This window comes from Panthera onca, chromosome Y, assembly GCF_046562875.1.
Source record: "Panthera onca isolate mPanOnc1 chromosome Y, mPanOnc1 haplotype 2, whole genome shotgun sequence".
Classification (NCBI taxonomy): domain Eukaryota; kingdom Metazoa; phylum Chordata; class Mammalia; order Carnivora; family Felidae; genus Panthera; species Panthera onca.
Window position 1 is genome coordinate 29,025,016 of NC_138358.1, and position 71,438 is coordinate 29,096,453.

Consider the following 71,438-nt stretch of genomic DNA (forward strand, 5'->3'; position numbering starts at 1 on the left):
TTGGTGGTTTCTGGGGGTTTAGGGCAGAGGGATGGGAAGTGTGCAGAGGTGCATTGTGGTTCCCCCCAAAGCACCGCCCCCAAATCATCTCGTGGAGTCGTAACTTGTAACTCTGCAGAGTGTGACCGTCTTTGCAAATAGGGTTGGTGCCTATGTAATCAGGTGTCTTCCCGTGAGGTCACCCTGGGCCCAGCTGAGACACGACCCCCATATGCCCGGTGGTCCCTATAAAAAGGGAGAAACTCGCACACAGACAGGCACACAGGGAGAAGGCCGTGTAGACACAGAGGCAGGGGCGGGACATGCCAAGGGACGCCCAGGATCGCCCGCAGCCCCCAGAAGCTGGGACACAGACACAGAACAGGCTGTCCCCTGGAGCCTCCGGGAGGAACCACCCTCTGCCCCGCCTGGATGTCGGACTTGTGGTCTCCAGCACCCAGAGACAACGCGCTCCTGTGGTTTAAGCCGCCCCGTCTGTGGGGCTGTGTTACGGCCGCCCCAGGAAACCCGTACGTGATGGTTTCCTTTGGGGGTGACAAAAATATCTTGGCAGCAGACAGAGGCATCTGCAGTCCCAGTATCATGAGCACAGTGCGTGCAAGGCAGGCAGCGTCTTTGCTTCCGGCGCGGGTCCTTCGCGGGAGATGACCTCCCAGCGCGACCCCATCTCAACCCGGTGAGTGTGCTTAAGGGGGGAGGGGTCACTGGAGCCTCTCTGCAAGCTGCTGCAGAAACCCCTCGATTTGGCCACTGTGGGGGGGGAGGGGAGGCAGCCACCGGCAGGAAAACAGGAGGCGTGTGCACCCGCCCAATGTTACTTATGGAGCCTAAAACTCCAATGTGGCAGAATTCTCACGCGCCATAAAATAGTACACTTCTCAGAGATTTTCAAACCACCTGCGGTTATGAAAGCCATTCTCAGATGGCAGGTGGGATTTGGACGCCGGGCTGCAGGCTGGTGACGGTCACACTGGGGCGCCCTGGGAGGCACGTGCTCTTCTGAACCCCCTTTTTCGGAGGCGCAGAGTGACCACATAATGTGGCCCCACTCCCAGGACGACGCTCCCACCCCACCTGCTGGAGATCAGAGGGCACACACACGGGTACCTGCACAGACGCAGCTGACAAGGCAGGTTCCTGTCCTCTGCACCCGAAACACCGAGAATCCACACGCATTTCCACGTTCAGGGAGCTTTTTCAGAAAGAAAAGCTTCCGCTCGCTGGAAAAAAAAAAAAAAAAAAAAAAGCAGAAATGATACAGACACCACCCTGGTGACACACGGCAACAGAACGGGAGACTGGTCACCGAGTCCAGGAAAGCTGAGAACACAGAAATATCACGGGGACATTAAAAAGCAAAACACTTCAAAAACCCTTGAGTTGACCAAAAAAAAAAAAAAAAAAAAAAAAAAAAGAAAGAAAAAAAAAGAAAAAAACGGGAAATGGTGACGCTCTGGAAAATAGAAATAAGAAGATTCCGGGTCCACAGTTGAGCCCGGAGGAAATGATAGACCTGGGATATTTACAATATTCAATAAGAAAGGATGGGGAATCAGGGAAATTAAGAGTTCGACTCAAGGGGTGTCCGTGTGCAAGAACCTGGAAACCCAGAGAAAGCCAATGACAAGGGCCACGAATTAAAAACACAGAAATGGCAAAGATAATCATCATCCAACCATTATTTCAGAACCGAAACAGGAGACACAGAGAGGATACAAAATCATGGGATGTAGAGTTCCCCACAGACCTGGAGAATGTTGAACAAATTATAAGGAAATTCTTTGCTCAAATCTGTATGGAGGCATGTTTTCTTTTTAATGTCTATTTATTTTTGAGAGAGGCTTGAGCCCCAGGTCGGGCTCTGTGCCGACAGCTCACAGCCTGAAGCCTGCTTGGGATTCTTTGTCTCCCTCTCTCTCTGCCCCTCCTCCACTCATGCTCTATGTGTCTCTCAAAAATAAACATTAGAAAAAAAATTTTTTAAGTAAGTTTTTAAAAAGCTTCACAACAAAAAACGGCACTATCTTTAATATGTAAAGTGTTCCCACGAATCAATAATAGCAGGGCCAATAATGCATATAAAAACGGGCAACGGGCATTTCAAACGGGTCCCCCAGAAATGGCCGTAGAAGTGAATTTTCCATACACACATTCCCAACCTCACCTGTGTTAAGAGAACTGCAAAGTAAAAGCCTTGATTTCGTACCGTATTTTCAACTAACAGTGGCAAGGACCCATAAAGCCAGGAGGGTTTTCGGAAGATATCTGAGACATCACTGGGAATATCATGGATTGGCACAGCCTATATGGAGGACAATCAGGCACCTCTCGTCAACAATTTCACACACACAGCCTTCTAACAACGCCAACCACAGACATTTCTTTTTATGTCCGTGCGACCTTGACGTGAACCTATGATGAAACGCACCTGGTGTGAGCTTGAATCTGGAAAGATGTGCACCCACCTTCCAGGAAAAAATAAGCCTCGTGGACATCTCTCTTACACGTATACATTTATTTATGAATGAGTCACCCACAGCTCCCCTCTACTCTCCTGTAAGGAGACATCTATGCTTATAGTAGGACTGCAATGCTTGTAAAACATCAATGTTATTCACAGAGTCACAAAACAATTTTATGCACTTTTTTCTTACTGTAAAGCGAGTCTATGTGCCCAGTCTGATGCTGAAGGCTCGTTCGGGAAGAATGTGGATACCTGTGTGCTGCGTTTGTAAACCTAGGTGTTGTGTGTTAGGTAGCACTGGGACCCAGCCGTGTTGGATAACCCAGCCCTCAGCCCCCTGACAACTGGTCTACCCCAACACTTGAGATGTGTGTTAGGTCCTCTGGACTCCACACGGCCATGTTCACTTCCGCACATACCTGAGCCACGGACAAACAGAACATCAGAACTTCTGCACTTGATGCGACTCATCTCGATGAAGCCTTCCCAAGAGTATATACAAGCATGCAAGTCAGCAGCCTTCCGGTGCGTGCAGAGCCCTACACGGGGTGGGGGTGGGGGTGGGGGTGGGGGGCAGTGTTTCTCAATGTACAAAAGTCCTTGTTTATTTCGAGGAGGAAGAGTATGCTTTCCCTTCATTTCAAGCTGTTAGGAAACATGTCAGGAGATGCCCTGCCACAAGGCAGTCTTACCCCAAAGTTAAAGGGAGCTTTCACATCAAAGCAGTTAAAACATTTTGTAAAGACATTATAGGTAACAAATTCCCAACAACAACGACAACAAAAACCCACATGGAAGAATGAGGAGACTATCTGATGTAGGGGAGTATCTGAATGCAGGGGAGTATCTATGAAGTATCTAATTCAGGGGAGTATGGGAAATATCTAATCAAGGGAGTATCTGGATGCAGGGGAGTATCTGAAGGCAGGGGGGTAATCTGAGTATGAAGTATCTAATGCAGGGGAGTATCTGAATATGAAGTATCTAATGCAGGGGAGTATCTGGGTGCAGGGGAGTATCTGAATGTAGGGGAGTATGTGAATATCAAGTGTGTAATGCTGGGGACTATCTGAATGCAGGGGAGTATCTGAATATGAACCATCTGCTATAGGGGAGTATCTGATGGAGGGGAGTATCTGGATGCAGGGGAGTATCTGAAGGCAGGGGGGTAATCTGAGTATGAAGTATCTAATGCAGGGGAGTATCTGAATATGAAGTATCTAATGCAGGGGAGTATCTGAATGCAAGGGAGTATCTGAATATGAAATATCTAATGCTGGGGAGTATCTAAATGCAGGGGAGTATCTGAATATGAAGCATCTGCTATGGGGGAGTATCTGATGGAGGGGAGTATTTGGATGCAGAGGGTTATCTGGATGCACGGGAGTATCTGAATGCAGGGGAGTATCTGAATGCAAAGAAGTATCCCCTGCAGGGGAGTATCTGAACACTGAGAAGGCCTTGTCCCCCATGTACCAAGACCAGTGGAAGGAAACAGGGAGAGAAAGAAAATCCCAAAACTGAAAGGCTACCCTTAGGTCGGTCATTTGTGTCACAGCCCCAGAAAAGGGACCCCAGCCCTACCACGGTGTCCCACAGCCTTTAGGAGTCACCCCACGGCATTGCATTTAAGGAAAAAGTACTTGGTTCCTTATTTCTTTCTTTATTAGTCTGATCTGAAAAAAAAAACAAAAAAACAAAACTCCTCCCAAATGAAGGAAATTCTGAGGACACTAATTGAAGGCTTGTCTCGCTGTCTCCCAGGGTCAATGGCCCAGAGCTCCCGGGATGGGGGCGGGGGTGGGGGGGACTTCAGTGGGGTCGGGATTCAAACGACTTTGTGATGCGTGGTCGGCCTTTCACAGCCCCCCGGGGGAAACCCCTAGCGGCCACGGATAAGCTGACCACGCGTCCCCTCCGAATGAACACGGGGTGTCAGTGACGTTCCTCTACCCAGCATGGTGCAAACAGGCAAAAACACATGTCAAGCGGTACATGACAGTCTGAACGTGAGCACAGGCGTGGGCAGGTCGGGGCTGGATCCTGCTGGAAACACGGGGGCCGCGTTCGACGGCTGCATAGCTTTTATTTCTCCAGAAGGGTCCACTGAACTGCAAACAGACCAAAAAGAAAAGATTTTGCAAGCCAGTCCCAGTCGCCCGTGACTCTCGGCTTCCTAAAACCCCCAGAAGCAGGTGCCTCCGGGACTAGAGGCTACACGTGACCTCCAAATGCACCATCAACGGCAAAGTCTGACCCTGATCTGCTTCGGAAAGAAATTTCAAGAAATTTCACAGAACGATCAAGTGTAGCAAAAAAAAAAAAAAAAAGCTACAAAAAAAAAAAAACCCATAAAAAAACACACAACAAGCCTTCCAGAAAAGTAGCACTTCAATATCTTAAATTTGGGGCGCCAGGGGGGCTCAGTCGGTTGAGCGTCCGACTTCGGCTCAGGTCCTGATCTCACGGTCCGTGAGTTCGAGCCCCGCGTCGGGCTCTGGGCTGATGGCTCAGAGCCTGGAGCCTGCTTCCGATTCCGTGTCCCCCTCTCTCTCTGCCCCTCCCTTGCTGTCTCTCTCTCTCTCTCTGTCTCAAAAATAAATAAGTATTTGAACAATTAAAAGAACCCGTCCCCTTGACCTCATTCTGCACCAGGTGGAGACAACTGTTTAGAAGGAACTGGAACAAACCACGCGTCTCCAAAAAGGAACCTTTAACCCTTTGCTGCGCATCAGGGGGCTGAGTTCCCGGCTCCTTATGCACCGCGGGGAAAGCATCCTAACGGGCATTGAAAGAGCGTCTGAGGCCAAAGTGGGTGCCCTCTGAAGCCTGGATCCCAGCCCGGTTTATTCCGCATCCCGGAACCAACGCCCTGGCAAGCATGGGGGCGTAAAGGTCCACATCCCACGTCCTGCATTGTCCCGGGACAACCGGGGGACGCACGGCGGAGGCAGGGGGCCGGGGCCGGGCGGACGGGACAGAAGACAGAAAGGCCTTGTGCTCACCGGGTTGGTCCGAGTTGGTGCTCTGCTGGTTTTTGGAGCTCACGTCACCTTGGTCGGCTGAAAGGAAGCAGAAAAGATGCCCCCGGGGGTGAATCCAGAGAAGGCCCCTTGTATCCGTGAGGCTGAATCAGCCCCCCAGCGTCCCGCCTGCCCCCCAGCACCACAGGGAGCAGGAAAGGTGCAAACACAGCCCCATCCACAGGGTGGGGTGGGGGGAATCCATGGCTAACGGGGTCCCCTCGGCTTGCGCTTGGGTCTCCTTGTCATGTTTCTGTCACTTTCCAAATTTCCGTTGCTAGGCACGAAAGCAGACTCGACTTGCCCCCAGACACCCCGCCCCCCAAAACCCCACCGCGGATACGCAGCCCGAATCGACAGAATTCAAGACAAGTCCCAGCTTCGCGTGCAAAAAGCGTTTATTTCCTGACGGTGGCCTCGCTCAGGAGCGCAAGGGGCACGTTTTCGGCGACAGGGGGGCCTCAACACCCACGGCAGGTCGCAGACGAACCGCTCACGCTGGGGGGGGGGGGGGGGGGCGTGCCTGGAAAACGCCCACAAGGCACAGTAGCGGGAACGTCCACATGGGGCGAATGTTGTCAGCGACACGTAACAGGGCGTCTGAGGCTCGGGCGCGTGTGGTCACGGGATGCCAGCTTTGCAGGACGTTCCGAAGGCCTCGCGGTCGGGGGGTGCGTGGGCTGGACGCCATGTGGCACAGGGCGGGGTCTGCGGTCTTGGGAGCAGGGGTGCGTCCTGACCCCCAGAATCCGCACGCACAAGGGGGGGGGGGGGCCGGGGGGGAGCAGGAAGCCAGGCCCCGTGGGTGGGTGGGTGGTGTTGGCTGTGATTCAGCCGGGACTTTGTCACACCCGGGTGGGCGGGGCCGCGGGACAAAACCCCAAAGCCCCGGGGCGGTTCTCCCAGATCCAGCTCTAGCCTCTTGCAAAACCCCCAGAGGTCAGTGTGGCCCGAGGTGAGGCCAACCCCGGGCAGGGAGGCCCAGGCCTTGTGGGCAGGGACGCACGGCCACATTCCCCGTCTCCAGGGGGACGCATACCTACCCTGGAAACACGGGGCACCTGTCCCCGGGCCCCCCATGCTGCAGGCCCCTGAGGGGACCCCGGATTGCACACAGGCACTGTTCATCATCACCTCCAGGACGTTAAGGGACCACGTGTCCCCGTGTAAGCCGTTAGAGACACTGCAGCTTTGGGGCAGGCTGGAGGGGGGGGTCCCCAAGCCCCAGGACTATTTCTATCACACACACCGAGCACTCAGAACCCCGATCGAGGCTCTGGGGGAGCACTCAGGAGCACGGCCCAGCAGCGCCTGATTGTAGGTCCCACTGAGGGCTTTGCTCTTGGGGCCACACAGACCCTCCACTCAGACCGTCGGCCGACTGACTCCGCGATTGTAACATCCTGGGGTTTTTAGGGAAGGGGGGGACATTCACCCGTTTTACGAAGCCTGGTGAGAGAGACAGCTGGAAACTGCTTCCTCGGACACAGAGTGGGGGCAATGCGCCAGAAAACCCCACAAGCCGCAAAATCAGAGATGCCAAGTTGCACGGGGACGTAGAAACCCGGTGACCCGGGCCGGCCGTGTCTGGGGACCCTCCAGGGACCGCAGGGACAGCTCCCTGCCCTCCTGCCCGGTTGGCTAGCAAACAGGAACTCGACGGTCAGGAACGTGGTGATGTTGTACGGCCGACCCCTCAACCCCTCGCCACTCTTCCCTGGCAGTGAATTCAAGCTTAAAAGAAAACCTGCGCCTTCTTCCGCACGTCGTGAGGCTACCTACGCGTGGGACCTAAGACAACATTATGAGCCTCCGTGCCATCTGGAAGGCAGGAAACACACACCCCGGCCGGGGACGACCCCCTCACCGCGGCGACCGACTAGGCATACGGACAGGGGCAAGTGCTCGGCTCTGAGGCTTAGCGGACAAACACTGACCACACGGGAACGTCTTCGGGCCTGCACGGGGCGTTCTGTGCGTGCCTACATCCTCGGCTGGTCTGAAACGAAAGGTCGGGAAAGGAAAGAAAAAAACAAAAAACAAAAAACAAAAAAAATAAAATAAAAACAGCAAAGGTAAACTTTGCAGAGGTCTGAGGCGGGTCCAGCAAAGCCCCCGAAAGCAGCCGCCAGCTCGGACAAAGACACTGTTGGGGCTCAGAAGTATACAGCAGGCTTTCGAGACTTTTTTTTCTTTTTCGCAGCAATGATTAGACACCAAAGTGCAACAGGAAGCCGAATCCGAAACGAAACCAACATCAAGGAGGAGAGGGGGGCAGGAGTGGGGAGACAAGCAGGGAGGGAGGGAAAGACAGGGGAGGGACGCCCCAGCTGCGCACTCCAGCAACGCCTCAAGCATCTGCTACTAAGATGCTGAAGTGGGACCGACCACGGGCCCACGTCCAAAACGGCTCTCAACAGCCCAGTGTGCACCATTTGTTAGAAAAACACACTCAACCCTTAGGAACATGTCCAAATCATTAGGACCAAAGGACACATCTACCAAATTTCGTCAGCCGTGGATACTTTTCTGGGCGTCAGCTCGGAACGTGATACCAAAAAGCATTTAAATAAATTGCTATCGGGGCGCCTGGGGGGCTGATTCGGTCAAGCGTCCAACTTCGGCTCAGGTCATGATCTCACAGTTCCTGAGTTGGAGCCCCATGTTGGGCTCTGTGCTGACAGCTCAGAGCCTGGAGTCTGCTTCTGATTTAGTGTCTCCCTCACTCTCTCTCTGCCCCTCCCTTGTTCATGTTCCATCTGTGTCTCTCTCAAAAGTAAACATTAAAATTTTTTTTAATAAATTCGTATCAAGACAGCTAGCATGTGATCGACACACCTCCACGCTGAGAGAAAACTTCAGTTGGCACCCCCTTGTTCGACACTGACCTGCATGCAGACTCAAGAGACATGACAAACTCCAATGCAATAACAAAGTCCTGGAAAATCACATTCTTTAGAAACAGCCCCAAACCATGGCATCTCTTCAACCACTGGGACGCACTGGGGCCACATCCTCCTTGCAAAATGTCCAAGCCCACAGTGACATCTGGGTATGTGCTTCTTTAAACAACTATCCTGGCAACAAAACCTATAAATGGCCCCGCACAGACCCCTGGAGGGTCTAGGGACTTGTGTGCCCGATGGTGAGACCAACACAGAACTTGATCCCATAACACAGGTCGAAACACCAAAATGTCTATTCACACACTCAGAAAAAATACTCTTCTGCATTAACATCTTACGGTTTATAGAAAAATAGAACCTAATTTTCTTTGTCATAACACTGGACATTTTATGGCCACAGACAAAAATGCCTAACAACTGAAACCAGAACCCCCAGCTTCCTTTCCTTGTTATGTTTTGCCTCTTCCTTTGCTCTTTTTTTTTTTTTTTTTACTTTTTCTTTGTACATCTACATCAGCTAAGATCATGAACCCCATAAAAACCACAAAACAAATAAAGATTGTAAAGTCACCCGCAATCTAATTTGGCTCATGCAGAGTGGAAGACTGGATGACATTCTGGGGAAATGAATTTAGCTAGGTCCTCGCTCCCATACGTTGAGTCACGGACTGCCCTCAGCCCATTCTTCAGGAAAGGCAGCTTTTATTTTTGAAAATTGTAAATTCAACTATTCCTACCTGGGGAGATTTTGATTTTCATGCCATGCAATGACCAGAATGTTCCAAGACCCAGGAATGAGGTGCGGAGAGAATGGAGAACAGTTAGTTTTCCAAGGTCCTGATCCCATTCCAAATATTGGACAACGTCATCTCCATGAGGACTCCTGAGTACTTGCCCAAGTCCCTGTGCTTTGGCATATGGATGTCAAATAGCACCACAGCATCCAAGGGAGGACACGTCCCTTGCTAAGACAAGGTGACAGAATGCTTTGTGACATCAGAATCTGACGGGATTTGGAAACCCAGTTTGGATTTGAAGATCACCTACAGATTTTCAGGAAATCGTTGTGCCTGCACTTCCTGTGCATTCTTCCCTAGCAGGGTGCCTTCCTCCTCTCCTGGCTGAGCGTCTTCATACAGTGTGACAGAAATGAAGTTGAAACAGAAACAGAGATGCACTTCTCCTGAATCCCCAACTATTTAGCCTCTCTGCTATTTCTAGGAGAAGCAACAGGTGTTTTCATTGGTTTCCCCTCTCTCGTTCCTCGTTGCATGTCTTCCAAGAGCATTTTCTTGACCTTGGCCATCCTTCCATTTGGGCACATCCTTAACCTTGGCCAGCGGTCCACTTGGGCACGTCCTTGACCTTGGCCAGCGGTCCACTTGGGCATGTCCTTGACCTTGGCCATCCGTCCATTTGGCCACGTCCTTGACCTTGACCAGCAGTTCACTTGGGCACATCTTTGACCTTGGTCACCTGTCCATTTGGGCATCCTGGACATTCAACATTCAGGCAACCAGGCACAGTGACCTGAGCACCCCTGATGGAAGTCACCCAGTCATATGTGGTAAATAGACATAATCAGGCACTCTTAGCCTTCACTGCAAGAAGACAGTAAGGGTGCTGTTGGGGACTTTCAATTTCAGGCTATATAGAAATGGAGTTTGTGAATCTAAAAATCTGGAATGATGGGAGATTAAGGGTAGACTCCCACCCTATAGTCTAACTGTGTGTCACCATCTAATGACATCTTTTGTGAAGTTCCCCAGAGTCCTTAGGCAGTGGTCCTTGAAGATGGAAGGCGACAGCTAAGAATGAATATGTAATTGAAGCCACCAGTAGGTCGGGAGTTCAGACATCATGAGGCTCCTCCAAGGAGGAGTAGCATCCACAGTCCATGGGACCCTTGAAACCACATCAGAGCCTACCCGTCATTATTCTTGCAAGAGGGAAAGCAAGTGACCTGGGCAGAGTGACCCAGAGATGCATGAACGTGAGCTACGTTCAAAACAGAAGTTACTGACGCCACAGCAAATCCTATGTAATTCAGGGACTCTTGCATATATGGTCCCAAAACACCCAACAGTGCAATTCCAATCCCTATGTCAGTAAGTGAGGCACTGTCTACAGTCACCTATAAATTTTATATCCCATCCAAGAACCCTCTCAACTACCTGTTGGTACGGGATTGTACCAGAAAAGGAATCAGTTGCCCTGTGTTTCGATTTTAATTCCCTTGGGTGGAGAAAACAGTATGGCGGCCCCCCAGCCATCGCTCTTGTCCAAAGGATGATGAGGTGGCCGCGATCGTAAGTAACGACGAACAAATGTTTCTAAACCCTAACATTTCTTCAACCAACCCGTCAAGACTTTGACACACAGCCTTACGAATCCTTACAAAAAGGCCCTTGGCGCGCAGATGACCACCTCCCCATTTCACAGACGGAAAACCCAAAACGACAGGGGTGGTTAGTGACTTCCAAATTTACAGCGATTTCCTGAACTATCAGCAGCCTTGCACATGTCTCATGCCAACCAGACTTCTGGTTTGTTTTAGTTTTAAGAAAGCACAGATTTCTAGTTAGTAAGGCACAAAAGAAAGGAAGCTATTGCGAAAACCTTACCGTTTTCTTTGAAGCACAATTTTTTCTTCTGGTAGGCGATAAAGCTAGAAATTGCCCCAGCCACGGCCACCACCACGGCCCCCACGATGCCAGGGACCACCCCAGGGGAGTCAGCTGTGGGAAGAAGCACAAGGCACCGTTACTGGGGACCCCGTGACCACAGGGTGACCGTGGAGGAAACCCCACTCCTGAGCCTTGCCCAACTCCCACCTCCAATCCACGTGCATGACACGAAGGGCCAGCCACACTGCTCCCCAAAACTCCCATCTGGAATTGGAATCTGTTTGACTACGGGCACCATTTTGGATGGGACACCCTGACTCCTCTCCTGCCCTAACTAAGGCCAGTGCTCGGGTCCCAACAGTTCAACGTGGAAACTCTCAGGGGGGGGCAACACGGCCGACCGTGCGTGGTGCCCCTCTGGGACCAGTCCGAGGTCATGTGGCATCACCGTCTCCACGCATTTTCTGGAAATCAAAGCCGCTGAACCCCTCTGTATGTTCCGTCTGATTTATTAGGACGGTGTTCCCGTTCATTCCCAGAGTGGGCGATGGGACATGCATCGTCTGCTGCCCTTGCACATGGGCGTTCCTGCTTCTCGGGATTTCAGACTCCGCGGGGACTCGTCCCCCTCGGCTCTGCTGGTTGTCAGTCCTTTGCACTGGGACTGAACCACCCCAACGCCTCTCCTGAGCCCCCGGCTTGCAGAAGGCAGCCTCCCCAGTCATGTGGGGCGATTCCTTAGAATCAATCTCTTCCTGTGTATCTGTACCCATATCTGTAGATAGATGGATCCCAACGGTTCTGTTCCTCTAAGGAACCCGGGGCAAGACCGCTGGCATTCCTTCTTAGGGCACTCTGGGAAAACGAACTTAAAATGCAGGTCACGTCGGCACCCCTGGGCTGTGTCCCCGAAGGGCGGTCAGCCAGCTTTTCAGCTGAGCGCTTGGGGCATGTGTGGCTCGGACCAACCACCAGCTTCGGTGCCCCGTGTGCCGGCATCTTTAGAACGACACAGCCAGCACGACAGGTGTGGTCTTGAGCAGCCCGTTCTGCTGTCTCTCAACAGCGTGTGTGAGAAACTCCAGGCATCAGAAACCAGGGATACCTACCCTGCTCCTCCCCATCAGGCCTCGGGCCTCCACCGCCGGGGCCATCGCCACCGCCCCCTGCAACGGAGAAACAGGCTGGCAGATGAGTTGCATCAGGCAGATTTTTGGTAAAGACAAACTCCCACTGAGGATCAACTCCCGGGACCTCGAGCTGCGAAGGGAACTTGGGAATGACCTTGCAGAGACAAGGCCGGGCACACCTGTCCTTTCCCGTTGTTGAGCGGGGACGTCCCCGCTTGGCTAAAGGGAACTTCGGGCTTGCCCCCATGCACCTGACTGAGACCACCGCTCCCATGGTGGACTCCAGGAGACCTAGTGAGTCCTGGCTGCCTCAGGCCTCTGGCCCCTCTCGCTGGGCTCAGCAAGGATCCCAGCCAGGGCCTCAGAGCCCACCTGAGACCCAGCCCCTGGCTACGAGGAGATCAAAGGCACATCCCTGTTGACTCCCGGATACGTACAGGGGACCCTTGAACAACGAAAGGGGATTAGCAGCGTCTGCTCCCTGTGTGGTTGAAAATCCGTGTACGTGGGGCTCCTGGGGGGCTCAGTCGGTTAAGCATCTGACTCTCGATGGCAGCTCAAGTCATGATCTCATGAGACTGAGTCCTGAGTTGGGCTCTGTGCTGACAGCATGGAGCCTGCTTGGGATTCTCTCTCTCTCTCCCTCTCTTTCTGCCCCTCCCCTGTTCAAACCCCTGCCCCCGTCTCTCTCTGTCTCAAAATGGGTGGAAAACTAAAGAAAGAAAGAAAGAAAGAAAGAAAGAAAGAAAGAAAGAAAGAGAAAGAAGGAAAGAAAGAAAGAAAGAAAGAAGGAAAGAAAGAAAGAAAGGAAGAAAGAAAGAAAGGAAGGAAGAAAGGAAGAAAGAGAAAGAAAGAAAGAAAGAAAGAAAGAAAGAGAGGAAGAAAGAAAGAAAGAAAGAAAGAAAGGAAGGAAGAGGAAGAAAGAAAGAAAGAAGGAAAAAAGAAGGAAAGAAAGAAAGAAACAAAGGAAGAAAGAAAGAAAGAAAGAAAGAAGGAAAGAAAGAAAGAAAGAAGGAAAGAAAGAAAGAAACAAAGAAAGGAAGAAAGAAGGAAAGAAAGGAAGGAAGGAAGGAAGAAGGAAAGAAAGAAAGAAAGGACGAAAGAAAGAGAAAGAAAAAGAAGGAAAGAAAGAAACAAAGAAAGGAAGAAAGAAAGAAAGGAAGAAAGAAAGAAGGAAAGAAAAAATTGGTGTACAATTTTCGATTTCCCAAAAACTTAACTACGAATACCCTACTGTTGACAGGAAGGTTTACCGAACACATAAACAGTCGACACGGTATTCTTAGAATAAAGGGAGCAAGGGAAAACAAAATGTAATTAAGAAAGTCGTAAGAAAGAAAATGCATTTGCAGGACCGTGCCGTATTTACTGAAATAAGGGCACGTGTAAGTGGACCCGTGGAGACAAACCCGTGTTGTTCAACGGTCAACTATAAGTATATGTTAAGACAAAGTACGTGTAAATTCATATGTAAATATACGTAAATATAACGTAAATGTAACCAACATGTAAATACACATAAATGTAAGGTAAATGATAACAAACACATATAAATATATTCTACTTACTATAAACACATATATTACTATACTTACTTTATATTACCATTTTTACTCATTTATGTAATATGTAGTATATTTAAGGACTGTTTTGGACCCTATTCCAACCTAAGATTTTAAAGCAAGAGGTAGAGGGGCCCCTGGGTGGCTCAGTCGGTTAAGCATCCGACTTCGGCTCAGGTCACCATCTTACGGTTTGTGAGTCGGAGGCCCGCGTCAGGTGAGCGCGAGCCCGGCTTCGGGATTCACTCTCTGCCCCCTGTGAGATTCTCTGTGTCTCTGCCTCTCTGCCCCTCGCTCACTCACGCTGTCTCTCTCAAAAGAAGAAAAAGTGGGGCGCCTGGGTGGCTCAGACCTTACTTCATCCGCAGCACCAAATAGTCACCGACAAAACAGATGATTGGTGCATCCAGGAAACGTCAAGAAGGGCCTGTCTGGCCGGCTTCCAGCCCGTGTAGCTGTAGGCGGGTAGCTGCCTGCGGTCAACACAGCTCCTGGGGACCAGCCCCCGTGGAGCACGTCTTACGGTCCACAGCCTTGATGCATCTGCATCACTGAGCGCTAAGAGCCTAGACCCCGCCGTGATTCTGCACAACAGGCGGGTGACAGGGAGGAAAGAGAAGAAGTCATCGTTCTACCTGCATCTGAGGCTCCATCGAGGAGATCGGAATCTGAGAAGCCACCTAGGAGAGAAAAACACAAGTGTTATCTGCTATCCTGGGACTGTCAAGAGGGTCTCGATGTCTCGGAACGAAAGAAAACACCATCAGGATCAAAAGCAGAGCGGGGACAGGCGCAATCCAGCAGGGAGTATACTTTCTGGAAGAAATGTCTCCAGTATGCAATGACAATTTAATTCCCAATTCTATTTTAAGCTCCTGAAGTTAGCCTCACCAAAAACTCTGCTACAGAGCCTGAAAAAGACTCCAAAAAAACAAAAAAAAGAAAAAGGAAAACATATAGCAATCTTTTGGATGAATATACATGAAATGATCCCAAAGGAACCTCAGTAATAGCCCTACCTGTTCACTCCCCCCATTACTGGTGACACATTTTGTTCACGTCTCGACTCTGGACTCGGCCACGAGACTCAGAGGTTAAGTTGTCAAAATGGAAGCCAAGCCAGTAGTTTAAAGTAGCCTCCGTTGGGCCGGGTGGTCTTGCCCATTGAGAGGGGCTCACCGAAGCTCGTGGCACAGTGACCTCAGTCATCCAGACAAGCCAACCCCAGAGGACCCACCCACTGACCACAGACACAGGACAGCCACGCCCGGATCAGCCAAGCCCCGCCCAGACTCAAGCCCCGCCCAGCCAAGCCCCGCCCAGACTCAAGCCCCGCCCCGCCCAGCCCCGCCCAGACTCACGAGACAGAACGATTAAAAAAATTTTCGGCCACATTGGGTTTGGGGATCCTTTGTTAAGGGTCAATAGCTAGCTGATACACATCAAATTTAATGCATCAGTTTCACGAAACCTATCATGATGAAATGCGGGTCATTCCACAAAGCCACATACTTTGTAGGAGGACATCCTTCAGCGTACGACGTGAGACTCATGGGTTAAAAGAAAAAAATATATATATGACCACATGCATTGACAAGCACATGGCCCTGATAAAACTGAATATGTCCTGGGCTTTCTACCCAAGGCAAAATGATTCCAATACAAGAGAAAGGAAAGAGAAAATATAAGTATAAAAACATAAATATATACACGCGATCAAGAAACCATTTGCCAGTAATATGATAGTCTTTTCATAAAAGCTAAAAAACAAAGGCAAAATTATTAACAGGTAATAGGATTCTTCATTAAGTGGCTAGTGAGGAGCGATGTACAAAATTCATTTCTGGGTTACAGAAATGAGCCCCAAAATAGCGGAGATTAAATGTGTCTACAGAGGGGCACCTGGGGGGCTCAGTCGGTTGAGCATGTGACTCGGGCTCAGGTCATGATCTCATGGTCCATGAGTGCGAGCCCTGCATTGGGCTCTGTGCTGACCGCTCGGAGCCCGGAGCCAGCTTCGGATTCTGTGTTCCCCTCTCTCTCTCTCTGCCCCTCCCCTGCTCACACTGTCTGTCTCAAAAATAAATAAACATTAAGAAAAAGCAAACATCTTTTCGAAAGCTGCTTTCCACTCCTGGAAACCCCACAGGACTTTGCCCCGTGGAGCCCACGTGGTGCCCAGGCCACCGTGAAATGAGCGCCTCTCTGAAAGGGAGCCCACTATCCTCTGAGAAACGCCCAGCGGCCCTGAAGGGGAGGGAGTCTTACCGGAAGATCCAGGCTGCTTGGGGTCTGGGTTAGGCTTCGGTTTGGGTGGTTTAGGCGGTACTGGGTCGTCTGTTTGTAAAAGATAAGCGTTGCATTTATGAGCACTTTGCAGTCAGCAAACACACACACACACACACACACACACACACACGAAAAAAAAGAAAACCAAGGAAAAGGCATCAGTTCACCTCCGCCTGGTTTCCCAAACAGCTACGAATTGGAGTGTGCCCTTTCTCAGGGTGGGGACCCCGGGACACAGTCCCCTGCCCATTTCTTTCCCAGTGTCAGTACTCACCCTCAAGAGAACTGGGCCCTTCCCACGCTTCTGTAAGTTTCCGACAGAAACCGAAGCAGATGTCTGGACTGGCTGCGGAATTCGCAGGACCCAGCCCAAAGGAAAACGCGGGGTCCACGGTTCAAACTGGACTGAGCATTTCAATATGGCGGCCACAAGCCAGGCTGGGCTCTTGGTGAGTGTGTGCACGGGTCACATGCCTGAGCTCACACCGTCACCCCAAAGACGGTGAGCCCCGTTGAAGAATAAACGCAGGTCCACACAGGGGCAAACCACACACCCAACAGCAATGGCCAACAAGGACAGGCCGTCGCCTGCGTTTTGGGGGGTGACAGCCATCGCTTGCTTCCGAGAGACGACGCTCGTGGGAATGATACTCATGCGGCGATCGGAAGGACCGTCAGCCACACGGGAGACTTCCGAAAACCATACTTACGGCTTCCTCCCCCGCCGAGGGCGTCTTCCAAGTTCAAGTCCGAACTGTCTGCAAGGGAAATGTGTCATCAGCCCCGAGGCTCCGGGGAGGAATTCAGACCCCTAAACAGACCCCTAAACAGAGAAGACCCTGCTTCCCCAGCTCCCTAAACGCTTTTCCTGGCCCCAGTCTCACCAAGGTCAGAACGTCAGAGCTGCATTCCTGACTGTCACATGAAAAGAGCCACGGGCGAACCCAAGTCCCCCAAGAGTGGCCACAGCCTCGGGGGAGGCAAGGCTCGGAGCGCTGGGGACAGACATGTGACACCGTGTGTGGGCGGCCGTGCACCTGCGATGGGCGTCTCCGGGCCCAGATGTGCGGGACCACCCGACGGGAGCCTCCCTGATGACCGAGGTGGCCTGCGTGTTCCGAACCCTTTCCGAGCTGCAGCTACGTCTAGGGGTTGCAACGCTCTCTGGTCCCACACCCTTTGCCAGCTGGTAACCCACAAGGATGTCAGTCCCGGTTTCTGCAGAGAAACCACGGGGCCCACGGGGTTCACCAGCAGCTCTGGGGGCCGACGGGGGGGGGGGGACGGCGGGGATCTGTCCCGTGCCCGCCAGGGACGTCCGCCTCTTACCTGTGCCGGGCTTCTTGGGGGGCGCTGTGGGTTTCTTGTTACTGTCTAAAGAGAAAAGACAGTCTGTGAGCGAGACTGCTCGGGAACTGAGCCTGCTGAGGACCTGCCATTAACAGGTGCCGAGCAAGGTTTTCACTGAGACCAAGAGCATGTATACGGTGTATACGAAGGCATTGACCCCCGTACAGGCTGTGTTATACTTAACTACGTGCAGGTAAAACTCACTGTCCTGTGTGAGCCTAAATTTTAACATTACCTCCCACTTGTCACAGCTACGAAATTTTAAGAGCACTCACCGTCGAGGGCATCCGACAAATCGAAATCCTGGCCTACGAGGCAAAAAAGAAAAAAAAAAAAGTCTGATTACGTATAAGAAACGTACAAACGTGAAAATTAACGAAATACACAGAAAGGGGCTGATGGGTTTTGTGAGGTTGCCGGCGTGTGGCAGCTTTAAAATTTTTTTTTAACGTTTACTTATTTTTTTTTTATTTTTTTTTAATGTTTTATTTATTTTTGAGACGGGGAGAGACAGAGCATGAACAGGGGAGGGTCAGAGAGAGGGAGACACAGAATCCGAGGCAGGTTCCAGGCTCCGAGCCGTCAGCACAGAGCCCGACGTGGGGCTCGAACTCACGGACCGCGAGATCGTGACCTGAGCCCAAGTCGGACGCTTAACCGACTGAGCCACCCAGGCGCCCCTGGCAGCTTTTTAGAACGTAGGACGAGCTGGGGCTTCTCATCTGGCCCCCATGTCCACGTTCACATCCCGAAAAGTAAGATGTTGGGGGATGTTCGAAACGGCAATGATCTTAAAACGTAGCTGCAGTTACGAGAGTCAGAAAACGTGCTGATTTGGTCCGAGCCTGATTCATGAACAGCAGACCCCTTGCATTAAATGAGTAACGAGTTCCCACATGATGGAAAACACACAGAGGGAAAACTCGCGCCTCACGTGACCCACGTCTGTGACCACACAGCCGAACTATGCTTCCTGCAGAATCAGCAGACAACCCACAGAACACACACAAAAATATTGCTTAAGCTCCCGGGTCCCCGAGAAGGGGGGAAAGTGCCCTGATGTGCCTTGTTCTTTGATCCGGTTGCTACCGCGTTTATTGAAACCATTTTAGTGCTGTTGTTCAGAAGCCGTTTCTGATGGGCTGCAGGAGAGGAAAGGGGACGAGCCTTGGAGAAGCCTGATCGGGCTGTCCGGTCAGCTGTAAGGCCAGTGACCGTACCTGTGAGGTCAGAATGTTAAGGGACACCAGCCCCAGCTCAGGAAGTGCTAGACATTTCAGGCCGCACGAACATCCCCGCGAGCCAGGTCAGGGTGGGGAGGTGTTCGCTTCTATGCGACATGTGACCCAGGCTGGGGTCTGTGATTGTCCCCTCTGTCATGTGTGTGTGTGCGTGTGTGTGCGTGTGTGTGCGTGTGTGTGTGCATGTGTGTGCGCACATGTGCAGGCGTGTGTAGGTGTGGTTTGTGTGTGTGCATGTGTACATGCACGTGCATGGTCTGTGTGCATATGTGTGGATATATACGTGTACGTGGTCTGTGCACTTGTGTGTGGATATATACACACGTGTGCATAGTCTGTGTGAGTGCATACGTGTGTATGCATGTGCACATGTGCGTGCATGGTCTGTGTGCATATGTGTGGATATATACGTGTGCATGGTCTGTGTGTGCATGTATGTGTAGATATATACACACATGCACATGGTCTCTGCGTGTGCATGTGTGTACATGTGTACACGTGTGCACGGCCTCTGTGTACGTGCATGTGTGTGCCTATATACACATGTGTGCATGGTCTGTGTGCGCATGTGTGGATATATACAGACGTGTGCATATGTGTGTATACATGTGTACATGCGTGTGCATATATATGTCTGCATGGTCTGTGTGTGCATGTGTGGATATATCCACACGTGTGCACGGTCTGTGGGCGTGCATATGTGTGTATGCATGTGTACATGCATGTGCATGCTCTGTGTGCATATGTGTGGATATACACGTGTGCATGGTCTGTGTGCGCATGTGTGGATATATACAGACGTGTGCACGATCTGTGGGCGTGCAAATGTGTGTATGTGTGTGTACATGTGCGTGCATGGTCTGTGTGCATACGTGTGGATATATACATGTGCATGGCCTGTGTGTGCATGTGTGTGTGGATATATACACATGTGCACATGGTCTCTGCGTGTGCATGTATACACGTGTGCACAGCCTCTGTGTGCATGCATGTGTGTGTGCCTACATACACATGTGTGCATGGTCTGTGTGCGCATGTGTGGATATATACAGATGTGTGCACGGTCTGTGTGCATGCACATGTGTGTATGCATGTGTACATGCGCGTGCATGCTCTGTGTGCATATGTGTGCATATATACATGTGCATGGTCTGTGTGTGCATGCAGGCTGACTGTAACCATCGACTCAGAACTCGCTAATAAAATGCTGCCTCCTCACCCTGCACAACCTGCCGGGGCAGCTCCTTGAGCTCGTGGGTCCCCTTGGTGCCCCTGCTGCTGACCCCACGTGGCCTCCACACAAACCCTGTAAGAGCAGACGAAGCAGGGGTGGGGGCACCCTGCCAGCCAGCACCCTCCAGCCCCCCACAGCCCCAGGCTGCCCTCTCTGCCGTGGTTCTCCCCCAGAACCCTCTGCAATGCACACCACACAGAAGGTCCCCATACTGTCGCCAAAACAAAGTCTGGAGCCCGCTGCTCCCAGGACCCCAAGGTCAGCCAAGGGCAGGTCTCACGGCGCATGGGCAAAGGAGCGATGCCCCCTTTCCACCCTGCTCCCCACCCCCCTTGTGCACGCAGAACCCCCTCGAACCCCAGAGCAAGAGCTTGGCTGCCAGCTGTTGCACAATTGTGCAGATGTCTGCAAAAGTCACGCACACACATCGAGATCCGCTGAAACCCCCACAGGAACCGGCAAGAAATGCAATGATTCAACAGCCAGCACTTGACGGCCAGGAACACCGCCCAGTGTATTTCCAGCCTGACTTAATCTATCCGTCTACACAGCCCCCGCCGTGCTGCCTGCTCCCCAGACTGCCTCCCGGGGCCGACGGAGCCGGAGGAAACAGCAGCACGTGGGGCCGCCAGGCCCGACCACGCGGAAGGGAGCCTGGGCCCCGGGGCCCGCACTCGGGCACAGAGTCCCCCGTCCAGGAGGAAGCCGGCCGCTGTGAACAAAGCCTGTGCCTCCCCAGACGCCCAACACCCCTCACAGCTGCAGATGTTCGGGGGACCCAGGGTGACTCACACGGGGCGAGGCCACGCCTGGCAGGACACATGCATGAGTCACCCCCACGGCACCTCCCTCCTGCAGCCCCTCCCGACTCACATCGGTGTCACATGGGGACACAAGCCCAGCCACACGCAGTCCCCGAGCCGCCCCCCGCCCCCGGGCAGGTGGAATATGGAGTAAGTTATACACATACGTTTGGAATAAGTTTTATACATACGTACATATACGTAGAACATAGGATTCTATGTAGAACTTAAATTATAGACATATACGTGGAAAACGTTATACATATTTACATACGCATACGATATAGAATTATATATAGCATATAGATTTACAGACATATATTTGAAATAAGTTATTGGGGTGCCTGGGTGGCTCAGTCGGTTGGGCGTTCGACTTCGGCTCAGGTCATGATCTCACAGTCCGTGAGTTCGAGCCCCGTGTCGGGCTCTGTGCTGACAGCTCAGAGCCTGGAGCCCGTTTCACATTCTGTGTCTCTCTCTCTCTCTGCCCCTCCCCTGTTCATGCTCTGTCTCTCTCTGTCTCAAAAATAAATAAATGTTAATAAAAAATTAAAAAAAAAAAACAAATAAGTTATGTATATTCACATGTATACAGAATATAAAATTCTATATAGAACATGGGTTCTATATAGAACATAGATTATAGACATATATTTGTAAATATACACCTATATGTATAGAAAACAAGATTGTATATGGAATGCAAAATAGATTATAGACATATTTAGAATAAATTGTATATGCTCACGTATATATAAATATGGAATTACATGTAGAATCTGGAATAATATACATATTTGGAAAAAATTCGCTATATTCACATATATAAAATACAGAATTATATATGGAATATGGAATAAATTATAGACATAATTTGGAATAAATTTTATATGTATATTTACATGGAAATACATATATCCTATTATATTCTAACTATATCTAATATGTAACGATTCTATATACGTAATACATATTCTCAATATATCTGTTCTATATTCATATATATTTCTATATAGAATATAGAATTCCATATACAATATGTAATGAATTATAGATATTAATTTAGAATAAATTGCATTTATATTTACATAAAGCAATATATATAAATATACTTACAATAATAAATGACAACAATTGCAAATTATATAGGTTATACACAGACCTTACAAATCCTATAGACAAATTATATCTAAACTAGAAGTCACTTACACAAAGAAAATTACAATAGGAACAAAAGATATTTATAATGTATTATAGAAACTGCAAATTATCTGATTTATAATTATACAGAGAAGTTATAAATCATATAAGCAAATATATAGGATTAATTAAAAAAATGTTTTGTAGCATTTATTTATTGAGACACGGAGAGACAGAGAATGAACGGGGGAGGGTCAGAGAGAGAGGGAGACACAGAATGGGAAGCAGGCTCCAGGCTCCGAGCTGTCAGCACAGAGCCCGACGCGGGGCTCGAACCCACCAACCCTAAGATCGTGACCTGAGCCGAAGTCGGGCGCTCCACTGAGTTAGCCACCCAGGCGCCCCACAAAAGTATAGAATTAGAACAGAAAGCAAGTCGGGAAAGCAAGCCTCACATCCTCTGTCCCACCCCTTTCTCTCTGCCCCTCCCCTGCTCACATGCACACACACTCTCTCTCTCTGCAAAATAAATAAGCATTAAAAAAACACGCAAATCACACGCGGCTTGCTGGCCCTGCTGGCCTGGACCCTCCACTCTCTCCCCGCTGTGGCTGCTTCCAGACCATCTCCACCGCTCCCTCCCCCCGGGGCAGGGGAGGCATGGCTCCCCACAGGGCGAGCTCCTGTCTGACTCCCAGCCCCCAAGGGTGCTCCCTCCCACTGCTCCCTGCACCCCCCCCCCACCTGGACTGGCCCCAAATGACCCCTTAAACGAGCGCAGACATTATCAGCTCACGGAGCCGTCTGCGGCTCCAGAAACTGGCCCGAGGTCCCAAAACAGACTGGACGTTTCTGCCTATTAATTACATGATTCATGCAGGTTACACCGCACGAAATGTGGGGAACGCTGAATGAGTGGGTACTCGCCCCATCGTTGCTCCTAGGGGATTTGCGCGGTTACCTTCTCCCGCCTTGGGTCATGTGTCCACCAGAGCATCCATCCACGACCCTGTCGTGCATTACCGTGAGAACTCCTATTCGTACCTCAAAGCCCCGAGAAAATGCTGCCTCCTCCAGGAAGCCCTCTGTCACTCCCCCTGGGTGTAGACTGACGCATTTCCTCGCGAATTCTCAACTCGGGCTGCGGGTGATTTCCTAAGCACGGACGCTCAGGCCATGCTCCAGGCCAATCAGATCAGAGACTCTGTGAGCCGGGACCCAGGCGCCGGTGTCTGAAAGCCCACCGGCATCGCAGGCTTTTAATTCCTTGAGATGCCTTGTCCCTCGCCTCTGATCCCTTGGTCCAGACTCTGCCAACAGCCCGTGTCCCTCCAGCTGGGTCTGCACGCCGCCCGTCACCGAGGGGATCTTGCAGAGCCAAGTGCGAATGTGCACCTGTCTCCTTGCAACCGTCCAGGTGAGTTTCACACACACATCCTGGCAACCGAGGCCGCCCGTCACGTACCCCTGGGGTTCCACAGCCAGAAATAAGCTGTGTCCCTGCAGCATTCTGTCTCCCCAGCCCGCACACAAGCTACCTGAGACCTCCCCACGGCCCCACCGGCTCCCATACCTTCGTTTGCTGTTTTCAAGCCACTGCCCCAGCCTGAAAAGCCCTCTCCCCCCTTCAGGCTTCTGTTGCTATGATGGTCTATGCAGGGCGCCCAGGGTGGTCTCCACCTGCCAGGAGCTCTCTCTGGCCTCTCTGGGGGACACTGGTCCCTGCTCCCCTCAGGACACCGCACCAGAAGGGGTACCTTCCCCGCCACTCGCCAGGCAGAGAACAGACGATGGGGACCAGGGATTTCTTCTGCAGGCGCCCAAGCCAACAGTGTGGAGAGAATACAGATGCCACTGGACATTCGATCTGTGCTGACAGAAGGCAAGCGGGAGAGCCAGTGGCTGGCTGTGTGGGTAAGCGGACACATGGATGGGTGAGTGGGCTTCTGGGTAGATGGGTGAGCGGATGGATGTGTCAGACAAATACATAAAGGTAGGTGGATGGATGGGTAGACGAGTGGATGGGTGGGTATTTTGATGAATGGATGGCCAGGCACATAGCTGGACAGACAGATGGGTGGGTGTATGGATGGATGGATGGATGGATGGATGGATGGATGCACAGATGGATAGGTATGTGGGTAGGTGCGTGGATAAACAGGTAGGTGGCTGGCTGGCTGGCTGGCTGGATGGATGGATGGATGGATAAGTGGGTGGATGGATGGATGGATGGATGGATGGATGGATGGAGGGGAGGGATGAATATAGGGGAAGGATGGATGGATGCATGGATGGTTGGTTGAATGGGTGGGTGGATGGAGGGGAGGGATGGATGGATGGATGGATGGATGGATAGATGGATGGATGGATGGATGGATGGATGGATGGTTGAATGGATGGGTGGCTGGGTGGATGGAAAGATGGGTGGGTGGGTGGATGGATGGATGGATGGATGGATGGATGGATGGTTGAATGGATGGGTGGCTGGGTGGATGGAAGGATGGGTGCGTGGGTGGGTGGATGGATGGATGGATGGAGGGGAGGGATGAATATAGGGGAAGGATGGATGGATGCATGGATGGTTGGTTGAATGGGTGGATGGATGGAGGGGAGGGATGGGTGGCTGGGTGGATGGAAAGATGGGTGGGTGGGTGGGTGGATGGATGGATGGATGGATGGATGGATGGACAGGTGGACAGGTGGATGGATGGATGGGAGAAGAGTTAGACAGATGGATGGATGGATGGATGGATGGATGGATGGATGGATGGATAAATGGGTGGGCTGCTGGACAGATGGATGGATACATGAATATGTAGATGAAAGAAATGATGGACGGATGGATGGATGGATGGGTGGTTGGATGGATGGATGGGTGAGTGGGTGGGTGGATAAGTGGATGGATGATGGATGGACAGGTGTATGGGCAGATAAGTGGATGGGTGAATGGATAGGTGGATGGTTGGATGGGTAGATGGATGGATGGATGGTTAGATGGGTGGATGAGTGAGTGGATGAACTGATGGATGGATGGATGGATGGATGGATGGATGGACGATAGATAGATACATACATACATACATACATACATACATACAATGATAGATGGATGGGTGGACAGATTGACAGACAGAATGGATAGAAAGACAGGACGGATGGACAAATAGCTATCTGGGTGGTAGACACATGGCCAAGAGACATAGAGCAGCCTGTCTCCAGGGGCTCCCAGGTGGAGGTGTACACGTCTCCTTGCTCTGAAAGCAGCTGGACTCATCACCGCAAATCGTGAGCATATATCAGCCACCAGGAAAGGAGGGTCACAACACAGGGAGCCGGCCTGGGGCTGGGGAAGGGATCGGGGACAGGGAATACAGACAGGAACACGAGCCTTAGCTGAGCACCCTGTGCCCTGCTGCTGGACAGGAAGCTCCTGTGTGTACCTCTTGGGATGCCAGCACCACCTTCCCTAAGGTGCCACGCCCGAGCCTGTCTCCAAGTCAGGCGTACGTAGACAACAGCTTCCAAACCAGCTCCCTCTGGTTGCACGCGTGGTATCTCCAGTGCTCTCTGTATCTGGAACCTCTCCTTATTTTCTCCTCGCCGTACGTGTCCTCCTTCACTCTTACCTTTTGTGATATGGCCATTTGCCCAGACTCTCAGATGGAAGAGCCCCCCTTCACTCCTGCCAGCTCCTTCCTCAAATATTGCATCCGTCACCAAATCCTGTTGATTTCATCTTCTGAATCTTTCTCGATTCATGCTCCTTTCTCCATTTCTGCCTTGTTTTTGTTTGTTTGAGACTCATACCCGTCCCCCTAACATTTTTCTCAGAGAAATGCAAGAGCCCTTAACTACTCTCTGCCCTGACTCGTGAGGCCCTTTTAGGAGGGCTGGACACTCCTTCTCAGAATACTTCACGTTTTAATGCACAGGAGAAAATACACGCAGGGTCGCAGAGGAAGCCAGTTGCATTAAGCCAGTTCTCTGTCCTGATGCCTGAGCGAAGGTTGCACCTGCAGACCGGCTCAGTGACCCTGAGGTTCTCAGAGAACCTCCGAGGTTCTCAAGCCTGGCCCCACAGCGGGGTCCCCTGAGAGTCTGGAGGAATCACTCTTGCCCAGCCCCATCTGTGTAATCTGGTTTATGCTGGATGGCAAGACCAGAGCCTTGGGGCCACCTGGGCTCAGGTGTTGGAAGCTGCACTGAGATCTCCAGGTGTGGCTGCATAGACCACAGAGGGAGATGCCTTTCTCAGTAATGTGGCTTCACAGGGAAAAACAGGACATTGTCTTATATTTAGAGAAACTTAACTCCCCTGAATCCTGTTGGGAACTTATCCAAGACCAGTCACCGAGGCCTCTCCAACTCCTCATGGATTCTACATTGTGTCCACCCACCCATCCATCCGTCATCCATCTGTTCATCCATCCAACCCATCTATTCTATCTATCTACCTATCTATCCACCTCAACATCCATCCATCCATATATCCTCCCATCCATACATCTATCCATCCATCATATCTATCTATCTATCTATCTATCCATCTATCCATCCATATCTATCTATCTATCTATCTATCTATCTATCTATCTATCCATTCACCCATCCATCATATCTATCTATCTATCTATCTATCTATCCATCCATATCCATCTATCTATCTATCTATCTATCTATCTATCTATCCATTCACCCATCCATCATATCTATCTATCTATCCATCCATATCCATCTATCTATCTATCTATCTATCCATCATATCTATCTATCTATCTATCCATCCATCCATTCACCCATCCATCATATCTATCTATCTATCCATCCATCCATATCTATCTATCTATCCATCCATCCATATCTATCTATCTATCTATCTATCTATCTATCTATCTATCCATCCATCCATTCACCCATCCATCATATCTATCTATCTATCTATCCATCCATCCATCCATGCATCCATTCACCCATCCATTATATCTATCTATCTATCTATCCATCCATATCTATCTATCTATCTATCTATCTATCTATCTATCTATCTATCCATTCACCCATCCATCATATCTATCTATCTATCTATCCATCCATATCTATCTATCTATCCATCCATATCTATCTATCTATCCATCCATATCTATCTATCTATCTATCCATCCATATCTATCTATCTATCCATCCATCCATTCACCCATCCATCATATCTATCTATCTATCTATCTATCTATCTATCTATCTATCCATCCATGCATCCATTCACCCATCCATTATATCTATCTATCTATCCATCCATCCATATCTATCTATCTATCTATCTATCTATCCATCCATTCACCCATCCATCATATCTATCTATCTATCTATCTATCCATCCATATCTATCTATCTATCCATCCATATCTATCTATCTATCTATCTATCTATCTATCTATCTATCCATCCATTCACCCATCCATCATATCTATCTATCTATCTATCTATCTATCTATCTATCTATCTATCCATCCATTCACTCATCCATTATATCTATCTATCTATCTATCTATCTATCTATCTATCTATCCATCATATCTATCTATCCATCATATCTATCTATCTATCCATCCATCATCCATGCATTCATCCATCATCATATCTATCCATCTATCATCATCATCATCTATCCATTCATCATTATGTATCTACCCATCCATCTATCATCCATGCATTCATACATCATATCTATCTCTCCATCAATCCAACCATCATCATTATCTATTCTATCTATCCATCCATCCATCCATTCACCCATGCATTATACCTATCTATCTATCTACCCATCTATCCATCCATCCAACCATCCATTGTCATGATGTATCTATTCTGTCTATCCATCCATCATCCATGCATTCATCCACCATCATATCTGTCCATCATCATCATCTATCCATTCATCATTATGTATCTATCTACCCATCCATCCATCATCCATGCATTCATCCATCATAATATGTATCCATCTATCCATCTATCCTTCATTATCTATCTACCTATATATTCATCATCATTATCTATGTATCTATGTATGCATATATCCATATATCCATTTGCATTCATTTATTTATCCATCCATCCATCCATCCATCCATGCATTCTGTCTATCCATCCATCCATCATCCATGCGTCCATCCATCATCGTATCTATCTATCCATCCATCCATCCACCCATTGTCATTATCTATCTATCTATCTATCTGTCCACTAATTATCAATCTGTGAATCTATCCATCCTTCATGTGAAATGTACCATTTATCATCTACAATCAATCATCAAGCCATCAATCATCAATCCCAAGCTTCAGGTGCTACCTTACTCCAGCCGGCCCATGGGTCCTTAAGTAAGTTCCCAGCAGGAAGGGGCTGGGGCCTCAACTCTCTTGCAGCCCCACTCACTGAGACCCCATGGTCTCCTTCCTTTCCTGCCTTGGATCGTTCCCCTTACCTCCTCCCTTCTTTTGCTGGGGTGCGCTGGGGCCCAGCGTGAGGGGAGCTTGGGGCAAACACCACGGTTTGTGTTCACACTGAGAACAGAACACAGCCCCTCTCTTTAAGAGAAGGCAGGTGACAGCCACAGAAGGAGACCGGCCGTTTCGGGGTTCTTGTAGAATCTACAAAATCAACTTGGCCGCGAGGCCCCGTGTCCCAAAGACAACATAGTCTACTTATTCTCTGTGAGCCAATATCGCGGGTCCACGGTGCATATGTTCTGCTACACAGCCCTTGCCCTTGCCACGGACCAGCCATCCCACCACAGGGATGGGGACCAAACAGAAGAAGCCAGGAATCTCGGGCCTCGTCATCTCGGGATGAGTAATGACTTCCCGAGGGGCCGAACGCAGCCGCTCTGCCTCTTGGGCTGACTTCCCAGGGAGGGCAGTTCACTGAAGGAATTACAATTATTGTTTTTCGAAAAGTACTCTGAAGGATCCACGAGCACGTTGGCACACGCGCTTCTCGGAAACGAAGGGATCCGATCCCAAACTTCCGAGGCCAGAAAGGAACGTGACTGAGAGGCGTCTGGATCATGCGAGTGCATTTAAACACTTGTGCCTGCCACCCGGGGTCACGAATACGGAAGCCTCAGGCATGCACTTAGCGGGGCTCGTGAAGAACATAGGGACGGTTTATCCTCTGGCGAACTTTCTTCTTTTCCAAGGCCGCCGGCCGCACGGGAAACTCACAGCCCGTCAGCGGGTCCCGAGCTGCCGTTCGAGAAACACACTGGTTTGAGGTCTGACTCGCGGAGCGGGGGGAGGGGAAAGGAAGCATGTGGTTTCCTGTTTAGGGGATTTTAATAATACGTCTAGCGGGGCCACACTAGGGAGAGTGGCAAGGCTGAGTCGCGCCCAGGCGCGGCTGAAACGCACCCGTGCCGCCATCTCCCAAATCTAGTCTAACGACTGGGCAAGCTAAGAGCAAAAGACTCAAGTAAGGGACGTCCTCCGTGTCCAGAGCGGTGGAAGATCCTGTGAACGCGCTGCATCCAAATGGGAACCGGGCTCAGTCTCCGTTCACCCGCGACGCGCACGCGGGAAACACCCGGAGGGGCTGGTGCATCAGCCAACGCGCCCAAGCCATATGGCGGCACGGGGACACCAACGGTCGACCCGCCTTCAGCGCGCGGCCCTCGGGGGGCGCTATGACCCGGCCCGCACGGGGGGGGGGGGGCTGGTGTGTGGGTCAGGGCTGATGTCAATGGAAACGAGTCCCCCGGTGGAAACGGGGAACCACATGAGGGAACCGTTCTCCTTGACTCCAGAATCTGGTTCTTTCTCAAGCGCAAGGAAATGCGGGTCTAAACGAGCCGCTCACGTGCACAGTGGGCGGTCTCAGCGGAGCCACGGGCAAGTGGTGGTTTTCTGTGTCTGCCACGTGGGCGGATTGCTTGTGGAGCACACATGCGTGCGCACACATGCATGCACACGCGCACACACACGTGTGCGCTCGTACACACGCCTGTGCGCACACACACGCTCACCCGCGCACACGTACACACACGTGCACTCGGACACACGCCTGCACACACACACACACGCTCACCCGTGCACACACAAGCGTGCACGTACACACGCGCGCACTCGGACACACATGCCTGCACACACATGCGTACCCACACACGCTCACCCGCGCCCACACACAAGCGTGCACATACACACGCGTGCACTCAGACACACGCCTGCACACACACACACGCTCACCCGTGCACACACAAGCGTGCACGTACACACACGTGCACTCGGACACACGCCTGCACACACACACACACGCTCACCCGTGCACACACAAGCGTGCACGTACACACGCGCGCACTCGGACACACATGCCTGCACACACATGCGTACCCACACACGCTCACCCGCGCCCACACACAAGCGTGCACATACACACGCGTGCACTCAGACACACGCCTGCACACACACACACGCTCACCCGTGCACACACAAGCGTGCACGTACACATGCGTGCACTCGGACACACTCCTGCACACACATGTACGCACACATGCACACACAAGCATGCACATACACACGCGCGCACTCAGACACACACGCCTGCACACACACGCTCACCTGTGCACACACAAGCGTGCACATACACACGCGTGCACTCACACACCCGCCTGCACACACACGTATGCACACATGCACACACAAGCATGCACATACACACGCGCGCACTTGGACACACGCCTACACACACACGCTCACCTGCGCACACACAAGTGTGCACATACACGTGTGCACTCTCCACATTCATGCATATGCGCACAGATGTGCATCCACACAATGTGTGTGCACACACGCACAAGCACTCACACATGCACATATGTACAAACACACATGCAGCATGTGCACACGTACCAACACACTCGTGCATACACAAACACGTGTGCGTGCACACAGGTGTGCACATGCCTGCATACACACACACCCAAACATGTGCACATGCACAGATGCACACAATACATGCATACACACATGCACACACACGTACACAACGCACATAATGCATGCATACACACACGCACGCTCACACACGTGCACACACAATACATGCATACATGCACGCACACACGTGCACACAGAGTACATACACGCATGCACACACGTACACGTGCACACACAGTACGCGCATACATGCACGCACACGCACACACAGTGCATGCATACACACGCGCGCACACATGTACACATGCACACACAATACATGCATACGCGCACGCACGCACACACACGCAGGCACGGTGTTTTGGTCACAAGCTTGCTGCATAACCACACAGCTCTCTGGCCCCTCTCCTTCCCTGGAAACGCTGTCTGGAAGGGGAGGAGACCTTGTGTGTGCTCACAACCCCACAACAACACCCTTCCTGTCCCTTTGCATTTCTCCGGACAAGTAACACCAGCAGGAAAGACTTGTTTCCGCAGGTTCCCTGGGGATTAAAATGCCTGCTGGCCCTTGTTAACCCTGTGTCATTCTGGGGTTTCGCAAAAGCCCCTCTGTATGTGGAATGTGTTTCCCACACTCCCCCCCTGCCCCCCGCCGCCCCCGAAAGGACTTCTGGAGCCCCATAAACACACTCTGTTGTCAACCCCAGAACTGGGTCAGGACGGCCCTGAAGGATCTCTGATTCACGTGGGACAGGCGCCCAGATGTCAGAACAAAGCACAGGAGGACCCAGGGAGGCGGCCTGCGCCCCGTGTGTCTGTCCGACCCCGCCCCCGCACCCACGCCCCCTGTAAAACGCTCGTCCGCTTCGTGAGCATCGGGATGATTCCACGCAGACCCAAAAAGCTGAGGAATTTTGAGCCTCCAAACGCCCGTCCGCGTAAGTCACAAACCACCTAGGACTCTTTTCCCCCTACAGGAAGCCACGTGAACTGGAAACTCTCAGCGGGAGGAAACACCAGGATCCCCACGTGGGTGCGAACCAGAGGCCCCCCCACCCCCACAGATCCCGCTCGACATCCCGCCCGGACTCCTGGATGCGGGCTTGGTTAAAACGTAGTGCGTGAGCCACATTCTTTACTAAATGAGAGCAGGCAGCCAACAGAGAATCCGGATGAAGATAAAAAAAAATCTACAAAAACTGTTTTCCTATCTCGAGATGCACACACACACACACACACACACACACACAGAAAGTGTTAGCAGCATCGACTGAAGACTGAAAAAAACAAAAGCCACAGGGCAGAGGTCAGTGAAGGGCAGTTAAGTTTTATCAGAGCCCAAAGGGCAGGCGGTCAAACAGGCGGGATCGTCAAGGCCCTGTCTTCTGGCAAGAAAGGCAGAGACGAGACGAGAGCCACCAGGAAGGTGCACAAAAAAAGCCGACGGCTCGCTTTTGACACTCTCCCTGGGATGGGGCCTCCTGGGCACTGTAGGTGAAGCCAATGGTCTGTGGTCTCCACCCACCACACACCAGGGGCCCCCCTCCCCCTCATGGTGAAATCCCTGCTCTGGGAGAGTCGAAACTGCCTCTTGTTTCCTTCCGAGGGTCTCCACTCCAGCGGGAATTTCAGAAGAAACCCAGGAACCCGGGATCCCGGGTCCCAAGGCCTCTGAAACCCGCCCTGTACTATTAAAAACAAAGGTCCCTCCCCAGGCTCAAGGGGCTTTTGCAGCCAGCGTGGAGCCCAAGCCAGACACGTATTTCTGTAGCAAAGTGTCTTCTGACCTTCACCAACTCCAAAGCGCTTCCGCGTTCAAAACCCATTGGTGTGTTTGGAGCAGCACAGCCCTACCCTCAACCCCACCGGTAAGGAGGTGGCCGGAAGGACCCGGGTAAGACGATGGACGGACGGGACGCGTACTACAGCCCCATTCTTTCTCTGCTCTTTTGGGGCAAGGCTGGCTCCCATCGCCTCCCCCACCACGGGGTCACCAGTAATTTTCTTTTCTTATTTTTTTTAACGTTTATTTGTTTTTGAGACAGAGACAGAGAGAAACAGTGTGAGCGGGGGAGGGGCAGACAGAGAGGGAGACACAGAATCCGAGGCAGGTTCCAAGTACTGAGCTGTGAGCACGGGGCCCACGCGGGGCTCGAACCCACAAACCGCGACATGACCTGAGCCACTGAGGTGCCAGAGATTTTAGTAAAATCATCACCAATCTTGGAGTTTCCCAGCACAATCTACGGAAACCAGGTGACTCCGGGCTAACCAGGCTATGGTTTTTTCTTTAAAAAAAAAAAAAAAAAAAAAAAAAAAAAAAATCACAAAATGACTAGTTTGGGGCCCCAAGAATCTAAGGCTGCCCCCCACCCAGACCCAGAACCCCAGAGCGGTGAGCAAACACCATGGCTACTCCAGACTTTCCCCCTCACCCCACGCAGGTCTTGGACTCTGGGACCGTCCCCTTTTCTTGCAGCCCTGTGTCCTGTGGGCCTGTTTTCATGTTCCTCCAACCCCAGCAGATGGCACATCCTAGAGCCACCAAAGGCACTTCTCCATTTCCCGCACACAGGAAGAGCTCCGTGGGCCAGACGCCAGTCAGCAACCCCCCCCCCCCCACCCCGGAACCCCGTTCGGAAAGTTCCTTGGAACAGGAGCCATGCAATTGAACAGCAGAAATACAACCACCCGGGGAGACACAAGCAGCAGCCAGGGGCAGATGAAGAAACGCATTTCTTTAAGGAAGAAGGAGGCACAACTTGGAAACGCATGCCAGGCCCTCCCCAGCAGGCTGTAAAGTGTTCCAACACATCCCCCACAGACCAGAATTCATCTTCCGTAAAGCCAGCGCAGGGCGGGCATGAAGCCCGTTTCAAAAGCGCAAACGTTCCCCACGTCGCAGATCTTTCCTGAACCAAGCAGGAGGCCAAGGACGCAAAACATAACCCCACGCCCCCGCCCCCGCGCGGAGCCAGGCGTCACTAACACAAGGAACCTTCCCAGCACAATCCAGACCTCGTGTCGCGATCCCTGTTCCCAAAATGTGTCCTCCTCTCATCATCAGACCTGTGCTGACAAGACTCTGCCCCGCCTGGCTGTGTCCTAAAAATCTAGCCATATTAACAGGAGGAAAAAAAAAAAAAAATCATAATAATCGTCCAGCGGTGGGGGGGGGGGGGGCTTTAAAAACGCCACGTCCAGCAAAATCCAGCTCTCCTTTGGAAAGGAGAGAGAGAGACAGAGAGAAACATGATCCCAGATGCCGCTTGCAAAGGCGAACGCCCCGAAAACACAGGCAAAGGAGCAGAAACACGCCGGGCCGGCGCGCAAAGCGAGGGTGGTGGGGTCACGGCCCCTTTCCGTCTCCTGGTGTCCTGACACTTTCCCCGCGTTTTCCGAATTATTTCCTGGAGCGCACGCAAATCTGCTGAGGCCACACGTCTGTTTCCAGCGGGCGCGCAGCACAGCGCCCAGGTCCCCAGGGCAGCGTGCGCACACAGGGCTGGTGAGCGCGCCCGGAGCTCCAAGTTCGCCCTAAGTCCCCCCACCCCCGCTCCCCCGGCTGGGGCCCGCTGCACAGCCCAGTCCAAATTTAGGCCCGGAGTGCAGGGCGTGGCTCCCCGCGCAGGAACAAAGACTGGGGCCCGGGAGAGCGCCGGGGGGACCAGGACCGCTGCGGGGGGGGGGGGGGGGGGGAGACCGGGACCTAAGAAGTCACCCGCCTGCGGGCATCCAGGGCCCCCCGGCTCCCCCGGGGAACCTCCAACTGCCCGAGTTTCTGATTTTGGAAACACTCAGCGCCCTGGGCCTCTGGAACAAGTCCACACCCGCCCAGAAAGAAAGTTGCACAGTGGTGCCGCCTCCCGGGGCGTTGGCTACCCGCTGGCACAGCGCGTCCCGTTCGTCCCGCGGGGAGGAGGGTTCCGGGGTCCCCGCTGCGCCCCTGCACCCGCCCCCCACTGTGCGCCCCCGAGGCCCTCCCCGGGGTGGTGGGGGGTGCCCGGACGCGCGTCCCCACGCCTGTCCCCCGGCTGGCCCGCGCCCCCTGCACCGCGCCCCACCCCCAGGCCCCCACAGATGGCTCACCCCGAGCGGGCACCAGCGTGCCGAGCAGGCCGACCAGCAGCAGCGCGACGGCGGCCCGGGGAGCCATGGTGCGGCCGGCGGGCGCCGCGCAGGAACCGTCCCGGGAGTGGCACGCGCGGGCGGCGGCGGCGAGAGTGCCCCCGGGGCGGGGCGCGCGGAGGGAGGGAGTAGGGGGGGGAGGGAGGACAGGGAGGAGTGGGGGGGAGGGAGCACGGGGAGGGGAGGGCCCGCGCTCTGGCCCCGCCCCGGTCTCGGCTCGCCCCTCCCGCGGCCTCCGGAGAGCACCCGGGGCGGGCGGGGCGCAGGGGAGGGGCTAGCGGGGGAGGAGCGGTTACCTGGGGCGGTCCCGAAAGGAGCCAGCGACTGCCGTCCCTGCTCCGAAACTGGGGCCCCCGCCCGCCCCTAACACCCCCAGGGCAGCCCTGAAGAGAAGCGAGGAATCCCCCAGCGCCGTGCTCAGAAGGTGGGGACCCCCACCCGCTCCTAACACCCCCAGCGCTGAGGAGAAGCGAGGGACCCCCCCCACACACACAACTCCGAGCTCGGACAGTGGGGACCCCTCCGTGTGTCCACAGACTCCTCCAGCCCCTCACTGGCCCCTCCCCCCCGACGAACAGGAAGCAAACCATTGCAAGTAGCGGGAGCCCCCGCCCTGCCCCTAATGGGACCCTGGGGCCACCTTGGGGGGGGGGGGGAACAAAGTGAAATCCTTTCCTTTCCCGCGAGAGCTGGGTCCCTGTCCCCCGCGAAGACCCCACTCCCATCCCGAAGTCCAGTCTGAACTGACACAGCCCGGAGCTCGGGGTGCAGGCTTTGGGGGCGCAGGGCAGGCCCCACTCCCCAGTCTCAATGGGGACTCCCCCTGCAGGAGCCTCCGGAAGCCTCTCCCCAGCCCACGCGGGAGGGGGGGGGGGAGAGGCTTTTCCAGCCCGAGGGGGGAGGGGGGAGAGGCTTCCCCGGCCCCAGGGGGGGAGGGGCCTGTGGCGGGGAGAGGGGGTGTGGAGGGGGGAGAGGCTTCCTCTGCCCAAGAAAGTGTGGGGAGGGGGAGGGGGAGAGAGAGAGAGGCAGGAAACCCCTCCCCTTCCCCTCAGGAGGTGCTGGGGCCCTGATGGGTCACTGTGCAGGTCACAGGCCAGCAGTGCTGGGGCTGGACCCCCGCCCAGACTATCAATATATATATATATATATATATATATATATATATATATATATATATATGTGTATATATGTATGTATATATATGTATGTATATGTATGTATATATATACATATATACATACATATACATACATATATACACATATATATATATTTAATTGAGATGTTAGCTTAATATTCTGTCCGTGTGTATTCAGGATGCAGAACATCTCGTCCGCAGAAAAATCCCTTGGCCCTGCAAACCCTCCTACCGGCTGGCCAGGCTCCCACTCGGCACACCCTTCCCCTCCAGGGTCACCCGCCTAGCTGCTGCCACCTTCTGTCACCTCCGTGACTCAGACAGAGGGGACGCACGGCAGAGGCATTGCATTGCACCCCAGGGCCCCCCCTTAGACAACTGCAGCAGGGAAGTTTTCTGGCTTCTAGGCTGGCAGAAAGTCAAACGTCAGATTGTTGATTCAGACGCATGAATTTCACGGAATCCTTTCTCATCAAAACAACAGTCATCTGCCTTGGGAGTCAATCTGGGTGGACTGCCCAGCGGAGACCACGTGTGCCCCCAGCCCCCACTGACCCGCTCAAGGCATCTGTCTCTCCTCATTCCCCTCTCCCTGGCCACAGCCTTGGGGCCAGAGGAGGGTGTGGACCCTGGGCCGGGGCAAACAGTAGGCTCTTCCCGTGGAGCAAAGGGACGCTGGAGCTGGTGCAGCCCTTTTGGCACCTTGAGGTAAGTCAGCCTCAGAATAATGCATGCATGAAAGAAACCACCCGCTTTGTACCAAAGTCAAAACCCAGAGACCCCTCCCCAACCCTGGGGAAGTTTCCAGTCCAGCCCTGTCATCTTCAAAAGAAAACCTCAGCCTGGCCAGTCCTTAACCTCTGTCACGGGCTGCGCGAGGACGGAAACTCCTCTGTTGACACCACCCCGAATGTTCCAGAACGTTCTGCAGGCAGGGCGCGCATTTTATCCCCAAGGGGCTAGGTCTCCATCATCTGTCACTTGCACCGAGTGCCAGGCTTTGAGGATTGTTGTTTTCTTTTATTTTTTTTTTCAATTTATGTTCATCCCCACAGGCATTTTGAAGACTTTTGTTTGTAATTCGTTAAGTGGGCTTTTGTTTTTTTCAAGCGCTCCCTTCCTTGTCTCAAACTAAAAAATTTCCATCATATTTTCCGGACGCTCTGACATCAGGAAGCCCTGAGTTCCAGCATCAAAATTAAATGAATTGGAGAAGCTTCCGGAGTTGTATCCAAACACCAGGGAACACATCTTTGAAGGGCATAGGCTGAGACAGACAGATGGACGAGGGAGGGAGCTCGACTCAGAACAGGCTTCTTGGTCTGCATGCGTTATACTGGTTCAGCCTGGGGACAGGATGGGGACAGTGTGAGCCTGTTTGCGTCCGTGTAACACACACACACACACACACACACACACACACACACACACACAGTAGCCCTTCTCCCACTTTCTAGGGACGATCCTTTGTTGACCACAGGGCTTTGTGTATTTATCTGGAAAAACTGGGGTGGGTGGTGAAGGTGACGGCCGCACACGTATTCACGAAGGGGCGGAAGTCACCTTAAGGTGACAGGGTCCAGGTCCTGACTGATGGAGCTCACAAAGGTCAGCAGGTGTCCTGCCGGGGGAGTCCAAAGACGCTTAAAAATCCTGCAGAAATTCCTTGGGAACGCGAGCCAGGTGAGTCTGGACTGTGGAAACGGCACGCGGGGCTGAACGCCAGGTTTCCGGTCTCTGAGTCAGTTGGGTTATCTCCTGCCCGGGTAGACGCTGGTTTTTCCATTCCTTGGTTCCCATAAAATCGTTAACCACTGAGGTTCTTGTAATTCTGTGTCGTTCTGACACCTGCAACCAAGCGGTGCATGAAGGGTGAAGGGGCACAAAATAGTTGGGGGGCACCTAAACGGACGTGCCTTCTGTAAGAAAGACTCTGTCTTATCTTTCTTTCCCCGGAAGCGGGGTGGGGACCCCTAACACTGTCAACCCCTCGACCTCTCCCAGTCCTTCTCTCCTTCTGAAGAATGGTTTTGGGGAGTTCGGTTTCCAAGGAGGATACACATAAATGCACCAAGAACACCCCAAACCCGTGCACATTGCCTAGAAACGCTCTCTGGGCTGTCCAAACCTGTAGTCGGGACGATTTCTTATAAGGCGAGGGATGTCTTTGTTATCTGTATTTGCTAACCTCTCTGCACTGCATCTGTATTAGTTTGTGTTTTTTCTTAATTTTTTTAATGTTTGTTTCTGAGAGAGAGAGAGAGAGAGAGAGAGAGAGAGAGAGAGATCAGGGGAGGAGCAGAGAGAGAGGGATACACAGAATCCAAAGCAGGCTCTAGGCTCCCAACTGTCAGCACAGAGCCTGACTGGGATAGATGGGTGGGTGGGTGAATGGATGAGTGGGTAGATGGATGGTGAATGAAAGATAGGTGGCTGGGATTGGCCAATGGATGGATGCATGGATGGGTATGTGAATGGATGGATGGGTGCCTGGATGGATGACTGGGTGAATGCATGGATGGATGCATGGATGGACGGATGGATGCATGTGTGGATAGATGGATGGATGGATGGATGGATGGATGGATGGATGGATAGATGGATGGATGAATGGGTAGATGGAAGGATGGATGGATGGACAGATAGAAGGATGGATAGATGATGGATGGATGGATGGATGATAGATGGATGGATGGGTCGATGGATGGATGGATGGATGGTGGATAGATGGATGGATGGATGGATGGATGGATGGATGGATGCATGTGTGGATGGATGGATGGATGGATGGATGGATGGATAGATGGATGGATGGATGGATGGATGCATGTGTGGATGGATGGATGGATGGTTAGATGGGTGGATGGATGGACAGATAGAAGGATGGATAGATGATGGATGGATGAATGATAGATGGATGGATGGGTCGATGGAAGGATGAATGGATGGTTGGATGGACAGTTGGATGGAGGGATGGATGATGGATGGATGGATGGATGGATGGATGAATGGGTAGATGGATGGATGGATGGATGGATGGGTAGATGGATGGATGGATGGACAGATAGAAGGATGGATAGATGATGGATGGATGGATGATAGATGGATGGATGAGTCGATGGATGGATGGATGGGTGGATGGATGGAAGGATGAATGGATGGTTGGATGGACAGTTGGATGGAGGGATGGATGATGGATGGATGGATGTGTGGATGGATGGATGGATGGATGGATGGATGGATGGCTAGATGGATGGATGGGTGGCTGGCTGGATGACTGGGTGAGTGGATAGAGGATGGATGGATGGATACAAGATGGATAGATGGATGGATGGATGGACAAACAAGAGAACCTTATACTAGACAATGTTGTATCATTTTATAGTCTATTTCCACATGGGAGAAACTATGAGGTAGGGAGTGATTAGCCTATTTCAGCTCATGAGGAAACTCCCTGGGCCCATGGAGCTCATGAGTGGCAAACTGGGATGAGAACCAAGTCTTTCTGGTTCTGAGTCTAGGCTGTTTGTACCTTACTGCCTTTGGATTGCCTCCAAACCACTGGCATTTTCGTCAGAGTGTCCACAGCAACTAAGAGAAAGAGTATGTTTTATGCTAGAGTTCTTATATTAGAAAGTTCACGGTGTGTGCCTGTCAGTGGTCCAATCTATTTTAAAAACAGTACTTTAATTAATTTAGCAGAAAAGGTCATGTGTGAGCCTTAGGTGTGTGTATCTTCCCTCCTCTTAAACGTCACGTAGGTTGGGTCCACTGCAGAAGTCAAAAGATGTAGTCAAGCTACATAATATAAAAACAACCACTTTGTTGAAGGGGCTAAGTTGTGGCTTGTCTGGGTCAGAATCAAGAACAAATCTATTTCCCAGAGTCCGCGAGTCTCCCCCTTATCCCGGGGGACACGTTCCAAAGCTCCAAGTGTGTGTCTGAAAACTTCAGATAGGACCCGATCCTACATGGGCTATATTTTCCCCCACACACACATGCCTTTGGCAACGTTTAATTTATCAACCAGGTGCAGTCTGAGACGAACAATAACGAATCATAAAATAGGAGAGTTAGAACAACACTCAGTCCTGTAAAGTTACGGGAACGTGGTCTTTCTCTGTCTCCCTCAAACATCTCATATTTCTGCACTCCCCCTTCTCCTTCTTGTGATGACGTGAAACGGTAAGATGTGACATGATGAGATGAACTGGGGTGAATGATGTAGGCATTGCCACGTAGAGTTAGGCTACTGTTGTTGACCTTCTGGCAATCTCTCAGGAGGATTATCTGGGTCCCAAACTACAGATAAGGGGACACTCCCGAACTGCATTTGGAACACGAACGCTGTTTGTCTCTACGTGTGTTTCTTTTTTTTTTTATTTTTATTTTTTAACTTTTATTCAGTATTGAGAGACAGAGTGTGAGTGGGGGAGGGGCAGAGAGAGCAGGAGAAAGGATCCCAAGCAGGATCCAGGCTCTGAGCTGTCAGCACAGAGCCCAACGTGGGGCTTGAACTCACAAATGGTGAGATCATGACCTGAGCTGAAGTTGGCTGCTCAGCCGACTGAGCCACCCAGGTGCCCCTCTACGTGTGTTTCAATAAGGAAACAACCCTGTGTCTTTGCACCGTGTGGGTGGCCAGCATCCCAGAGTGGCGTCTTCCCTGCTACATGCGTTGGCCATGACGGTCACGGTCACGGGCCGGAAAGAGTTGTCCTAGAGTTTCCCAAAACGCGGAAAGTGGCATAAGACCCATTTGAATTGACATCTGTTTATGTGCATGTATCTGAGTCTCCCGATAGGCTGTGAGCAGTGTTAACCATTGTTTCTACCTCAGTACGTGGCTAAAAGCCCAACACGTGCACACCCTGCACTTTAGACGTGAAGTTACCCCCACTGAATGCATCAACGCAAAAGTCAACTCACCCCTACAGGCTGTGCATTGAGATAACGAAACTCCTGGTCCTTTTTTACATCTACATGAACGTGGTCCATGGCAAAAATTGCATCCGTCTTAATTCTAAGATGTATAACGGTTCCAGTTATGTGTAAGATCGTACCCCAAAACTTAGCGGTTGAAGACACCCACACATGCATTTGGCTACGAACAAACCAACCAACCGAAAACCCTACAGTGTGGGAGGGCTTGGCCAACTTTGGCTGCTTGTGCAAACATGATTAAGAATTTCAAGATGGCGGCAGGAGACCGTCACACCAAGTGTGGAGCCCCCTTGTGACCCCAGATGCAACTGCACACATTCCCGAAATCAGCTCTGGCTGAGATGTCGGGTGAGGCTGTCCCACGGACACCACATCACGAGCTTCCGGGAGGACAGAGGGATGAAACCGGGTCATGTGCTTATGCAGCCACAAACACATGGCCAGTTTCAAGACATGGGGAATGGCAAGATTCTGGAAGGAAACACGGGCCAGAAAGATCTACGGGATGTGGGTCACAGCAGCCCAGCTGGACGAAGCATGTTCTGTCATGGGTGGGGGGGGGGGGGTCTCACGCAAGACCACGTGAAAATAGACGCATTTCTTCGGCACACAGTTATTTAGCATATGGTGCATTGAGGATCGTGTTCTAGGTACTGAGAGGGTGGGAAGCTCAGGCTGGGAAGGTGGCCTAGAACCGATGCCCCCACGTCTCTGCAGAGAGCGAGTCTGAGAGCCTTAACGGGCAGTGTGGGAGGCAGGGTGGAGACAAGGGGGTCCTTTCCAGAGACCGCGGGAAGGGGGCAATTTATGATTTCTGGTCCAGATCAGAGTCATTTATGCACCAAGTAAAAAAGCAAACAAACAAAAAAATGTAAGGACGTAAAGACACAAGGGTTCTTTTCACTCGTATGTTCAACTTTTGGGAACATTTACTTCCTGTCCCAGAAAATAAAATCCCCTTTGCTGAACTGCCAGTTTCGCTGAAAAGCCACCAGGCCATCTGCCTGGAATAAACGTGCATCCGGTTGGGGCTGACGGCTGACGGGAGCCAAGGGTTGTTGGTCGGGAGACCGTTGTCGGCCACAGCGTGGCCGTCGATCACTGACGAGCTCAGGTGGTTTCCCGTGATCTGTCTTGTGGGCAGGAAGCGTTTGACACGGGCCCACGGGTTGAAACAACCCCTGTGTCCTTCTGACGGTCCTCCTCTCGGGGGATCCTGGCGAGGAGATCCCATTGTGGCAGGATGTTTTTACCTCAACGCCCGGGATCTGTTGTCTCCCCGCGTTGGAGAATGAAAAGATTGATGCAAAGTGAGCAGGACGCAAAAATCGATGAGAAGAAAACATCCGGAAGGAAGAAAATGTGAAAGCTGTCTTAACAGAGAGGAGGCACTCAAAAGTGAATGCCCGAGGACGGCCCGCAACTTCCTTGTTTATAAGGTTTTGGGTGCCCCCCTCCCCCCTTATCTGCCTTATTGGCTGGAGAAGTCTGGGTGCTGGGTTGCACATTCCTGATCGACTCATTTCCAGCGCATGAGGGCTGATCTGTGTCCACGCTGGTCCTCGTGGGTCTTAACGTTTTATGGCCTGCTAGTGATTTTTGTTGTTTTTATTTCAAAAAAGATTTTGTTTCTTAATCTTTATATATCCTTGCGAGGCACAGAGACAGAGAGCGCGAGCAGGGGAGGGGCAGAGAGAGAGAGGGAGACACAGAATCCGAAGCAGGCTCCAGGCTCCGAGCCGTCAGCCCAGAGCCCGACGCGGGGCTCGAACCCGCGAACCGTGAGATCATCACGTGAGCTGAAGTCGGACTGAGCCACCCAGGGGCCCCTCTCCTACTTGTTTTTACTCCGGTCTTGTCAAATCCCTGAGGGCATCCTGGCGGGGACGTAGGTCGCCTCTGTTCCATTCTTAAGACGAACCTTAAGCCTGGGCAGGGGGGACGGGGAGGGGGGCGCGTTTGCTGTGCTCAGACACTCTGCCTGTTTTGTCCTGTCTCTCCGTGTCATATCAAGACCACCCCGCGCCCTCCGTGGACTCGGCAAGCCACAGAGAACAGAGCACGAACAAAGCCAAAGAGCACTGTGCTTTGCAAACAAATGCAAATGCAGCTTCTGCCATGGACACGGGGGGGTCCGGGAGGCCAGCGGTCCCGTCTGCGGTCATGCCGTCCCTCGCGTGAGTCGGTGCAATGCAGCCGAAGTGACCCCGACCCTTCTCACTGTCTGAGCTCCCTGTCGTGCCATCCTGCCTGGCCTCCACATGCTCACGTCTGGGCGGGTTCGTGGAGCCCAGCTGAGCTGTCCTGGCTGAGCCACACATCGGCCGTGACTCGTGCCCACACAGGAGTTCCTCGGGCATCATCTCTGTGCCCCAAAACACTGACCTTCGTAAGTATTTGCCAAGACCCCCGCAGTGTTCTTATCACCTCTAGGGCGCCCAATAACGTCCCCAAGGGGTTGGCAATCCCTTTGGTTTTGTGGGGGGGGAAGGGAGAAAGACAAGATGATCACCGTCTGCATGGGAGCTGCTCCTACACGTGACTTATACTTACTTCTGGCAGGAGGTCGAGGTCAAGTGAGCTGGTCTGGGGTGCAGAGGTTCTTCCCAGATTTCAGCAGCGTTCCCCAAGTTGGCTCATGGTGGCCATTGATGGGCAGAGAAAAAAAAAACTCCAACAGGATTCGGTAAACGTTTAACTCACACGTAAGCACGTGTGCCTGTTTTTTATTGCAGTGACAAAGTCAACTTGGGTGACGATGCTTTTTGGGTCTTTGGAGGAAATTCGCATGTTTATTGTAAGGAAAACTGACCCACGACCGTTGACTTGTGGGCTGTGCGTGTGTGTTTGTGAGTTCGAGCCCCGCGTCGGGCTCTGTGCTGACAGCTCGGAGCCTGGAGCCTGCTTCGGATTCTGTGTCTCCCTCTGTCTCTGCCCCTCCCTGACTTGCTCTCTCTCTCTCCTTCTCTCTCTCAAAAGTGAATAAACACTAAAAAATTTAAAACACAGTCTTCGTATCTCGGGGTACGTCTCACCGTGTTATCGTTCCAGGAATTCTCGAGCAAGGAGACAAGCGTCCGTGGCTTTGAGTCATCTCTGGCCTGTTTCTACGGTCCCCATCGAAACCACCCCACACCGGAGAATGCGTGAACAACCAGAGGAGGTCCCTGGGAGAGAGAAGGGGCCAGGCCAGGTGGCAGGAAGGGTGTGGTTCTATCAGTCACCCCAGGGCGGGGACGGAGATTGAGGGAACTCAGCCAAGAGCACCAGATGACAGGAGGGGCCGGCTGCTTCCTGGAGCTGGGGAAGCCTGGGACAGAGGGGCTGCAGGGGACGGCACGTGGGGTCAGGGACTGTGGCCAACGCTGGGCTGCATTTGCAGCAGCCTGAGGACCCGGGGAAGAGAGCAGGATTGTGTATGAACTTCCTTGAGCAGCCGTGACAAAATATCACCAAACTGGGGGCTTAGACCAACAGGAATTCAAGTCCCCCCAGCCGTGGACACCAGACATCTGAGATCCAGGAGGGGCAGGGCCACTGAGGGGCAGGACCACTGAGACCCAGGCAGGGCAGGACGAATTAGATCCAGGCAGGGCAGGACCTCTGAGATCCAGGCAGGGAAAGGCTGCTGAGATCCAGGCAGAGCAGGACCACTGAGATCCAGAAGGGGCAGGGCCACTGAGATCCAGACAGGGCAGGGCCCCTGAGATCCAGGAGGGGCAGGACCCCGGAGATCCAGGCAGGGCAGGACCACTGAGATCCAAGGTGGGCAGGGCCACTGAGATCAGGCAGGGCAGGACCACTGAGGGGCAGGACCACTGAGATCCAGGAGAGCAGGGCCAGTGAGATCCAGGAGGGGCAGGACCACTGAGGGGCAGAGGGAGCAGGACCGCTGAGATCCAGGCAGGGCAGGGCCGCTGAGATCCAGGCAGGGCAGGGCCCCTGAGATCCAGGAGGGGCAGGGCCCCTGAGATCCAGGAGGGGCAGGACCACTGAGCTCCAGGCAGGGAAGGGCCACTGAGATCCGGGAGGGGCAGGGCCGCTGAGACCCAGGCAGGGAAGGGCCGCTGAGATCCAGGCAGGGCCACTGAGATCCAGGAGGGGCAGAGCCGCTGGGATCCAGGAGGGGCAGTTCCACTGAGATCGAGGCAGGGCAGGGCCCCTGAGACCCAGGAGGGCAGGGCCAGTGAGATCCAGGCAGGGCAGGGCCACTGAGATTCAGGCAGGGCAGGGCCGCTGAGATCCAGGAGGGGCAGGACCGTTGAGATCCGGGCAGGGCAGGGCCACTGACATCCAGGAGGGGCAGGGCCACTGAGATCCAGGAGAGGCAGGGCCGCTGAGATCCAGGAGGGGTAGGACCTCTGAGACCCAGGAGGGGCAGGGCCACTGAGATCCAGGCAGGGCAGGGCCGCTGAGATCCAGGAGGGGCAGGACCGTTGAGATCCGGGCAGGGCAGGGCCACTGACATCCAGGAGAGGCAGGACCACTGAGATCCAGGCGGGGCAGGGCCACTGAGATCCAGGCAGGGCAGGACCCCTGAGATCCAGGAGGGGCAGGACCCCTGAGATCCAGGAGGGGCAGGACCCCTGAGATCCAGGCAGGGCAGGACCAGTGAGATCCAGGGAGGGCAGGGCTGCTGAGACCCAGGCAGGGCAGGGACGCTGAGATCCAGGCAGGGAAGGGCCACTGAGATCCAGGAGGGGCAGGACCACTGAGATCCAGGCAGGAAAGGACCCCGGAGGTCCAGGGAGGGCAGAGCCACTGAGATCCAGGGGGGGCAGGGCCACTCAGATCCTGGAGGGACAGGACCCCTGAGACCCGGGCAGGGCTGTGCTCCCTCCAGAGGCTGCAGGGGAGGGTCCTTCCTGCCTCTTCCAGCTTCTGGGGCTCCAGGCGTCCCTGGGCTTGTGGCCACGTCTCTTCTGTCTGTGCCTCTGTCTTCACGTGGCTTCTCCTCCGTGTCTGTGTCTGTGTCTCCTCTTGTGTCTCTTAGAAGGACCCCTGTCATGGGGTTCAGACCCACCCTCAACCAGGGTCGGCTCATCTCCGATCCTTCACTTTCCCACATCTGCAAAGACCCTGTTTCCAGACAAGGTCCCGTTGTGAGTTCGGCTGGAGACCAAAGCAGGGGAGACAGTGTATAACCCACAGCAGCGTCTTCTGCCCTGACTCACTCCCTCAGGCTGGTCAACGCAGCCCAGAAGCCAGCACAGCCCGGATCTCCGGACACAAGCCGTAAAAATCAGCACGCAGTGTAGACAGCGGGGTGTGGACGGCTGGAAGAAAGTCTGGGGGCCCAGGGCGGAGACTGAGCAAAGAAGTTACACATGTCTCAGGACAGCAGTGGCAAACCCCTTCTCCTGGGGCTGAGCCTTCAGCTTGGTTGCATCACGAAAACGTCACTCTTGGAAATAGACGATTACGAAAAAAGCAGTTATTTCTTGTCGTGATTCGTACAATGCTGCTGTTTTCCCCCAAAAAAGTCAAACTAAAACCATTACTTGTGAAAGCTTCCTCAAGTCCTCGGCGCCCGCGGTTTCCGTGGATTGTGCTTTTTTTCAGCCGCACGTGAGCTTATCAAGGTCAACAGCCTTGGTCTCATAAGCAAAAGCAAACCATTCAAACAGCTCCGTTTCTGGCGTGTTTTCCCCTAACATACAAGGATAATTCATTCCTTAATAATAATAATGATAAAATAATAATAATAATAGCAAATGTCAGGGGCACCTGGGTGTCTCAGTCGGCTAAGTGTCTGACTCTTGAATTCAGCTCAGGTTGATCTCACGGTTCGTGGGTTTGATCCCTGCATCAGGCTCTGCACTGACAGCTCAGAGCCTGCTCGGGATTCTCTGCTCGGGATCTCTCCCTGCCTCTGCCCCTCTCCCACTCTCTCTCCCTCTGTCTCCGTCCATCTCCTGCTTGTGCTCTCTCTCTGTGTCAAAAATAAATAAGGCATTTAAAATAAAAAAAAATAATAAAAACGATAAATAAACATGAAAAAATGCACACCTTGGATGTAAAACAGCTGTGGAACTGATGTCGTAAGTGTTCCTTTGGGGAAAATGGGTCCCGAAAGGCACTTTGGGTTTAATATCAGGTGGTTTGCTGTGGCGCTTCAAGAGACCAGAAGACAAAAGAAAGAGGCCCATGTTGACTGAGGGCCAGGGCGGGGCCCGGGATTGCGGGGAGCCTCCCGCAGCCCTGCCTGCCCCTCAGCCAGGGTCTGGGGATCCCTTCATCGCTGGATGGTGCACTGACTCAACCACATGGCCCTCCTTGGCGTGGGTGGGCCACGCCTAATCAGTTGCGTGCCAGCATAGAACCTAAGAACGATGGAGGACCCGGGACTTGCTTGCACTCTCTCTCTCCTCTCTCTGCTGCAGCAGAGACCTCTGTCCTGTCCCACATTTGGGCGCGAAGGTCCTGGTTCTGAGGCCTTTGGACTCAGGCCAGATAACACCTTGGCTTTCTCCATTGTCCATGTTACAGGCGCAGGTGGGAGCACCTGTGTCCCTCCATAGTCACGTGAGCCGATTCCTATAATAAGTGCCCTCTCCTATGTATTTGTGTCGCCTGTGGGTGCTGTTTTCTCTGCAGCAGGGCCTTGACTTAGGGGGCGGAGGTCATAGGTGCTCCAGGAAAATGACGGAAAACACAGGTGGCTTCTGAGGCCACACGAATACAGCAGGGCCTGCAGTGAGGACATACCCTCCCCAAGAATCTCCAGAGCGCATCAGCCCTGCAGACGCTCTCGGTTTCACGCTTCTGATCACCCGCGCTCAGCGGGAATACGTTTCTGTTGTCTTGAGATCGCATCCCTCCGCCCCCGCACCCTCCAGTTTGTGGTCCTGGCAAACAGACACCAGATACAAGGGAAAAACCACGCCCATGTATTTTCCTTCCCGTGTTGGATCCTTTTGTGCGGGACGGTGTGCAGGCGGGCGGGAGCAGTCCCGTGTAACTTTCGCTCATTCCGAGGAGTCCCCACCCCATCCGTCAACGTTTCTCCAACACGACAGCAGAGTCCTGAATGGTTTTGCAGAAATAGAATAAAAGGTATTTATTGCACGGATATGTGGGTGCTGCCAAAACTGTGACGACCTGATGGGGAGGACACAGGTCATGGGGGGACACAGGTGCACCTGGGAAGTGTGTGCAAACTCTCACTCTGTCCTGTGCCCCTGGTCCTCTGGCTGGTCCTCGGTTGCATCCTGTGATAGTGAACCCGTGAGCTAGTGAGTAACATGCTTCCCGGAGCTCAGAGCTCATGCGGCCCGAGGAGGGGGTCCCGGGTCGCTCCCACCTGTAGCCGGTGGATCAGAGTCTCAGGTGGGTCCGGGGTTGGCGTGTGCGGTCGCAGAGGGCAGTCTCGTCGGGCTGAGCCCCCCACCTCCCCGTGGGGGCCCACCTGCCCACGGCCTCGGGCACCTCCTGTGGGCACAGAAGTCCTTGTGCGAATCCTAACATCTCTGAGCAGTTTTTTCCGAGAAAACCCGTGTTCTTCCCTTTTTCTCCAGCAGCCCCGGGGGGGGGAGGGAGCGGGGGGGGGGGGAGGGGTGACGAGGAGGCCAGACGTATTGCTATAGGACCAGCTTCCTCCTCTAGGGGGTCGGAGCCACACGGGCGGGCGGGCGGTGCAGGCTTGGGCTTGTGAGCTCCACGCACAGGTCAGGCAGCAAAGTGACCCAAGTCACGCCCCAGATGTGTCCCCGCTGGGCCCCCCTCTGGCTCAGCTCTCCGCCCCGGCTTCCGCTGTTTTTGTTTTCTCCTTCCCCATGGAGATGTTGTGGGCTGTCCCCCTGAGCTCGGCCTCGTTAACCACACACAGGGAGGTGCTGTTCTCCCGGAGAGCAGGTCTTGCAAAAAAAAAAAAAAAGAAAAGGAAAATTAAAGGAACAAAGTGCACAGATGCGCTAAAGAAAAAGGCAACGGGAGAGAAACGTTCTACAGGGGGCAGCAAACGTACACTCTGAACTCCGCTTTCTTTGCAATGTATCTTTTTTTAAACAGGCGGAGACAAGGGTCGCGGGGCAAAGGAAAGCCGTCTGCGCGTCTAGCTGGAGCCCACACACCCTGGTGGATGCCACGGGATGGGTCTTTACCCCTCGGCCCCGGAGAGAAGTGATTCGAATTCCTCAGGGCAGTCTCCCCAATCCCACGGGCTCCCGTGTCTGGAAACCTCCAGAAAGTCAGGACCTAAACACGGTCCAGGAGGCCACGGCTGGTCAGGACGAATGTCAGGGCGGTCAAGTTTGGAACCTCCCCCCCCTACCTCCCGCGACTTCCCCAATAAACCCTCGGGCAGACGGATGGGGACTGATGTCCAGCAGGTGGAAAGCAAGAGCCCAGCTGAGGCAGAGACTAGCCATGGACGGCTTCCTTCCTCCCTCCCTTCCTTCCTACTTTTCTCTTTCTTTCTTTCTTTCTTTCTTTCTTTCTTTTTCTTTCCTTCCTTCCTTCCTTCCTTCCTTCCTTCCTTCCATCCTTCCATCCTTCCTACTTTTCTCTTTCTCTTTCTTTCTTTCTTTCTTTTTCCTTCCTTCCATCCATCCTTCCTACTTTTCTTTCTTTCTTTCTTTCTTTCTTTCTTTCTTTTTTCTTTCTATTTCTTTCTTTCCTTCCTCCCTCCCTCCCTTCCTTCCTTCCTTCCATCCTTCCATCCTTCTTACTTTTCTTTCTTTCTTTCTTTCTTTCTTTCTTTCTTTCTTTCTATTTCTTTCCTTCCTTCCTTCCTTCCTTCCATCCATCCTTCCTACTTTTCTTTCTTTCTTTCTTTCTTTCTTTCTTTCTTTCTTTCTATTTCTTTCCTTCCTTCCTTCCTTCCATCCTTCCTTCCTTCCATCCTTCCTACTTCTTTCTTTCTTTCTTTCTTTCTTTCTATTTCTTTCTTTCTTTCCTTCCATCCTTCCTTCCTTCCTTCCTTCCATCCTTCCTACTTCTTTCTTTCTTTCTTTCTTTCTTTCTATTTCCTTCCTTCTTTCCTTCCTACTTTTCTTTCTTTCTTTCTTTCTTTCTTTCTTTCTTTCTATTTCTTTCTTTCCTTCCTTCCTTCCTACTTTTCTTTCTTTCTTTCTTTCTTTCTTTCTTTCTTTCTTTCTATTTCCTTCCTTCCCTTCTTCCTTCCTTCTTTCTTTCTTTCTCTTTCTTTCTTTCTTTCTCTTTCTTTCTTTCTTTCTTCTTTCCTTCATTCCTTCCCTTCTTCCTTCCTTCTTTCCTTCTTTCTTCCTTTCTTTCTCTTTCTTTCTTTCTTTCTTTCTCTTTCTTTCTTTCTCATTCTTTCTTTCAGTCTTTCTTTCTTTCCTTTTTTTTGTTTGTATTATGAGGACTGAAAACATCGGACCATCAACAGATGGTACAGTGTATTTTTCTTGAAGAATTTATAGATCTCGCTAATGTGCAAACCCAAAGTACTTGACGGGCAGGTGGAGACAGGCACCCCAGGTTTGCAGTTAGCCTGAAGAAAGGCTGGTTTCTTTAACGGGAAACCATAACGGGAAAGGCCCCATGGTTAGCAATTTACGTGTTACCACACTTTTACAATCAGGTCAATAGATGAGGCATCATCACGGGTGACACTATAAGGCAGAAAAGGAGACAAATCCAATAACGGGGTCATGATTTCTACAACCAGCTGTGTAGGGAAGTCCTTCCTGCCCATTAACCCTACTGGTCTTATTATGTTTCTTTCAACGTTGGCCACCATTGGGGAAAAGAACACACGTAGGCCCCAAATTCCTGAGTCTCCTTCTTGGTCCACGTAGCGTCTCCCTCTCTCTCTCTCTCTCTCTCTCTCTCTCTCCCTCCCTCTCCATCTCTCCCTTTTTAACTAGGTTTCATGCCCAGCACAAAGCCCAACGTGGGCTTTGAACTCACAACCCTGAGATCAAGAACTGACTTCACATCAAGAGTTGGATGCTTAACCAACTGAGCCACCCGGGTGCCCCCATGTAGTGTCTTTCTCAGTGTGGTGTGGGGTGATGCCCTGGAGATCGGCTGGGGGCAAATACATCCCGTTGCCCACCAAGAAAGGGAGAAGAACCAGAGTGCTCCAGGAGAACCAGGCCATGAAGATGCCACCTACTGGGGCAGGACCATCGCATCCAGTCCCCGACTGTCCTGTCCTTCCTGACTTGGGTCAACCTCAGCTTTCGAGGGGGGCGTGTCTCCTGCTACCCCGTGGGCAGAGAGAGAGCCTTCCCACCAGGGCCGTCATAAGGGCAAGAAGGGGTGTGTGCAATGGGGCAGAGGGAATGTGTGAATATGCTTGCAGACAGGATGAAAAGGACCAGGAATTCGAGTGACTTTTGAAAGAATGCCCTGCAGTCATCTGTGCCCAGCTGGGCTCCCACTCAGGAGACAGCGCGTACTCAGCAGGCCCCAGACAAGGGCTCCTGTGTCAGGGAGGGCCGCTGCTGACCAGGCGGCTCACTGGGCAGGAGGGAGAAGACAGAATGACCAGGGAAGGAATTTGTGGAGTGGGGGTTCCCACAAACAGCCCCAACAGAGGAAGCAGAGCCAGTTCTGGGGTGTCCAGCATGGCCCTGACAAGCTTGGTGCTGGGTGCTGGGTGTGGAGAACCATACATCACAGTGAAGGAGAAGCTTTGGAGATGCTGGTTGATAAAGGAGGGAGGGGAGACCCAGGGCCGCGTGAGGATTTGGGAAAGGTCATGGTGCAGAAGAGGCAGCTGCACTCAATGCCCAGGGCAACTCTTTGTCTGCATTGGGATTTTCTCTGGACTCTAGGACACTGGGAGGAGGGCCCACTGACTCAAATGACGGAGGGCTGGGGATGTAATTCTCCCTTTCTGATCCAGACAGGAAGTCTTAGCTGTGTTTTTCATAACGGTACCTTTCTCTATGTGTCTATCCATGCATCCACTCAAACATCCATCCATCCATCTATCCACCCACCCATTCACCTGTCCATCCATGTACCCATCCATCCATCATGTCTATCTATCTATCTATCTATCTATCTATCTATCTATCCATCCATCATATCTATGTATCTATGTATCTATGTATCTATGTATCTATGTATCTATCTATCTATCTATCTATCTATCTATCTATCTGTCTATTTTTCCATCCATCCATGCATCTTTCCATCCATCCATCCATTATATCTATCTATCTATCTATCTATCTATCCATCCATCCATCTACCCATCCATCATGTCTGTCTATCTATCTATCTATCTATCTATCTCTCTCTCTCTATCTATCCATCCGTTCATCATATCTATTTATCTATCTATCCATCCATCCATCTCTCCATGTATTCACCAACCCACCCAGCTCTCCAGCCAGTCTCAAACACCCATCCATCCATCCATCCATCCACTCAAACATGTAGCAACTCAAACATCCATCCATCTACCCGTCTACCCACCCACAGACTTATCTACTCAAACATCCATCCATCCATCATGTCTATCTATCTATCTATCTATCTATCTATCTATCTATCTATCCATCCACCCATCATATCTATCTATCCATCCATCTTTCCATCCATCCATCCATCCATCCACCCATCCACCCATCCACCCATCCACCCATCCACCCACCCACCCATCCACCCACCCATCATATCTATCTATCTATCTATCTATCTATCTATCTATCTATCCATCCATCCATCATATCTATGTATCTATGTATCTATGTATCTATCTATCCATCCATCTTTCCATCCATCCATCCATCCACCCATCCACCCATCCACCCACCCATCATATCTATCTATCTATCTATCTATCCATCCATCCTCCCCCATCCATCCAGTCAAACATCCATCCATCCACCCAGCCACCCATCCCTGTGCTTGTTGCTGTGTATTCTTTCCTGTCACTTAGAAAGCACAACAGTCCGAAGCAGACCAGCTGGACTCGGGAGAAATGGTGCCTGCAGGTGGGTCACTCACCTCACACCCAGGATGGGCTGTCTCCCAACACAGCAGAGAGGCTGAGGAAGCCTGCCTCCTTCATTTCAGACCTAGGAAAGGAGGCGCTGGGAAGTCTTTAGATTGCACCAAGCAGAAACCAGTCCCCCAAGAAAGGAAGGTTGGTGCAGGTGCTTGAAGGCTGTGAAATTCATGCAGGGGGGTCAGGAAGGTAAACTGAGGCAGGCTCACCACCAGGGTATCCTGGTTGCAAGCACAGACTTTGGAAACATCGCCAAGGAAACCTCTGAATCCTGCTTCTGCCTTCAAAACAATCATGCAGTTTGAGATGCCACGAGCGTCTTGCCTGGAGAGGGACACCCACTTTGTCCTTGTCTGTGTCTGATAAACACCCTCAAACAGTCGTAATCAGGACGAAAGTCTCGGTAGGCTTGGCTCCCGCAGTTCACCCGCAACACCCTGTCAGGCGATTCGAGGTCTTGAATGATTTCCTGGTCTGAGATGAATGCTGCTGGCATTCCCAAGGACAGGTCCTGCTGTCATGCCCTCATGGCGGAGAAGCAGCTGGACAAACACACACAGATGACTCTCGGCTTCTATCCACGCCCCAGGTCGCTTCTGTTCCATTTGCTGAAGCTGAAACCCTGTCCCCTCCTCAAGGAATACACCTGGGCCACTTCTCCGGGTCACCGCTGGACCTCATCTGATCACATCATCCTTCGTCGGCACCTGTCACGCCTACTTGGTCCCCCAGCCTTTGGGGGTCCCGCTCTGGGGGTCCTGAACGCTGATTCAGAGCAGAGCTCAACAAGGAGGTGGCAGAGATGATTTGCAGGAATCCATGGACAGAGTTTCAGACACCTGTGGTAGACTGAATAAGTGAAATCTTTATCACAATAACACAACTGCTAAGGTTAATGCAAAGAACTTGTTCAACCTAATTAAGGGGGGTGGGAGGAAAGGCATCTTCGCGGGGGACGGCCCCAGAGTGTGCCGTGTAGGGGGGTCAAAGGTGAGCAGAGCAAGGCCACTGGCAGTCCCCGGGAGCTCCCTCCTGCCCCCAGATGCCCGTCTCTCCATCTCCCTGCCCCTGGCTTGGGCTGTGATGCAGCCCATTGGTCACATCCTCATTGGTAACACGCTTTCCTGTAGCCTTCAAGTGCAAAGTTCGCTTTCCCATCACGAAAGCGGTCTCTGCTCACTGCAGACAACCAGGAAAACCAAACAAGTAAAATGGTGGATGGAAAAAGAAGATGCCGCTCTGATTTGCCCGTGGGAGGAATCCCGTGATACCGCTGGCACCCAGCATCCTAAGGGGAGCCTCTCCATTGGGGTCCTACTGTAGATACTGAGCGAGCCTTTCCCTTCCTATGCGGACGGTGCCCTTGCTGCACAGGAGGCCCCCAGTCCTCACCCCAGTCTCCCCAGGGCACTGTGAAGACGGCAGAAGAATCCGCCAGCCAAGGGAGGAGGGTGGCTTCTGGACCCTGCACAAGGCATCGAACCCTGTCTTCACCAGCAATGGCGCCATCAACACGCGGATTTTAACCTCGTAAAATCCGGCCCGTCCTTCTGGCCTCCGGAAATTCGAGATCATACATTCCCATCGTTTTACGCGTTTTAAGCCGCGTCCCCAAGGCTGGGCTGTGAGGGGTTCCGTCTGGTCAGGAGTTGACTGTCCTATCTGTTGAGCCCCCAAGTCTGACCTCCAGACTCTGCAAGCAGCCAGGAGGGAGGTTGCCTCCCCCAGGTCTGGGCGTGCTCACGGTCTCATCGGGACCCGAGGGGCACACGTGGTGAATTTGAGGGGACTCTTCCGGTCACGCCCAGGAGACACCTCCTCATGGAAGCCGTTTCTGGTTTCACTCCTTCAGTTCACCAAGTCCTTCATCCTGAGATACCCCAGGGCGTCCTTCCAACAGTGTTTCCCCTGGGCTCTCCCACCTTTCCAGAAGCTGAGACGTTTGACCAACTCAAAGATGTGATTGTTCGCTTCAAAGGCTTCCAAGGGACCGGGCGCCTGGGTGGCTCAGTCGGTTCAGTGTCCACTCTTGATTTTGGCTCAGTTCATGATCTCACGGTTCCTGAGATCGAGCCCCACGCCAGGCTCTGACAGTGTGGAACCTGCTTGGGATTCTGTATCTCCCTTTCTCTCTGTCCGTCTCTCTCTTAAGAATAAATAAATAAACGTAAAAAAAAAATAGATGAATGCTTAGAAATGAATACAGTGGGGGCGGGGGGGCTCATTTCAGCTACAGGATTCTTCGGCAAGTCCCCGGGGGTGGGATGTGTGAAATTTGGGAATGAGACTCAGTTTACAACCACTGTCCTGAGGAGACTGTCGCTGGGGCTTAATTGCCAGGCAGGACAGCAACGGTGAAATATTGGCGAAACGAGAGGCTACAGACAAAACTTTCCTTCTTAGGGCCAGGCCTCCAGGTGCCTGTGTCCACGCTGTTCATGAGCCAGGCATGGCTAGTGGGGTAACAACACTGCACCCAGAGAACGTTGATAACCATGAGAGTCCAACAAGATACTGGTGGGGAAACCCAAACCATGGCAGTCCAACAACGATCGATCTATCTATCTGTCCTATGTATCTGTCTCTATCTATCTATCTATCCATCCATCCATCATATCTATCTATCCATCCTATATATCTGTCTCCATCTTTCTATCTATTTATCCATCCATCCATCATATCTATGATTTTATCCATCCATCCCTATATCTATCTATCCATCCATCCATCATATCTATCTATTATCTATCTATCCATCTTATATATCTGTCTCTATCTTTCTTTCTATCTATCGATCTATTTATCTATCATCTATCTCTGTATGCATCACCCATTTCTGTATCTACCCATCCATCCCTATATCTATCTATCCATCCATCATATCTATCATCTATCTATCTATCTATCTATCCATCTCTCCATGTATTCACCAACCCACCCAGCTCTCCAGCCAGTCTCAAACATCCATCCATCCATCCACTCAAACATGTAGCAACTCAAACATCCATCCATCTACCCGTCTACCCACCCACAGACTTATCTACTCAAACATCCATCCATCCATCCATCCATTGTATCTATCTATCTATCTATCTATCCGTCCATCCATCATATCTATCTATCTATCTATTCGTCCATCCATCATATCTATCTATCTATCTATTCGTCCATCCATCATATCTATCTATCTATCTATCTATCTATCTATCCATCTATCCGTCCATCCATCATATCTATCTATCTATCTATCTATCCACCTATCAATTTTATGTATCTATCTATCCAAACATCTATCAGTATTTATTAATTTATGGACCACAAATAACAGGGGTGAGATTAACTCACTAATTGTCTGAGAGCAAATCTGAAGTTGTTCCTATGCACGCGGCTGTCAGAGAAAGAATGAGGCTCCGAAACCCAAGTGAGGGAGAAAGCACTCCTTCCCTTTCAGAGCCTGCCTTGTGGGGCACAGAGTCTCAGCCAACAAGCGCCCGAGGGCAGGAGACCCTCGTGGTGGTCAAGGGGGATGCAGGCAGCCACAGCATTGGCTCAAGCGGATCCTTAAATCGTCCAACCGGGTGTGTACTCCTTGCTGTCCAGTGTCCTCCATACGTGCTTATCCTGGAAGGGTCACAGCCACAACCTCGTTCCCGACGGATGGCACGTGGGCCTTCTGCAAAGTCTCCCGTGTGTGAGCCGCCCCTGGGACAGGTGCCCTGTTTAACTGCGTTCCCTTCCCAGCAGGCTACACCCTCGAGGGCCCAAAGCCAGTGCTGAATACGGATTTCACTACTTACTTAATATGTTACTTAACTACCTTAAAGATCAAATTCATGGGGCACTTGACTAGCTCAGTCAGTTGGGCGTCCGACCTCGGCTCAAGTCATGATCTCGCGGTTCGTGGGTTCGAGCCTCACGTTGGGCTCTGTGCTGATGGCTCGGAGCCTGGAGCTTGTTTCAGATTCTGTGTCTCCCCCTCTCTCTGCCCCTTCCCCGCTCGTGCTCTGTCTCTCTTTCTCTCTCAAAAATAAACATCAAAAATATTTTTTAAAAAGCTAAATATGGAAGGACTTCTGGGTGGCTCGGTCTGTTAAGCATCTGACTTTAGTTCAGGTGGTTGTCTCACAGTGTGCGGGTGTGGGTTCGAGCCCCAGCGTCGGGCTCTGTGCTGACAGCTCAGAGCCTGGAGCCTGCCTTAGATTCTGGGTCTCCCTCTCTCTCTGCCCCTCCCCCATTGGCTCTCTCTCTCTCTCTCTCTCTCTCTCTCTCTCTCTCAAAAATAAATAAACATTAAATAAAATTTAAAAAACTAAAAATAAAAGAAAATAAAATTCGGGGCATCTGGGTGTCTCAGTCAGTTGACTGACCAACTCTTGATTTCAGCTCAGGTCATGAGCTCACGGTTTGTGGGTTCGAGTCCTGAGCTGGGCTCCATACTGAGCATGAAGCCTGCTTAAGACCCCCTCCCCTACCCCTCCCCTGCTCACACACACTCTCTAAAATTTAAAAAAAAAAAAAAGAAGAAGAAGAAGAATAAAATAAAAATAAAATTCAATCAATGTAGTCTGGCCACTGCAAACTAAACCACGGATCCCTGTCTTGATCCCTGAACATGTCTCTTCAAAGTCTGTGTTTTTAATATAATGGAAACCACTACAGAATTTCCAGAAGCTAATGGGAAGCCGAGGGTTTCTTTATATGTTTAATATAAAAGGGAACATTACCTGCCCCCGGGAAAGTATTTATGAGAGACATAAGTGCGTGAAAAATCAGCTTGTCCTTTTTATTTTCCTTCCAAGTAGCAGATTGTCCCGTTTGTTCAGAAAACCAATTAAATATTTAAAGAAGGCGTCCTGGAGAGAGTTATCTTCCTAAATTGTTGCAGATCAGCTGGGGAAAATGGAGGTAGGTTGCTACATTGCACAGGTCCAGAGAGGAGGGGGGTCGGCTCCGGTCGGAGGTTCGTTGATCTGGCGGGTTCTGTGGACACGGGTAACATCCACGAGGAGATACACAGCTGGACAGGTGTATACTTTCTTCTTCTTTTTTTTTTTAATGTTTGTTTACTTTGAGAGAGAGAGAGACAGACAGAGCATGAGTGGGGGAGGGGCAGAGAGAGGAGGAGACACAGAATCCGAAGCAGCTCCAGGCTCCGAGCTGTCAGCACAGAGCCCAACGTGAGGCTCGAACCCACGAACCGCGAGATCATGACCCGAGCTGAAGTCGGACGCTTAACTGACTGAGACACCCAGGCGCCTCTGTTTTTTTTTCTCTTTTAAACGTAGTTCTTAAATAGTCTGTTCTTTTGTTTTAATTTTTTTTAATGTTTATTTTTGAGACAGAGAGAGAAGGAGAGAGAGAATGAGTGGGGCAGGGGCAGAGAGAGAGGGAAACACAGAATCCGAAGCAGGCTCCAGGCTCCGAGCTGTCAGCCCAGAGCCCCACGCGGGGCTCGAACCCATGAACGGTGAGAGCACGACCTGAGCCGAAGTTGGACACCCAACCGACTGAGCCCACCCTGGCGCCCCAACAGGTTTCTATTTTCCAACAACACTTTCTCGCTGGCTTCCCGAGGTGTCTGGGCCCCTTGGAGAGCTCTCACTTTCTCAGGTCAATATTCCTCGCATGTGAGCAAGGTAGCATTTGCTGTGCACTGAGCAAGAGGCAGGTGTCCTTCCAGTGTTTTTAAAACGAAGCCAGCAGGGCAGGAGCACTGAGATCCAGGAGGGACAGGGCTGCTGAGACCCAGGAGGGGCAGGAACACTGAGATCCGGGAGAGGCAGGAACACTGAGATCCGGGAGGGGCAGGACTGCTGAGATCCAGGCGGGGCAGGGCCTGTGCTCCCTCCAGAGGCTCCAGGGGAGGGTCCTTCCTGCCTCTTCCAGCTTCTGGGCCTCCAGGCGGCCCTGGGCTTGTGGCCGCGTCCCTCCCGTCTGTGTCTTTCCAGGCCCCACGGACAAAGCCACTGGCTGCCAGGCCCCCGGCCAGTCTAGCCGCTGTGGAAGTGAGCCCACAGCCCGGTGGCCTTGCCCTAGGACAACCTCCCGACTCAGGGGCTGGGTTTTGCCCCATTCTGGTGTCCGTGGACGGGCCTATGTTCCCCTGCCATCGACATCATATCTGTGTGATCCGTCCCGACCCCTTCCTCGCTGCAAACCCGACGTCTCGGGGGTCGCCTTCCCTGTGCACCTCCCCAAGTGCACAGCGCACGGAAAAGTCGTGCACACGCCTGTATCTCGGGCTGCAGGCGACCCCAGCAGACTGGCCAGCGGGGGACAAGGGCCCGACTTTGCACGGCGAGGGGCAGAATGCAAAGTGGGGGTTCTGAGGGCACGGGACGCTGCGGGGACACAGCACGCCCCCACCCCGGCTAACTGCGCAAAGAGGAAGGACCGCGCCCCCCAAGGGGCGGGGGCCGCACTCCAGCAGAAGCACAGGGTGGGGAAGGATGCCATGGGGCCGGGAAAGCTGGGTGAGGATCACAGCACGAGCCTTCAGGAAACCTCCCATCACGGGGTCCCCATCTGTCTGGGAAGTGAGTATCCTAAGACGTAAATTCCCGCTGAGTGTCAGAAAACAGAAGGTGTGTGGACAGCAAGGGCAGGAGCTGAGTTCCAGAGAGTGGACAGGTGCATGCGGGTGTAGCCTCCGAGAGAGCAAGCCATTTGGAGATGTCCTGAGGGTGAGTGCACGTCCTTTGAGGGCCAATGAGGAAGGGAGGGAAGGAAGGAAGGAAGGAAGGAAGGAAGGAAGGAAGGTGGAAGGAAAGAAAGAAGGAAGGAAGGAGGGAAGGAGGGGGGAAGGAAGGAAGGATGGAAGGAAGGAAGGAAAAAAGGACGGAAGGAAGGAAAGAAGGAAGGAAGGAAGGAAGGAAGGAAGGAAGGAGGAAGGAAAGAAAGAAGGAAGGAAGGAGGGAAGGAGGGGGGAAGGAAGGAGGGAGGGAGGGAAGAAGAAAAAAGGACGGAAGGAAGGAAAGAAGGAAAGAAGGAAGGAAGGAAGGAAGGAAGGAAGGTGGAAGGAAAGAAGGAAGGAAGGAGGGAAGGAGGGGGGAAGGAAGGAGGGAGGGAGGGAGGAAGGAAGGAAGGATGGAAGGAAGGAAGGAAAAAAAGAAGGAAAGAAGGAGGGAAGGAGAGAGGGGGGAAGGAAGGAGGGAGAGAGAGAAGGAAGGAAGGATGGACAGAAGGAAAGAAGGAAGGAAGGAAGGAAGCAGGGGAGGAAGGGGAGGGAAGGAAGCAGGGAGGGAGGGAAGGAAAGAAGGAAGGAAGGAGGGAGGGAGGAAGGGAGGAAGGAAGGACGGATGGAAGGAAGGAGGGAAGGATGGAAGGAAGGAAGGAAAAAAAGAAGGACGGAAGGAAGGAAGGAAGGAAAGAGGGAAGGAGGGGGGGGGTGGAAGGAGGGAGGGAGGGGAGGAAAGAAGGAAGGAAGGAAGGAGGGAGGGAGGAAGGAAGAAAGGACAGATGGAAGGAAGGAGGGAAGGAGGGAGGGAAGGAGGCAGAAGGCAAACGTAGCCATGGCGATGGGTGCGAGTTCCCTCGTGGCCATGTCAGGACGTGCACTATTGTTGTTGTCACCGTGGCTTCCCGCCTCTGCAGGTGCGCTCCGGGCGCAGCCACCCGGAGCAGGTGCGCGGGCGACGGGCGCGGTCTTCCAAGGGGCCTCCGACAGCCCCGGGGCCCGGGCCTGAGGGGCGGGCGGCCACGTCCTCCGCGCGGCCACCAGGTGGAGCCGCGCGACAGGCGCAAAGCGCTCAGCGCTCCCCGGGCCTCGGCGTCCAGGGAGGCCCTCATCCCGGGTCTGCGTCCCGGCCCACCCCTCCCGCTGATGACCGCGGCGCCCCTCCCCAGCATCCTTCCCTGCCCCGCGGGAAACCCAGGGACGGGGGACACTGCCAACCGGCCGGACGGGGACTCCCTCCGGGGGGCAGCCATCGTAGAAAAGCAAACAAACAGAAAAAGCCCCAAACGACCCGCCAAGAGCCCATCGATGCACCCTGGACACGATGCAGAACACCACACACTTGCCAGGATGCGTTTTCTAACGCACCCCTCGAGGGACCCCCCGAGTCTGGCTTGCACCCCCGCCCCCAGTCTAGATTTCCTGTGGAAGGCGACCACCTCCGTCTGACCCACATGCACACCTTTGCAGAACTAGAACATGATTATCTAGGGGCTCCGGATGGGTTCCAGAACTGTGCCCCAGGGTTCAAAGCCCAGAGGTGAGTCTTTCCTGTGGACCCCCCGCCCCCCCGCCAGCTCTCCGTTTGGACAAGGGGGAGAAAGACGCTGCACGTCAAACGCGCTGGCTTCACATCAACTATTTTCACACACAGGAAACACCCCAGGAGGGTCATCGAGGCAGCATTTTCTGCCTGAGCCCGTGCTTCCCCAGGCCTGCGTGTTCCCCACCGCCCCCTTTTTGCACTGGGTTCCCAAAGCCGCAAAGAGACGTAGCCCAGGGGCGCCTGGCTGGCTCAGTTGGTGACGCGCCAGACTCTTGGTTTCGGCTCCGGTCATGATCTCGAGGTTCAGGAGTTCGAGCCCTGCGTCGGGCTCTGTGCTGACGGTGTGGAGCCTGCTTGGGATTCTCTCCCTCTCCGTCTGTCCCTCCGCGGCTCACCCTGTCTCTGTCTCTCTCAAAATAAATAATTAAACTTAACAAAATAAAATGAAAAAAAAGACACATGCCAACAGAGACAATATAGACTATACAACCAGGGTCCTGGGGCCACCATCACGGTGTTTATTTCTGAGAGAGACAGAGAGAGAGAGAGAGAGAGAGGGAGAGAGCACGAGCAGGGCAGGGGTAGAGACAGAGGAAGACGCAGAATCTGAAGCAACAAAATAAAATGAAAAAAGACACATGCCAACAGAGACAATATAGACTATACAACCAGGGTCCTGGGGCCACCATCACAGTGTTTATTTTTGAGAGAGAGAGAGAGAGAGGGAGGGAGAGAGCACGAGCAGGGCAGGGGTAGACACAGAGGAAGACGCAGAATCCCAAGCAGGCTCCAGGCCCTGAGCTGTCAGCCCAGAGCCCGACGCGGGGCTCGAACTCACGGACCGTGAGATCATGACCTGAGCTGAACTCGGACGCTTAACCTACCGAGCCACCCGGGCGCCCCGGGAACAGGAAGTTACATTAACAAAAGCATCTCCATGAAACCTTGGGTATCACCACTGGGTTGCCCCGTGTCGCGTTGGAACTGATCTGAGTAGGCAACAAGAAGGCACATGTCTTCAAGCCCAGACAGGGAAGGGACCCGCGTGGGCCGGGAACAGCCAAGACTAAATCCTGTCTGCACATTCGCGTCTTGTCCCACTACTGGGGGGGTCCAGGTCTGCAAGATCCAACCATTCTCTCCAAAGGCAGTCGACTGCATTGTGTAGGATTTGGGCACGCTTCCTCCGATGATCAAATATGTATTTATACATACAGGTTTTAGCGTTCAAAGGCAAGCTGTTGGCTTACATTAGGCCATCGAGGCAAGCCAGGGAGAATACGGTCCAAAAACACTCAGAGAGATGTGCAGGCTGCTGTCTAAAAGTCTGGACCTGTCCCAACTCGCTCTAGGATTCGCCCGGAGACGCGAAATACATTCAGGAAACCACACTCTCTTCAGTTCGCCCACGTGCCGGTGGTCATTGGCCGGGGGTCCACACCAAGGTCTGGCCGGCCCGTGGCTGATAGGCGCTCGGCCAAGAGGATCGGTCGCGGAGACATCGTTGGACTCTTCTCACGGGTCACGTAGGAGACTTTGGTCCCTAGGGGACCTTCCCTGCCCCCCCCCCCTGCCCCCGCATGCCTGGCCCAAACCCCAGGGCCCCCTCGTCCAAACGTTTCTAAATGAAACTGTGCCCTAACGTGAAAACCGACCCGACAGCCTCATGCGCCTTCTTGTCTCCGGTAAACAGACCATCTTTGCTCACTTTCCTTGATCAAGAACATTCATTTCTTCCCTTGCAACACGAAGGAAAGTGCACGGGCCAGCTCCCGGCCCCCCGTGCCCCTGTCCCTGACCGTCTGCACCCCCCGACGCCTCAGCCGCACTCTGGGGTTCTCCCTGCAGGCTGTGTCTCCCGAATCGCCTCTCCCATCCTCGGCTGGCCGGTGATCTGTACTCTCGGTAACGTTTCCGGGAAGGCACGTCAAATCTACTTTGTAAACTTTGAGGCACCCCGCAGCATCTGAGCCGGACTCGCAGGTTGCTTTGCACACAAAGGCTGCGGCCACAGGTGCACGGGCTCACGAGGGGACCAGGGGATCCACAGACCCCCTCCCTCATGCCCGTCCGGAGGCCTCGAGCGAGGGCACACAGAGCAGTGTTGAGCCACAGGCAGAACCCTGGTGGCTCCTGAGTTCTGCTTGAAGGACCAACCACGCACCCCGGACAAAGCCACGGCCCTGAGATCCCACCTGAGTGCAGGACGGGGGTCAGGGAGTCCCTGATGCACACACATCAAGACCAAATGTGTATCCCGGCGCAGGATTGCATAGCACGGGGACAACAGGCACCGGGTTAGAAATGGCATGAAAAGTGGGGGCTCCCAAGGAGCCCCCAAGCGACGGAGGCTTTCGGACGAAGCCAGGCGTCTGACCCAGGAGCCTGGGAGCATGGAAGCATTGGAAGCAGGTGGCCCGGGGCCGGCTGGGTCCGAGGCTGGCAGACCCAGGGCTAGGTCGTGCATTTCAAGGCGGGGAGGGGTCGTCGGTCACGGCTCTCCTTCCCTGGCAAGGCTGCTCGGGGGTGGGGGAGGAGGATGGGCTTACAGGAAGCACAGGGACCAGAACAGGCACACTGACTCACCTCTGCAAAACGGGGGGGGGCGTGCCTGGACTTCATCCCCTGACACCGGGGATCCAATCCCACTGGGCCAGCAAGGGACTCTGATGCACTTCCTGGGACGCCTGGGAGGAAAGGTTTCCTCCCCCCCCCCCCCCACCCCGACGTATTCCTTCTTGGTCTGGACCTTCTTGGTCTCCATCGGGGGCCCCTCGCAGATCCCGCACAAGGCACCCAGTTTAATGCACAAGCTCAGAAACTCTGGCTGTCCTCCCTAGCGAGCGAACCCGTGACATGTAGAAACTGTGCGTGTGGGTCTCTGCGTGTGCGTGTGGGTCTGTGTGCGCCTTTTTTCTCTTCTTCCTTCCACCAGCGGACACGTACGGCTGGTAATCGAGGTTCCCCTCAAAATCAGAAGCTGGGACTCTGGGAGAAGGCAGAGCATCGCGGCCCAAGCAGACGGCTCGTGGCCGAGCCCAACCCCTCCCTGCGGATGTGTGTGTATGTATTTATGGCAAAGCAACCCCCCTGACTCCGCGTGCGGCTGGGCTGGCTCCTTGAACTCGCAAGGACCTGCCTTCAGCCCCGTTTCTGCACGCGACCCCTGTCGCAGACTTGCAGAGACAAAGAAAAGCCCCCTGCAGGTGCCCTTCTGGCTGCGGGGAGCTGCTGGTGCCCCCATTGGGAACGTGGACCCCCCCTTCCCGTCACGCTGGGTGCGGGGGAGAGGAGAGCAGTCTCTGGGCCGCAGCCCCTACATCAGGACACGCGGAGCCTCACTTGGCCCCCGTCTGCGGGGCTGCTGTCTCCAGGCCTCGTGCCTTCTTGGAGCTCGGCTCTGAAGGTCAAGGATGATGCCTGCGGACCTGGAGGGAGTCCCGGGCTCACGCACCGGATGCTGGAGCCCCTGGGGGTCTCAGAGGGGAATCGGGGACAGGGTCCATGCCTGCCTTTCTGCCACAGCTCACTGGTTGCACAGGACAAGTTGGCTCAAAGCCGGTGGCCCAGCCCCTGGTCACCGGTGTGGGGGGCCCGGTGTGCTGGAGACAAGAATGGCCGCTGGGCCTCCGGTCTGGGTGGTAAGGCTGTGGGGTTCTTCTGCTGCTGGCCTGGCACGGGTTCCCCCGACCAGGCCGCAGGGGGTGCGCCCAAGTCGCTGCATCTGGGGACCCTGAGCCTTCCGGATGCCCAGCTGGGTGGGAACCTCCGCTTTGGCCAGGAATTCTGCATCAGCCTTTGGGGGGCTCCCCGAGTCTCCTCTGTTTACTGACTGTCCTGGGCAAGTGCCCACCAGGCATCAGTCGTAAATGCAGCCCAGGCGGCAGGACAGGTGTGTGTGTGTGTGTGTGTGTGTGTGTGTGTGTGAGAGAGAGAGAGAGAGACACAGAGACAGAGACAGAGACAGAGCGCGCGAGAGAGACAGGCGGGGGCGAGGTCCCTCCCCACGTCCCCACGACCCAGGAAGCAAGGTGGGGGACACCTGTTTACGGTGGGGGGAGGGGGCTCGCTGGGAAGCCGCAGGACCCGGGAGGGACCCCTGCGCCAGGAGGTGCACCTGCTGGGCTCCTCGTCTGTTTACGCTACAACAGGGAGCCCCCTTCCCCTTATGTAAGCCCTGCGTCTGTCTGGGTCTGCAGTCCGCCTCCTCCTGGGCCCCGAGACCCTCGCACCCCCTCCTGCCCGGCGTCAGCAGGCACTTGGACGCAACAGCGCAGCCCCCTCCCCAAGAAAGAGAAGAAAGGAGGGGTGCGCCGGCCCACCCGCACCCCCCCTCCCCAACCCGGCCCTTCCTCTGTAATGACAGCGCAGCGCGCCAGCCGCGGCGCGCGGGGAGGGGGCTCCGGAAAGACGAAGGCGGGGGACCCCCGCCCCCCTCCCCCGCCCACGAGCAGGGGCGGCGCGGGGAGAGGGACGCGGGAGCCAGCAAAGCGCGGCATGGCGCCGGGGCCCCCCAGGCCAGCGCGGGGGGCGCAGGGGTCGGGCGCAGGAGCCCCGCGCCGCAGCCTCGCCTCCCTCCTCCCCCTCCCGGTCCCCGCCCCGCGCTCGCCCCCGCGCCCCCCGCCGCCCGCGTTCGGCCGCGCGCTGCGCCCCGCGGGGCCGGGCTTACACCTGTCACCGCGCGCCCGCCGCCTCGCCGCCGCCGCCGCCGCCCAAGTTCGCGGGGACTTGGCGGGCGCGCCGCCTGCCGCCTCCCCGCCCGCGCCCGCGTCCTCGCCCATGGCCGCCGCCCCCGCCCGCCCGCCGCCCGCGCCCCCCGCGCCGCCCGCCCAGCCCCGCGGCCGCCGGGCCCGGTGAGCCAGCAGCGCGGCCGAGCGCGGGCGCCCGTCCCCCGGCACGGAGCACTGCGGATGCGGCGCGGGGCCGGCGCGGGGCTCCGGGCGCGCTCGGGGGTCGTGAGCGCCGCGCCCCGCGCCCCCGCGCGCCCCCCGCCCGCCCGCGCGCCCCGCCGGGGCCATGCAGTCGCTTATCTCGCCGGTGACCAAGGCGATCCTGGTGGCCCTGTTCATCTTCGCAATCCTGCTCATCCTGTACGTGATACTCTGGTACATCTGCCGCGATGTGGACTGCGACCACGGCATCTGAGCCCCGCGGCGCCCAGGGCGCCCCGCCCCGGGCATGGGGGCCGCGCGCCCGCCGCCGGGCCGTGACCTTCAGGGACGGAGCGCGGAGAGCCGGTGAGTGCGCGCGGGCGGGCGGGCGCGGAGCCTCAACTTCCCGGGGCGCGGGGCGCCGGGCGCGGGGCGCGGGGCGCGGGACGGTGCCCCACCCCCACCGCGAGGTGGGCGCTGCGCCCAGACTCCCCGCGGGGCGCCCGCAGGTCCCGCCCGCGCCCCGGGGTCCGAGGGCGCGGGGCGCTCCAGCCTTGGGGGGACGCACCTGCGCCGCGTGGGAGCGAGCTGGCGGGGGCCCGGGGAGTGCCGCGCGGTGCCCCGTTCCCGGCCCTGCTCGCAGGGCGCAGCACCCCCGTCCCCCGACCCCCGACCCCGGGCAGCCCCGCGCGGCTGAGCGCAGCGCCGAGCGCCTTGCTGGGGGGCCCGTCCCCACGGACCGCCGAGGAACCCCTCCGACGAGCGACTGCAAACAATTGAAAGCAGGTCGCAAGGTTGGTGCGCCCTGTTCGCCCTGCCTGCACCCCGCCCCCCCCTCCGCCGCCGGCTCCCCAGCCTTCCCAGGGCTTCCGAAGCGCAGGAAGGGGGCTTGCCTTCAAGTCCCCGCGCCCCTGCCCCACAGGACAGCGACGGATGGGACGGACATGGCGCTCAGCCCTCCAGCAGGCGTGCCGCCGAACAACTTTGTGACTTAAATAAATAGCTTGTTAGCGAGAGAGAGCGAAAAAAAAAAAAAAAAAATGCCTCCCTTTCAACGCTGGTCCGCAAAAAGAACGTGTGAGGAAAAACACCCAGATTAAACAGGCTGGCAATTTATGCGTCTGCGGGCACTGGGATGTGTGCTTGGGAATCAGGGCAGGCAGGGGGATGTGGGTCCCGCTGGCCTCGCGGAGCCGCGCGCCCCCCTCCCACCCCAGGGCTTGCCCAACCCCTGCTTTGTGGAAACGCATTCCCGTCTGTCCCTGTGCTAGTCAACCCCGTCCAGACAGTTCAGGGTTAAGGCATCGGAAAACGCAGACTCCTTGTCCCCAGGAACCTCTGGAAGCCCGAGGGGGGCCAGACTGTCTGATGCGCTGTGTTCTGGGGCGGTTGGGGGAGGATTAGGGTTGCCCAGAGTGTGGTGGTTTTTTTTTTTTTCCTCTCCTGTACTTAAAACTGGCGTTGAGGCTGGGAGTGATCTTGCAACACCCAGACTGGCATGTTTCCAGCATCCAATGCAGGGGGAGGAGGAGGGGGGGAGGGAGGGGAGGAGGAGTGTGTGTGGGGGGGGGGGAGGAAGAGTATAGGAGGCCCGTTTTCAAGATAAGGAACCCTGTTGGAGACAATGAAGAAAGGTTTGCAGAGCCTGCCTTACACCCTGTCAGCGGTGCAAACGCATCCGGAAGGCATGCGGTGCAGCTGGGCACCTAGACAGTCTTGCGAGATGCTGTGTGTCAGTGTGCAAGGCCCTGCGCTGAGCCCCATGTGTCCCCGGTGGGACACAGCCCGCACACAAACACACACGGACCAACCCCCTTGGTAACGCAGTGGGCAGACGTTGCCAACAAATTGCTGAAGCACCACCACGCCCCAGGCAGGAGCGGGTGAAATCAGCGGGATGACCACATTCCAGAATGGGGGTCCCCGGATGACCCCCCCCCCCGCCCCCCTCCCCAGGAGGAAAGGCCACCGAGCCTCACACGTCTGCATCCCACACACGGCACGTGAATCGGGATCCAAAATTATACCAAACACACACACACGCTGTGGGCTAGTCAGTCGGGAGGAGGAAGACACCCACACGAGAGCTGTGTGCTCCTCGGGGGAGCCTCCGGGGAGGGGGACGTTGTGGTGAGGAGGGGGGGGGCACATGGTCACCACTGGGGCATGTCTGCCAGGGACACGAGAACACAGTTGCAATTAAAACAGTGAGCAATTATATAACGGACGCCATCCGGGATTTTTCCATGGGGCCGGGGGTCGGTCCACACCGCTCATTATTCGAACCCCACGCCCTGCAATTCACGGTCTGTTTAACTCCGGCGACTTCTTTGCTCGGCACACTCTCTCCCTCCCCCGGATTACTTTTTCTCACACGCAATTTCAGCTGCAATAGAGCAATGTTTATTCGATTTCCCAGAGAATGCTTCCCCATCAATTAGAGGCGAGCCGCACGCCTATGGGTTGTGGGAACGATTCGATTCAGTTAAAGGTCCCCGCTTAATCGTCAGGAGCACATGGCATGGCAGGTTCATCGCAACATGAGAACCAAACACAGGGTTCCAGAATCGAACTTGCACAGCACGTGTAAGTCGACAGATGATGGATGCTGTGGGTCTGGAGCAGTAACGCCAACAGACAGACCCCAAGTAGCCCAAGTTAGAGCCAGAACCCTGTGGGCAAAGTGGATCACAATAAGTCACATTCCCATAGCCCTGGGTGATCTGCAAAAGAGCTTCCCCAGTGGTGTTCTTCTGGATCTGTCTCACTGTCCCAGGAAGAGGTGGGGGCATCATCGCAAACGTCCCCACGTCAGGTACACAAACTCAAGGTCACACAGCTGGGGAAGGGCAGGGTCGTAGCTGGTGAATGACACATTCACACTGGGAGCTTGTGGCTGGAAATGGGGCACATTTCTTTGACCTGTGAGACCTTTGTCTGCTCCTGTCAAGGGAATGCCCGGATCCCTTTCGTGTCCATCAGGGGACGTTTAGATCCGTCGGCTAGCCGCATGACGCTCTACAGCGTGGCGACCATTCGGGTATCTGAGACCTAAACAACAGGGAAAGTTCAGCCGTATCCAACCACGACCGTCGCTCAGAAATCACTCTTGGGTCCAGGGAGATGAACCACATACCGAGGTAGAAGGACGATGTCCAAAAAGCTGGCAATAGTGTGTCAACAGAGAAACATCTCTCCTATGTGTCACCTTCTGAATTTTCTACGGGCAACCACACAGAGCGGATTGTAGCACTGCGAAAGAAATAACAATTCCTCATAAATAACAATTACGGTGGGGTAGTAAGAACAACACGGGAGGCTAACATGATTATTATTTATACTGCATTTCGCCCTCGTGACAGCAATGTGGATATAATTATTCTCCCAATTATGCAGAGTGGAAACGGGAGACCACAAGAGAAAGGTGACATTAACTTCCCCAAGATGGCAGGAAAAATCGATCGGCAATTGTCTCCAAGCTGTTGACTTGCACACACGCACGTGTGGTGTGTGTGTGTGGTGTGTGTGTGTAAATAAAATCTCAGAGGGATCGCTTTTCTATTCCCCGAAGTTTTAAGTTGTATATGTATTTCCAGCTGCTCCTTGGGGTTGAGGCATATCATTGACCTTTTAAGTTTTTTTTTATGCATTGCCAAACATCTACTTATGATATATTTCTTTAATTTTTTTAATGTTTATTTATATTTGAGAGATAGAGAGACACAGAGCGTGAGCAGGGAAGGGGCAGACAGAGAGGGAGACACAGAATCCGAAGCAGGCTCCAGGCTCTGAGCTGTCAGCACAGAGCCCGACGCGGGGCTCGAACTCATGTACTGTGAGATCATGACCTGAGCCGAAGTCGGACATTCCACCGACCGAGCCACCCAGGCGCCCCGTCTACTTATGATATATTTCTCGGTAGTGCACACAGTTGTTTTGGTGGAAAGCACCACCACAACAAAACCCAACTGTGGTTCTATTTGTTCATTAATATGGATAAGCAGCCTGCAAATTGAAAGACCGAAATCCAGAGCGTGCCCCTATCTTGGAAGCTGTCGGTCGTGCTCCTGGTGCAAGGAAATTGCTGATTTGGGAAGAATGTTGTAACATTGTTTATGCATTATGTATATTGCGTACTTTATCCTTACCTAGTCCATACCCTACGTGTTCATACGACATACTCTCTGTCCTGGAAACTGAGAATATGTGTCCAATGCTGAGTGGATTGGACGTCGCATCCTGTATCGGTGGACAACTGTTCCCAGCAGCCCCTTCATATCTCCCCTGCATCCTCCCCAAACTGGGGGGTCTCCGAATGGGGCAAAGAGGGGCTCCTGTGATTCCCCAGCTTTTTTTTTTCCTGAGAATAATTAGTAGAAATAAGTGAATTCGGTCTGCTTGGAAACATCCGATAGGGAAGCAGAACTCCCAGGACCCAGAGCCTCTGCAAAGAGGCTGGTTCTGCATCCCAGAAGAGTGAACTCCCTGAAGGTTCTAATTACACAGGAGAGGAACAGACGGCCCCACAGGTGGCCGGGGGTGTGGGTGTGGGGTTCTTGCCTGTAGGGCACTTGGCTTTGCTGAGGAAGGACGCAGGGGGTCGGGGACAGGTCCTAATGCCCGATGCACTAGACCCTGTGTGTCCACGGCACCTGCCTGATAACCGGCACGCTTTGGCACGAGTGAACATTGTAACATTAAAGAGAAATGAGCGACACTGGTGGGGCAGGGGTGGGTAGGGAGGGACAGAATGCCTTCCGAACCCACTTTCCGGTTAAATAAAGAGAAAAAAGACACACACTGCCTGCCGGGCACTCGCTCCCGACACCTGTCTGCCGTGGCGACATCCTGTTGTTTCTTGGCCGGGCGAGCCCCACGCCTCAGACGTGCCTCTCGAAAGCGGGCTGCATTGCAGATGCCTCTAGAAACTGCGGGCGGGCAGAAAGGTCGTGCGGAGCTCGGAGGTGCTGGCCCAGGGCCAGAGCCGGTCGGAGAGTCGCTGGCCAAAGCTGCAGGCTTGGGATGGGTCTGAATGTGCTCATGGATCCCGGCCTGCAGGGGGCCGTGGGGTGGCGAAGGCGGGCGGGCCGTCTGCGCCATGCCCGTGGCCCCCAGAGCCGGCCAGCACCCGGGGGGCACAAGATCCCATTCCTGTCATCGGGGGGCGGCGGGGCTGACCCTCTGTGCACGCCTCTTGGGGAGCGTTGGCCATCTGTCCCCCGCGGGCACTCGCCCCCGCCTGGCTCTCTGGCAGGCCTACGACTCCCCTTTCTGGGCCCAGCAGGGGTGTCTTTCAAGGCGAGCCAGCCCGGCTGGGAGTCCCCACGCGCCCGCGGTGCCTTCCAGGCGGAGGCCAGGAGCTCTGGAAAGACCTAAGCTTCCTTCGCAGCCAAGTCGGGGAGGGGAAGGGCTTGGGAAGCCAATGTAATCAATGCGGCTTTTGAGCTCAAAATAGTGTGAGCGTCACAGAAGGGCTGCACAGTGCTCGCAGGCCCTTCCAGAAAGGT

At 53.6% G+C, this 71,438-nt stretch overlaps 1 protein-coding gene across 3 annotated transcripts; it reads right to left on the reverse strand.

The window, feature by feature from the left end:
- Nucleotides 1–2,490: 2,490 nt before the first annotated feature.
- LOC145714910 (CD99 antigen-like) lies at nucleotides 2,491–34,939 on the reverse strand. Of its 3 annotated transcripts, XR_014137045.1 has the most exons (11): nucleotides 34,789–34,939; nucleotides 17,627–17,659; nucleotides 17,331–17,375; nucleotides 16,712–16,759; nucleotides 15,981–16,049; nucleotides 14,348–14,392; nucleotides 12,130–12,186; nucleotides 11,018–11,131; nucleotides 7,425–7,486; nucleotides 5,470–5,526; nucleotides 2,491–4,575 (listed from the first exon to the last, which is right to left on the reverse strand). XR_014137045.1 is itself a non-coding variant. In XM_081794439.1 (10 exons), exons 1-10 carry the CDS (start codon nucleotides 34,853–34,855, stop codon nucleotides 4,550–4,552), a joined length of 561 nt encoding a protein of 186 aa, XP_081650565.1. In that variant the 5' UTR covers nucleotides 34,856–34,938; the 3' UTR covers nucleotides 2,491–4,549. The 3 variants fall into 3 exon arrangements, 2 of the variants coding, with proteins under 2 accessions (XP_081650565.1, XP_081650566.1); XM_081794439.1 differs by lacking the exon at nucleotides 7,425–7,486 and having other exon boundaries at nucleotides 34,789–34,938; XM_081794440.1 differs by lacking the exons at nucleotides 2,491–4,575; nucleotides 5,470–5,526 and having other exon boundaries at nucleotides 5,868–7,486.
- Nucleotides 34,940–71,438: the final 36,499 nt, after the last annotated feature.

Coding starts and splice junctions, on each gene's coding strand:
- LOC145714910 (XM_081794439.1), bottom strand. CDS start 34,855: ATGGCTCCCCGGGCCGCCGTCGCGCTGCTGCTGGTCGGCCTGCTCGGC. Junction 12,187..14,347: donor CGATGGAGCCTCAGATGCAG/GTAGAACGATGA, acceptor TCTCCGTTGCAG/GGGGCGGTGGCGATGGCCCC. Junction 11,132..12,129: donor GCCTGATGGGGAGGAGCAGG/GTAGGTATCCCT, acceptor TTCTTCCCACAG/CTGACTCCCCTGGGGTGGTC.